Source organism: Solanum verrucosum, unplaced genomic scaffold (genome assembly GCF_900185275.1).
Source record: "Solanum verrucosum unplaced genomic scaffold, falcon-dt-bn FXZP01000238.1, whole genome shotgun sequence".
Taxonomy (NCBI): Eukaryota; Viridiplantae; Streptophyta; class Magnoliopsida; order Solanales; family Solanaceae; genus Solanum; species Solanum verrucosum.
Genome location: NW_026020630.1, coordinates 3,643,598 through 3,698,727, shown reverse-complemented (window position 1 = coordinate 3,698,727; position 55,130 = coordinate 3,643,598). Strand labels below are relative to the sequence as shown.

At 31.7% G+C, this 55,130-nt stretch overlaps 9 protein-coding genes across 10 annotated transcripts; 4 read left to right on the top strand and 5 right to left on the bottom strand.

Moving 5' to 3' along the window:
- The first annotated feature begins 2,947 nt into the window (after positions 1 to 2,947).
- Positions 2,948 to 5,195, top strand: LOC125811710 (GDSL esterase/lipase At2g30220-like). The gene is made up of 3 exons (XM_049491241.1): positions 2,948 to 3,574; positions 4,217 to 4,472; positions 4,999 to 5,195. The coding sequence occupies exons 1-3, from the start codon at positions 2,948 to 2,950 to the stop codon at positions 5,193 to 5,195; spliced, it is 1,080 nt and encodes a 359-aa protein (XP_049347198.1).
- A 728-nt stretch (positions 5,196 to 5,923) lies between these two features.
- On the top strand, positions 5,924 to 6,650 carry LOC125811618 (uncharacterized). 2 transcript variants are annotated; one of them, XM_049491139.1, is made up of 2 exons: positions 5,952 to 6,275; positions 6,351 to 6,549. In XM_049491139.1, exons 1-2 carry the CDS (start codon positions 6,002 to 6,004, stop codon positions 6,404 to 6,406), a joined length of 330 nt encoding a protein of 109 aa, XP_049347096.1. In that variant the 5' UTR covers positions 5,952 to 6,001; the 3' UTR covers positions 6,407 to 6,549. The 2 variants fall into 2 exon arrangements, with proteins under 2 accessions (XP_049347095.1, XP_049347096.1); XM_049491138.1 differs by having other exon boundaries at positions 5,924 to 6,650.
- Positions 6,651 to 9,561: 2,911 nt separating this feature from the next.
- Positions 9,562 to 11,185, top strand: LOC125811757 (UDP-glucuronate 4-epimerase 1-like). Its single transcript, XM_049491294.1, has one exon. The coding sequence runs from the start codon at positions 9,657 to 9,659 to the stop codon at positions 10,950 to 10,952; it is 1,296 nt and encodes a 431-aa protein (XP_049347251.1). The 5' UTR covers positions 9,562 to 9,656; the 3' UTR covers positions 10,953 to 11,185.
- A 1,355-nt stretch (positions 11,186 to 12,540) lies between these two features.
- LOC125811963 (putative clathrin assembly protein At5g35200) lies at positions 12,541 to 16,094 on the bottom strand. Its single transcript, XM_049491511.1, has 15 exons — positions 16,020 to 16,094; positions 15,849 to 15,918; positions 15,506 to 15,603; positions 15,112 to 15,253; positions 14,923 to 15,023; positions 14,593 to 14,676; positions 14,463 to 14,513; positions 14,293 to 14,358; positions 14,142 to 14,207; positions 13,966 to 14,046; positions 13,808 to 13,885; positions 13,538 to 13,678; positions 13,373 to 13,454; positions 13,171 to 13,280; positions 12,541 to 13,080 (listed from the first exon to the last, which is right to left on the bottom strand). The coding sequence occupies exons 1-15, from the start codon at positions 16,092 to 16,094 to the stop codon at positions 12,541 to 12,543; spliced, it is 1,785 nt and encodes a 594-aa protein (XP_049347468.1).
- A 2,613-nt stretch (positions 16,095 to 18,707) lies between these two features.
- On the bottom strand, positions 18,708 to 21,846 carry LOC125811964 (eukaryotic peptide chain release factor subunit 1-3). Its single transcript, XM_049491512.1, has 3 exons — positions 21,787 to 21,846; positions 19,052 to 20,499; positions 18,708 to 18,958 (listed from the first exon to the last, which is right to left on the bottom strand). The coding sequence occupies exon 2, from the start codon at positions 20,486 to 20,488 to the stop codon at positions 19,175 to 19,177; it is 1,314 nt and encodes a 437-aa protein (XP_049347469.1). The 5' UTR covers positions 20,489 to 20,499; positions 21,787 to 21,846; the 3' UTR covers positions 18,708 to 18,958; positions 19,052 to 19,174.
- Positions 21,847 to 23,008: 1,162 nt separating this feature from the next.
- On the top strand, positions 23,009 to 26,506 carry LOC125811962 (oxysterol-binding protein-related protein 1B-like). Its single transcript, XM_049491509.1, has 9 exons — positions 23,009 to 23,383; positions 23,768 to 23,984; positions 24,396 to 24,817; positions 24,947 to 25,102; positions 25,183 to 25,350; positions 25,441 to 25,581; positions 25,666 to 25,878; positions 25,969 to 26,082; positions 26,227 to 26,506. Exons 1-9 carry the CDS (start codon positions 23,012 to 23,014, stop codon positions 26,374 to 26,376), a joined length of 1,953 nt encoding a protein of 650 aa, XP_049347466.1. The 5' UTR covers positions 23,009 to 23,011; the 3' UTR covers positions 26,377 to 26,506.
- An 897-nt stretch (positions 26,507 to 27,403) lies between these two features.
- LOC125811967 (E3 ubiquitin ligase BIG BROTHER-related-like) lies at positions 27,404 to 29,256 on the bottom strand. Its single transcript, XM_049491515.1, has 6 exons — positions 29,138 to 29,256; positions 28,399 to 28,495; positions 28,220 to 28,305; positions 28,021 to 28,142; positions 27,629 to 27,737; positions 27,404 to 27,544 (listed from the first exon to the last, which is right to left on the bottom strand). Exons 1-6 carry the CDS (start codon positions 29,198 to 29,200, stop codon positions 27,488 to 27,490), a joined length of 534 nt encoding a protein of 177 aa, XP_049347472.1. The 5' UTR covers positions 29,201 to 29,256; the 3' UTR covers positions 27,404 to 27,487.
- Positions 29,257 to 30,152: 896 nt separating this feature from the next.
- Positions 30,153 to 31,712, bottom strand: LOC125811917 (NAC domain-containing protein 83-like). The gene is made up of 3 exons (XM_049491463.1): positions 31,529 to 31,712; positions 30,760 to 31,040; positions 30,153 to 30,668 (listed from the first exon to the last, which is right to left on the bottom strand). Exons 1-3 carry the CDS (start codon positions 31,710 to 31,712, stop codon positions 30,153 to 30,155), a joined length of 981 nt encoding a protein of 326 aa, XP_049347420.1.
- A 1,375-nt stretch (positions 31,713 to 33,087) lies between these two features.
- On the bottom strand, positions 33,088 to 36,720 carry LOC125811916 (AP2-like ethylene-responsive transcription factor At1g16060). Its single transcript, XM_049491462.1, has 8 exons — positions 36,563 to 36,720; positions 35,491 to 35,573; positions 35,362 to 35,370; positions 35,190 to 35,278; positions 34,718 to 34,791; positions 34,559 to 34,609; positions 34,398 to 34,474; positions 33,088 to 33,653 (listed from the first exon to the last, which is right to left on the bottom strand). The coding sequence occupies exons 1-8, from the start codon at positions 36,718 to 36,720 to the stop codon at positions 33,088 to 33,090; spliced, it is 1,107 nt and encodes a 368-aa protein (XP_049347419.1).
- Positions 36,721 to 55,130: the final 18,410 nt, after the last annotated feature.

Genomic DNA, 55,130 nt, shown 5'->3' with positions numbered 1-55,130 from the left:
ACATCTACTATATATACAGAAAAAATAATTTTAATCATGTATAAACAGTATAATTTTTCATCAAAAAAAGTTCAAATGAACTCCTCAACTTTACCTGACTCCACCCCGCAATACTGAATATATGTTCAAAATGATAAAATGGAAATTTTTTTGGAGGGGGGGAGGGTAAAGGAAATTGTGAGTCTTTTATTTACATATTCCAACTAAAGTATTTATTTTGATCCAGTTAGGTATATCTGAAAGAAACTTCGAGGAGTACAGGACTGAGATGTTAATTAATTAGGATAAATAGGGTCTCTTAAAATATTTTCAAAAATCTATAGAGATATTGTGCTGTCTAGAAGCTTTTATACAACGTTGGACATTACACACTCCACAAATAATAGTGAAACTTTCATGAGTATGTAGGAAATAATCTGAAGTCACCCCTATTTCATTGTCCGGAGAGAAACCGCAGTTCTTACAACACCCTTTGTGTTGCATTGGGGAAAAAATTTACCTGCATCGAGTGTATACATCAAACTAATGTATATTTCATTATTATGTGATTTAATAAAATAAAACACATGTTAATTAATTAAGATTAAGTAAAATGAACTATAAATTTAAACACGTGACATGCATGTATTGAATTGGTGTATACACTCGGTGTGGTTAAGTTTTACTTTTACCAATCGGAGTTGTACAAATTTCCTTATGTAGCGACAGAAACACTTGATCAGAATTTTCTTGAGAAAAAACAAAAGTTATAATAACTGTAAAGTCTGTTTGGTTTTACTAATAATTTGTCTATTGTGAATGGAAGAGCTAAGACCAATTCCCTAGAGAAAGTAAACACGAATCTCTTTGACCATTTAATTTAATTTTAAAGAATAAGAATCAGCTTTATTACTCACAATTCACAATTTTTTTAATTATATAAGTGAGACTAGAAATGTATCAATTATCATGCTTAATTAGCCCAAATAAAATGTGTATATCTAAATTAGGATAAATTGATTGATCATAGATTTTGAATTGAGTTAAAATTTTATCTTCTATATATATTTGATCATGAAATTTGATGAGAGTTTGGAAAATTGATTTTCATAAATTTTCAATTTCCCAGAAAATTAACTCTGATAAGTTTTTGGGAATTCCATCATAAATTTGCCAAAGTTATAAATGGGAATATATAGTCATTAGCTTGATTATTGTTAGCAATCTTGTAGTGTATTTGAGGTCTAGTTTTCAAGTATTGGGCTTTTTTATAGCAATAATGTTATGGGCCTTGGCTCTTTTGGATCGTATAAAATTGAGGCCCAAATGATGACACTGCATAATGTTCAAATCTTGTCATTTTAGTTTTCAATTGAGTTGATATTCTCTATATTTGAGCTTTATCCTCTTAAATCATGATGATGGTGTTAATCATCTTTTTTATCAGAACAATATCTATGAATAAATTTAAAAAAATTGGGCTTCTTACGTAAATGTATCATATGTCAAACAAAAAATTAACTAAATGGTTGCATGTATATGTAATATATGGATATTGTATAATAGTAAATAATTGTATACTACATATAATATATATATATATATATATATATATATATATATATATATATATATATATATATATAACTATATATCAGAGATGTATATATATTCATAATTTCATATACACTGTTATATAATATTTATACAAGCAATTCATCTCTCCAACAAACTGATTCTTTTTTTTTCAATCTCAACCCACTCAAATCTTCTATAAACAATCCCAAAATTTCAAACAGAGCTATAATTTTTTATTGTCTAAATTACTAGACATGAAACTCTAATACACGTGTATTTCTCCGCGAAGGAGTATTTCTAAGTGACGGTGTAAAATTGCATTTATGTAAGACAAAGACTATAATCTTCTATAAACAATCCCAAAATTTCAAACAGAGCTATAATTTTTTTTTGTCTAAATTACTAGACATGAAACTCTAATACACGTGTATTTCTCCGCGAAGGAGTATTTCTAAGTGATGGTGTAAAATTGCATTTATGTAAGACAAAGACTATAATCTTCTATAAACAATCCCAAAATTTCAAACAGAGCTATAATTTTTTATCCTTTTGGTGTTGAGATTCCATTTTTTGTTAAGGCCGGCCACCATCGTCAAATAGTCACTTGGGATTTGATGGAATGATCATTTTGTCTAATTTATCTTTTTTATAAAAAGAAAATCGATAAACAAATAAAGAGTTTCTTATGTATAAATAAAGTATTGTTTACATCATCAAATCACCCAAATATTAATACTAGAATTGTAATCATAAAGATAATTAGATAGTTTACATGCTATATAATCTATAAAAATGACCTACTGAAATAAAATATCTTTAATACATCGTCAGTGAATATTAGTTAAATTCACAAATATCGAGCAAATGTGAAAATGTCGATAGATAAAACAAAAAATGTGTAAAGAAATGCCAAAATTTGCCACATAAAGTTAGAGAAGCAAAGGCAGTTTTCACACTGAAAATAGTCGATATTTTTCCTTTTTATCAAGTTTCAAGATTTTATTCAGAATTTTAGAAGCTAGCTAGCACATCGTGTATGGCCTAGGATTCTCAAAAAATATGAGGTAGCAACATACAAAATTATAAATATCTTCTTTTGAAACAAATAAAATAAATAGATAGATATTTGCAACAATATAGGTACAAATATATTTATCCTGGATAAAACAGTACAGTCCAATCATATCTTGATCTCTTCATAATTATCCCAATAGTTTATTTACTACCTATATGAGCCAGAGAGGTTTAGAGTAAAGTAAACTCTAAGAACCCTAATTGAAACTGAACTCATCTTGCAGACTCCTACGAAAACTCGACGTCTACAATCTTAAAAGTATAAAAATGCATATTCCTAGCGTTAAACTTCAACTTTTTTTTTTGGCATCACAAAATGGCTTTAAGAACTTGCTTCTTCTTTTTCATGATATTATGTTATTGTAACATTATAATAACTAGCCAAGCCAATAATAATATTCCAAAATTCACATCCATTTTAGTATTTGGTGATTCATCAGTTGACACTGGAAATAACAACCATATTGACACTATAGCTAAAGGCAATCACTTACCATATGGTCAAGATTTCACAAACCATATCCCAACAGGAAGATTTTCTAATGGAAAATTAGTGCCAGACATGTTGTCAATTTCATTAGGTCTCAAAAAAAATGGTGTTCCTCCCTATTTACAACGCGATTTGTCGAAAAACGACTTGATTACTGGAGTATGTTTTGCATCTGGTGGAACAGGATATGATGAATTAACTAGTACAATATCTGGAGTAATTTCTATGAAGGAAGAGTTAGAATATTTCAAGGAATATTTGAGTAAAATTAAAGATATTGTTGGAGGAAATAGTAGTGAAGTTGAAAGAATAGTGAATGGTGCTTTGGTTATTGTTAGTGCTGGTACTAATGATTTGATATTTAATTTTTATGATTTACCTAATAGAAGACTTCAATTCAGCTTGAGTGGCTACCAAGATTTTCTACTTGACAAAGTCCAAAGTTTTATCAAGGTTAATACTACTTACGTACTCTAATCTATCGTTCATTCGTAGCTAAATGAAATTTTTGTTGTTTCTTTTTGAAATTTTGTCGATCACTTAAATATATACTTTGTAGGTATATAGTTTAAAGTGAATAATCGATCTCACACATCATGTTAAAATATTTTCTTAGTGTATCAACTGATATAAGAGTCAATAGTTCATCGGAACGACTATGGTGTTGGTGAAGTGATAGTTTGGGTCTTAGTTTACTACATTTGTCCATAGGTTGGAGATATATACACAATAATATAGCTATTGATTGACTTATATAAAAAATAATTTTAAAAAATTGTCAAACTTATTAAAAATTTAAAATTGTTTGAAAAAAGAAACTTTTATTTAATGAATTATACATTCATCATATCCATCACTCTTTACTATGCATATTCGTGAGCCTCTTAGCTTTTCTAGTTAACTTCTAATGTCACTCTAGTCCATTTTTGTCCCTTTGCATACGATGGCGTAGTCATATATATCTCAGGATGGTGGTCAGAATTCGTAAATTATTTTTTATACATATATATTAAATGTATGATACTCTTAACGAGAATTCTGAATTCGTCACTATTTTTAACTATTCTAACGTGTGATATTTTTTATTTTTTTCAGGAATTATACTATCTTGGATGTCGTAATATTATAGTAAATGGATTGCCACCAATTGGTTGTCTTCCAATGCAAATTACAGCAAAATCTCCATTTTTTAGAAGTTGCATAAATGATGAGAATTTGGATGCTCAGATTTATAATGAAAAGCTTCAGGATTTGTTAATTCAATTACAATCACATCTTCCTGGAAGCAAAATATTATATGTAGACACATATAATTTTATATCAGGCCTTATCCACAATCCTCAACTACATGGTAAGTACTTCTTTAAATTAAATTAATAATTAATAAGTTTTTAGTATATAACCCTAATTTGTTTTATTTTTCCTATTTTATGTGACACATTAACCTATTTTATTTATCTTAAATAAATAGTGGTACCCATCTATATTTAGTAATTTAAGCATTTCATTATGGAATTTGAATAAAGTAGTTTTTGTTTTCAAAGTGAAAAATGATACTGAAGATTGGATTTGTGTTTGACAATGAATATAAATTAGAGTTGTTTTTTTACTTTATGTGAATAATTTGAAGCAAAAAAGTGAAAACACCTTTTTTGTTGTTTTCTGAATTCTGGCTAAACGTATTTTTTGAAGTTCAACTCTAAAAAAAGAAAAAATAATTCATGAAATGTAATGATCTATAGTCGTAAAAATATTGATGATAAGCATGTTTTGGACCATATTCTCAAAAATATGTCTTTCTGTTTTAAACTTTGTGCCTAATAAAACTATATTTGAATATCTGAAAATATATTTTTGTGGTTAATAAATTGTATCAGGATTTGAGGAAACAAAGGTAGGGTGTTGTGGAAGTGGATTAATCGAAGCAGGACCTTTTTGCACCGAACTATCTTCAGTATGTCCAAATCCTTCACAATACATATTCTTTGATAGCATTCATCCAACTGAATCTACTTACTACAAGGCTACTCAATACTTGATCAAGCAACTCCTCCCTAAATTTGGAGAAAATTAGTACTCTTTAAGTTAGCTATAATGTTAAATTTCTTTATTAATTTGTTTTTGATATTTCTTTATTAGTTTAGCTAGTGTTAAATTTCTTTATTAATTTGTTTTTTATATTTCTTTATTAGTTTGTTGCAAAAACTGAACAAGTGATGCACGCACTTATATATATCTTGATGTTTAATTACTAGTTAAAAATGTGCATTTTATCGTACGTTCTAATATATACTTATCATCGTTCTTGTAAATTTCTTGTTTTGACATATGTTTATAGCTTTTTTTGATGATTTCTTCGTTGTTACACGTGTCTCTTTTCTATCAATTCCTTATTCACATGTCTCTTCTTTTTGTGTGTTGTATTATTGTCCACCTTCAAAATTGTATTATTGTCCACCTTCAAAATGTATAATTAGTGTATTTTATAGCTATTCCACTATGGTAGTGGAATGGCCGGTACGTGGGTCGATACAATTTCATGGCCGGTACGTGGGTCGATACAATTTCATCATAATATGGCTATCATATGACAAGTCCAAAAAAAAAATTCTTAAATTGCATGCTTTTAATTTCTCATCCACAAACTTTAGTCTAGCCCATTTTTAATAATGTACAATTGTCCCCCACTACCACTAATTTGTCATGTTTACCAACCAAATTGAAACCCTAGCATCTAAAACTATAAATAGCGTTACAAGTTATCATGTTTTACCACAACAAGAAATCAAGCATTACTTGCTAAATAGAGGAATAATACTTGCATAGAAATAATATTGGATTTTTTATAAAAGTTTTGGTACTTTTATTAGTGTTTTAAGTATGGCTAGGGTTAAGGCTTTGGGCTTTCTTGCTTTGCTTGTTTTGTCAACTCTTGTTATGGTCTCAGAGGGTCGGGTGGCTCGAAAGGATTTGGGCCTAGATTTGGGTGGTGGTGTAGGAGTGGGTGTCGGTGCTGGGGTAGGCTTGGGCTTAGGAGGTGGAAGTGGTTCAGGGGCCGGTGCAGGAGCAGGTTCAGGATCAGGCTCAGGGTCAAGATCAAGTTCTAGTTCAAGCTCAAGTTCAGGTTCAACTTCCTCAGGTAATGGTAATGCAGGTTCAGAAGCAGGCTCATACGCTGGATCAAGAGCTGGTTCAGGTTCTGGTAGTCGAGGTGGATCAAGCGAGGCAGGTTCAGAAGCAGGCTCATATGCTGGATCAAGAGCTGGTTCTGGTTCCGGTAATTAATGGTCCTAGATACGTAAGGATATCATGTAGCTATGGTGAAGGAGATGGTAACTAAATATTACATTAGAAAAAATAAATAATAGCTTATACTACTTTAATTTGAAATGAAAAATAAAATAAAGAATAGACTACATGAAGTCCTATATATACTACGTAATGTGTATCTTGTTCTAGTTAATTTGTATTGTCGTCACTCGTGTATTAGTTTAAATCAATCGATGAATATAAGTATGGTTTGTGTTTATATATTCTTTCTTTCACTAAAAGTTGTTATTTTATATCGATCAAGATATAGTATTTATAAATTTACGTGAACTTAACAGCTTCTGCCTAGACAATTGTACGTATATAGTTTAACATAGACATGGAGAATGTGCTGGATTGGTAAAAAAGACACTAATACGTAACTAATTTCAATTCATAACATGATCAACCTTAGCTTATGCTTAATCTTTCTTTTATTTAATTAGTTAAATAAATACCATGCCAACCACTGAAAAATGGGATCTCAATCCTTCATTATAAAAGAGATTGATTATACACATGACAACGAAATTATAATTAATTAATTGATTAATCAAGAGTGAATGTTCCATGGAACGCTCTAGAATATCCAAATGGATGGCCACCATAAATTAGTCGTCTCATCAAATTAAAGAGTTGAATATAATAATTTTTAGTTCAAAAATTGATGACATTGATTTTAAATTCTTGCTATGGAGTATTAGTTGAGGTATCTTGCGCCTGTTGCTAGCGGGAGATAGAAGGTATTCTGTAGAATTAGTTGAGGTGCTTGAAAATTGGTTCCGATATCTTGGCCATCATACCAATTTGTTAGTATTATATTTGTCTATTTTTAGTTGTCATAGTTTCCTTTTTTAGAGTCAAACTATAAAAATTTTGATTAATATTTTACGATGTATTTTTTCATCATATTGATATGCAAAAAATTGCAATTTATAGTACTTTTTGCATAGTTTTTGAATATCTTTTTTTTTTTGTTTAAAATATCAAATTAATATAATCTAATTTAACTTTGAAAATTAGTCAAATAAGTTTCGAAAAGCGCAACATGACAAATAAAAATGGAAAGAGAGAGTACATAATAATTTATTGGCAGAAGTACTCATTACCCCCTTGAACTTGAAGCTTTTTATACAGTGTACACCTAAACTAAATTCCATTTTAATTACCCCCGAACTTGTTTATTCCTCCGTCGCATACACCTTTTTCGTCCACCTACTCCTGTTGGGACTATACACGCGCGACGGCTGTCTAAATTGGTGATGTGGATTTCCACCTGGATAAATTAATATTGCAAAAAATAAATTTCTTAAATTTAAAATTCATTGTTTAAAAGTTATTTTTGAATAAGGGCTGATTTCGCGGAACTCCTTTTGGATTTGGGTTTTTCTAGACGTGAAGTTGGTCGATTAAATTTCAAATTTGTCTGAAATTCTTACCAAGTAAGTGTTAATCTTTGTTTCCTTTACTTTTCATTTACATTTTACCCTATTTTTCGTTTAAAATATGCCAAATATTAAAGAAAAATGAAGATTTTACGTTTTTTTTATCGCTGTAGCGTTATGATGTGGCAAAAAATCACTTCCTCACGCGCCTAGTAGAGATTGTTGTCAATTTCTACGCCAGGTGGACGAAAAAGGTGTACGCGACGGAGGAATAAACAAGTTCGGAGGTAATTAAAATGGAATTTAATTTAGGTGTACACCGTATAAAAAGCTTCAAGTTCGGGGGGTAATGAGTACTTTTGCCTAATTTATTAAATTATTATAGTTTGGACCTTCAAAGAACCTTCTCTAAGCATAGTTATCAAGAAGAATTACAATAAATATTTTATTACTACGTGCAAGCTGCAAAATTAGCTTAATTAAAGCATGTACTTATCAAACTTAGTGTGCCTAGAATTATTTTATTTTTATAAATTATAAGAATGAGTGTACACTAACTTTCTAACGTGGTCCAACTAGAGTAATGTCTCTTTAGCTGTATTATTATCTTTCCTAGGGAGAATAATATGAAATGATCATACATTATTTACTTCTTAAGTAAACATTTTACACCGTGGTCCAACTATAGTAGTAGTGTGTCAAGGGTATATTGGTTTCATATATTTTTTATGTATACATGTGCTAGTTGATCTATAATCTTTTTCCATGATAACTAAAATTTCCAAAAAAATAAATCCACCGAAATGTAAAACATTATTTAATTAAGGGTTGTTTGGTAGTTGAATTATATGCATGTAGGCACTAAATTTTATATGAGTAATATTATGTTTGATAGCTAATTAGAAGGTAAATTATTCATGTATAAAATTAATATAAAAGTATTGAAAACACTCTTAATTTCAGTGTGAATTACTAGTATCATTCTTAAACTATTGACAACCTTAGAAATACTCTTATTTACTTGATTAACTGAACTTAAATACAATTCGATTTTGCAACATGAGTGAAATATACCCTTAAATCCTCACCAATTTTATGGATATTTTCAACACCTCTTTCAACTTTTTATTAAGAATCTCATCCTCCTACAAGAGTTTGAGACTAGTAACTATGTCATTGACAGATTGAGTGTATCTAAGTTTAGTTAGTCAAGTAACGGTTTGTTTTCAAAGTTGTCAATAATTGAAAAACAAACTAACAATTTGCACTAAGTTCAGAAATGTTTTCAATATTCCTCTCCTTAATAAAGTGTTTTGATTTACAAAACTTACATAAATAAATATAGAAAATGAAATAAATAATATATATATATAACTAATAAATAAATAATTTTAAAATAATTACTATTTACATAATATATATATATATATATATATATATATATATATAAATTCATAATTAATCCGTACATTACTAATATATACGCAGCTCTAACAAGTACCAAACAACCTTTACAAAGTTATCTTCTACATTTTCTATTTTTACCCATCCCTTTCTTTCTCTATCCTCTCCACTTTCCTAAATTTACACTGTGTGCCATTAGCTGTCCTTTCTCTCTCATCAATTTCTCTTTCTCTCTCTTCCAAAATCATCATTCTTTAACGCGTTCACGCGTTTATTCGAAGCTCTATTTCTATATACTCTGTCCTATATATATTCCTCCTTTTTTCTGCATACACTAAAACCCATTTTCATCTCCATCAATAACATCCAATTTTAACAATTTCTTCATCTATCTCAAAAGGGGAAATTTTCTTTTTCTTCGATTTGATAAAAAAAAAATGAGGGGATTAGAAGAAGAATTCATTCCATCAACACCAGGAAAGTTCAAAGACAAAACGTATTACTCCGGTAACCGGCAATTTCACCGATGTTTTGCTTCAACAAGTACAATGTTCTTATGGGCATTGTTTTTATTAGCTTTAACGGCGTCGTATTTGAGTTTTCAGTCCTTCATGGATTCCGGTACCCGGTATCTCTCCTCCACATGGGGTAGTCTTCATTGGGAGAAACAAGTTCGTGATTCCGCCCAAATCCACCGTGTTAACGGCATGTCCGTACTCGTCACCGGCGCCGCCGGTTTCGTCGGATCTCACGTTTCAATCGCATTGAAAAAACGTGGAGACGGTGTCGTCGGAATTGACAATTTCAACAATTACTATGACCCTTCGTTGAAAAAAGCTCGCAAAAATCTGTTGAATTTGCAAAATGTGTACCTCATTGAAGGGGATATTAACGATGTTCATATGTTAGCTAAGCTATTTGATATCGTAGCGTTTACACACGTTATGCATTTAGCTGCACAAGCTGGTGTTCGTTACGCCATGGAAAATCCCAAATCTTATGTTCATAGTAATATTGCTGGGCTTGTTACGCTTCTCGAAGCTTGCAAAAATACAAATCCTCAACCCGCCATTGTTTGGGCAAGCTCGAGCTCAGTATACGGGTTGAACGAAAAGGTACCATTTTCCGAATCGGATCGGACGGATCAACCCGCTTCGTTATACGCAGCAACGAAGAAAGCTGGTGAAGAAATTACACATACTTATAATCACATTTACGGGTTATCAATAACCGGGTTGAGGTTTTTTACTGTTTACGGACCGTGGGGAAGACCCGACATGGCTTATTTCTCATTTACCCGCAATATCTTACAAGGTAAACCGATAACGGTTTATCGGGGCAAGAACCGGGTCGACTTAGCCCGTGATTTTACGTACATTGATGATATTGTGAAAGGGTGTGTCGGGTCACTTGATACAGCAGGGAAGAGTACCGGGTCGGGTGGGAAGAAACGGGGCCCGGCTATGTTTCGGATATTTAACTTGGGTAATACTTCGCCCGTGACGGTACCGATGATGGTTGCGATGTTAGAGAAACATTTGAAAGTAAAAGCTAAGAAACATGTTTTGGATATGCCCGGAAACGGCGACGTTCCGTTTACGCATGCGAATATTAGTTTGGCCCAAAAAGAACTCGGGTATAAACCGACAACCAATTTGCAAACTGGGTTGGGAAAATTCGTTAGGTGGTATCTCTCCTATTATGGCTATAGACAAGAAAAGTCTGTAAAATAATTATTATTTTTCCTTTTTTATTTGGTTATTTTTAGAATTTTTAGATTTTATATTACCGCGAAAAGGGGGAAAGAAAAGAAAAAAGAAGAGGAAGAAAAAGAAAAGAATATTATTCTTTTCTTGTGTGAAGGAGGAGTGAAGAAGATTGAACTCCTTATTCCATGTTAGAGTCTTATTCATATAGTTACTTGCTTTTTCTTGTAAAAGAATAAAAAATTGCTCATTCTATCAAATGGTATTTGCACTTTTTTTAAAAGTTATATGTTAAAGCACTTGTATAGCATATAGTAACTAGTAGTCGATATTTATATTAGAGTTATTCGTATTATTAAGGGAGTACCATATTAGAAATAAAGTGCTCCTTAACAAATACGATTTTGTATTAAGGAAAATTCAAACTCAAAACTGATTCTACTTTTTAATCAAAATCAAAGCACTAATATAAGGTTGTAGTTTTGATTCCCTTTTGAATTTGAATAAACATATGGAAGAAAAGACTTGTTATAGCATAGAGTGAGAAGTATATATTTCCAAACATTGGATACTAGATATTTGAGTTGAATGAACTTATATGTTTTGATAAATTTTTTTTGATAAGGAGCGTTTTTAGAAAAATAAAGTCGTAATTTCAAATTTAATTTAATCAAATTTTAATGCGACGAAAAAGATAGCAGACAGCTAAGATCCATCGAGAAGGACGGCTGAATAAAGGCGTGAAATACGGCTACGGGTTTAATAGTGGGGCCCAATACCATGTGACTCTTCTAATTGCAATTCCGCTGGATTGGGCCATGCTTTTTTATTTTTTGTAATAAAAAATTTAATATAGTAGATAAATGAAGGTAAATAAAATAATATTAAAATTGATTTTTTTTTTTTAAAAATAAACTTGATCATTCACTTTCTTTTTCCATACGTTGCACCAAAATAGGAAATGGAAATAAAAAAATCACCCCAAAAAAGTCTAGAGATGCACATGGGGAGAGAGGAGGAAAAATCATTTCTAATTATATGGTATGTTTGATTGTTATTTATAGAGCATGGGATCTAGCGTTTTGTCGGTTTAAATTGAGTATAAGTTTTTATAAACGAAGCTTCAGTTGAATATAATGAATTAATAGTCAAATCCATCAAAATCAACCTAGATCATGCTAAGTAGGGGCGGAGTTGACTTATAAGTAAGGGGTTCATATAAATTGAGTAATTTTTATCAGGATCTAGTTATAAATATGTATTAAGAAATTTAAAAACTCAGATTAATAAAGTGGTTGAGAATCTTGAGGTCTCAAGTTCAAAACTCAAAGAGAGAAAAAAACATTAGGTGATTTTTTCCATCTATTTTAGTTTTGATGAACAGAGTTAACTGGTACCTGTTGCTGGTGGGAGGTGATAGATATCATGTGATCAGTGGAATTAGTCGATATGCGTGAAAGTTGGCCCGGACACCACATTCATACAAAAATTATAAGAAATTCAAAAACTATATGAAATTTTGATCAGGTCATCATAAGAATCTGTAAACTTTAAATCCTGGATCCATCTCTGCATGCATTAATAACTTCCATAATTTCTTTTTGGCAAAATGAGTTTAGATTAAACTAGACTGTGAATTTTGATTTTCAGACACATGAGATTGATCCTGAGAAGGATTATTATGAGTTGTAACATCTTGATCACTAAAAGGATTCCCAAATGGATTTTTGTCATTATTGTTAACCAATGCTGCTGGTCCTTCTAATAGTAGTTGAGGCACTTCACCTCTATTTTCTTGAATTTGTTCTTCATGTTCTTGAATCATAGTTTGTTGTTGAAGAGACACAACAGCCATTTGTTGCTGCATCATCAAGGCTTCGTGTTGTCCGATGAACGATTCGTGTGATTGAGACATATTAGCAACTTGTTGTTGCATGAAAACACCATAGTCATGGTAATGAGCCATAGCAGCCATTTGTGCACCATTTGTTCCAGAGTTTGTTGAGCTATAAAATGCATCTTGTGAATTATCAGCTACCTCGAACGGATTAGATGAAACTTCCCTATTGTAAGGGTCATTTACAATGTTCTGTCTTGCCAATGCTGTTTCATATAGATTATCCAACTTTGATCTATCTAGTACACCCCCCTGTATCTGAAAACAGGATACACAATTATAGTCGTTGCCACGAGCACAAAAACAGTTTGGTTTGAGTTAGCCTGCTTGTACAGTAAAAAGGCTAACCAGTTTATTTTGATCTATGGATGCCCCCGTTGATGCTGTAACGAGTTCCAACTCCCAGCCTGTAGGTTGACTAATTTGATCTGAATTGCTCAAAGAATTCGATAACTCATCTACACATAACATGATCATCATTTTGTGAAGAAAGCTTAGTACGTAGACTCGTCTACTTTGATAAAGAAGACGAAAAGAAAGAAAAATATACCTGGTGTACTAATAACTAAAGCTAACGCGTTGTTGTTATCTTCTGGTGCAATCGATTGATCTTCACTTGGTTCATCAAAAGACTATAAATATGTATAATTAGCTATACGTAACCATTATGAAATCTCATCTCATTTTTTCATTTAGGATTTAAGAAGGTTCTTACTAAAAGGTCGGGAATGAGAGGCGGGGCTGGAGTCTCCACGTTACTCTCTTCTTTCGTCTGTACTTCAGTTTCTTGCTCTTGATCAGTCTCTAGTTTGGACCCCGGAACAGCAATGACCTTGGTATTTTTGTCATCGTCATCCTGTTGGCATAATGAAAAGGAAAAATAGCATTAATAGTAAACAGAAAAGAGCGAGTTCTGTAGGTTCAACTATATAGCAATGTGAAGCAAAATATGTATATAAGATCACACTCATTTCTAACAACATACCGGCTTCCATGTAAGCATTAGAGGTTTTGGTGCATCCGTCAAGTACTCTTCCATCGCTAATATGAATGATTCCGGAGGCTATAACATTATCAAACAAACACACAAATCTGTTAGTAACTTGTTTCTTGAAATAAGAAATCAGCACCAGAATGGATTACCTTTTCTATCTTAACGTACTTCTGCCCTCGTCCAAAATCAAGGTTCCTACATATCTCAAAGAACTCAGATAGCTTTACTGCCTGCATATCACACACATTTCCATGTATCAAAACAAACTATGCACAGCAAGTCGATCTTAATATATGTATGTATATACAAAGGAAAATGCACATACCTGATCTCCTGCTCTTCGATAAATTTCAAGTGCTCTAACTGCATCATGACGTTGCATCTCAAAAAACTGTACAAGGTTTATTAGTCAATGCTCGTTTTTATTTTACAAATACATCTGATAACTGAACCAAAACACTTGGATTGTATCGTACTTTGTCCACTAAGTTAAGCATTCCATCAGCAATTGCTACATATAGACTTGCACTTTCTGCTGCAACCTGTGTCAAACAAAAGTTTGATTTTTGAATGTGAAAAGCTTCTACATCGAATAAAATTAGTCGTATATATACAGATAGTGAAAGGACATTCGATGATTACTCACAATCGAAAGGGCATGCTGAATCAAGAAGTTATATTGAGCTGCTCCCTTTGGCTGAAAATATAACAGTAGTCATTATTCCTCGAAAGCAAAACAAATGAATCGGTTATTCAGCAATTGATCGATTCATCACCTGGCAATCGAGAAGACGAGAGAGCAGTTTCTGTAAACAAGGTACAGTCTCTATCAAGGTTGGAGTGTTTAACTCCTTCATTCTCTGTTTAGTATCAACAACAAAAGATTTGTCTTTCGAAAGAAAAAACTGATCATTGACATATCAAAAGTACCTTTCACTATAATTTGTGCTCATAACATGGCATTTCTAGTACAGAAAGAGCATGATTAAAGTTAAAGAGTTACTAAATATATGGCGTCATTCTTTTGGGAACGGACTAAAACATTAAAAGTGTCATTCAAGAAATGGAGTTCAATACATCAGTTTCTTACAAGGCAAATATCATACCTTTCGTTCTCTCTGAAAATCAAATTTCACCAAGCAGTAGCATTCAAGGTATTCTTCGAGATACAAAGCATAAGAACGAATCCACGAAGAATAGTCCCATGCTTCATAATCGATCAAAAATTAGTTTCTCACATTCTAGCTAGTAGTAACTTTTAGCATACGGTAAGGCAAAAGATAGGAGATATATACCATTTGCACTCGAATCATCCTTGAAATGTGTTAGGTTTAACAAATGGCCTCGATGAGCACTATAGTTAATAAGCTCTTGAAGAAATGATATATCAACTTCCCTCATAGCACGATGAATAACAACTAAAGCTTTTAGCGCAACCTGAAGAAAAAAAATAGAACTTTCAACCACAAAGAGGACGATATATAAGTAGTCCTATCTGATTTTATAACTTAAAGCAACACTTCAATAGATTGTCTTAAGTTAAATCATGAGAAAGAGTTCGATGAGTCTCTGAACTTTCATTTCCTTTACATAGTTGGTAGAAGTGCACAAAAACCGGTCATACAGAGAGAAAAGAACTAAACGCGTTAATTGAAGTACAATTGCTAGCATGGTGTCATTGGGTCATACTTGCCAAGTAGATGTTTTGGTGAGCCTCTTGGAAAGAGTATGTAAGCAATAGCCAACATCTGCTCGAGGTCTGTTGCATGAAATCGCATTGAAAAAAGCTGCAAAAAGGAGGAGTGGACTTATAACGTTAAGTCAGAATTCAGTTAAGGTTCATATATACCACTGAAAAAACATGTCTGTGCACATCATATAAGTCGGAAAACAAAATAACATAGTCCAAATTAGCCATAAACAACACTAATTTCATCAGGGCATGTCTCAGCCTTCAAGTAATCAAAGTTCACTTGCTGGTGAGACCACTAAAGATTGACAAAACATCAATATCGAGTTAAATTGAACTTACTTTGTACGTGCTTCTCCTTTGGCATTACCTCGACATGATTAGTGGCTTTAAGTATAGCCACATCAAGTTTCTGAAGGAAAGAACATATATATATTCTTAACTAATGATTTCGGACTTTCAGTAACTCAATATTAAGAGTATAACAAGTTTATATTCGAACATATACTTCACCTTGTACTCACTGTTAACCTTCGCCATCCCAACCATTGTGGAATCTTTCAAAGCACCAAAAGCTTTCCTCGCCATATATATGCAGTATTCAGAACTCTCTACAACTTAATATATTGCCTGCAACAAGAACGTCGTATCAGTGACAATATTCTACAAGTAACCAACAAAAAAGTAGGCTAGTTAACAAAATATAGCATACTAATAGGCAGGGGCGGCTCCAGAGGTGAACGCATTCACTTGAGCCCCCCTCGACAAAAAATTACACCGTATATATAAGGTGATTTTTTTATTTTCTATGCGTACATATATAGATTTTGAATCCCCTGAACACAGTGCTAGAGGTTGCTTAGTGGTTTAGAAGTTCAAAATCCAAGTTTAAACTCCATTAATGAAAAAAATCCTAGATCCGTCAATAGGAAACTATATATTGTTAAGAATGACCATATTAATGGGATTGATTAACCACTTTCATGGAAAAAAATGTGATTAATTACAAAACACAATTAAGTGATCTCAAATTGAACAGAGATTGATAAAACAGAACTTGCAATTTTGCATAATTCAACAGCTCATGGAGAGGCCCATGGAGTTTTAACGGTTCAACTGAACTCAGTATTTTTTACACAAACCATAAATATATGTATGACAAAATCACTGACCTATCAAATTAAATTTTGCATCCGTCTCTGCTCTATACAGATTAATAAAAAGGGAAAAATGATAAAAAAAGTATTTATATATTATTCATTAATTGAGAAAATCATTATGAATGATCACGATTATTGCGCAATTCACCAAATATGAACAAATAAAATAGATATAAATGTGATTCATGCAATATATGTATGAACACAAATAATACAAGTATAGAGGAAATGGTTACCGATCGCCGTCCGGTTGCCGGAAAATACTCCGGTGATTGGAGTGGGTAATTAAGTTAACAAAGATGAGGAAAAAAGAAAATCATATTATTATTATTAATATTTTTGGGTTTGCTAAAGATTCGGTATAGTGGTTTTGGCAATTCTATAAATATAAATGTGTTATACACCAGCTATATAGTGTGATAATAAAAAGAAAGGATCGAGTCAGATATGAGCTGATCTAAAATGAATTAGCTAAAAAACAAATAAAATATTTGATCTTATGTATATTCGATATGGATAAAAAGGGCAAACCTAATAAATTATATGGATTATCGATTACAAGATTTTTTTTCTCATTCATGTTATTTTAGAAAATATTTTTCTGAAAAATAAGTGGTCCTGAATCGAGGTTGGAAGGTCAAAATTTGTGTCTCGATTCAAAGTCGGAAGTTGGATCTCAGATTTGGATCCATTTCGGGTGGTGAGGTTTAAGGAAAGTTTTGAAATTTATTTTCCTGTATGAAAATCTTACAGGAAAATAAGTTTATTTGAAAAATATTTTTCAAAACAATTAAGCTAATCAAACATGAAAAAATAAAAATAAAATAAATCCAAAATGATTGACCAATCAAAAATTCATAATCATCTATGTTTTTTGTGTGTGTATAATGCACATAATTTTTGAAATACGATTAACTAACACTATTTGACGCCTAATTTTATGAGTACATTCATGATGACCAAGTAAGCGATATTCATTGCCTCAACAAGATTGACGTCATTTTTTTTAAGTTTCAGATTCACGAAACAAGAATTCAAAATTATCAAACTTTTTGTGTGTATTAGTTCATTAATTTTTCAAAATATGTCCGACCAACTCCTTTTGACCTCAATTTTTTTAGCTCCATTCGTGACGATCGAGTGAACAATACTCATTGTTTCCACATGATTGATGTCACCTTCTTTTTTTTGTTGAGTTTTCGAGTCACGAAATAGGGATTGAGGATTATCTAATTTTTTTCGTGTGTATTGATTCATGAATTTTTGGAGTATGACTATCTGTCACCGTTTGACCTCAAATTTACCGAATTCATTCGTAACGACCTACTGAATGATACTTTCTGCCTCTGCAGGACCAACACCACTTTTTTGAGGTTTCAATGTCAAGAAACAAATATTCAAAATTATCTAAGTTTTTCATGTGTATTAAGTATTAGTTTTTCGGAATATGTCTTGCTCCATTTTACCCCAAATTTTGGGAATCCATTTGTTATGACCCAGTGAACGATACACATTATTTCCCCAAAACTAACATCATTTCTTTTGAAGTTTCAGGATCATGAAATACAAATTTAGAATTATCGAAGCTTTATGTATATATTAGTTTATGAACTTTCTAGAACATAACTAACTCTATTTAACCTCAAATTTAGTGAGTCCATTCGAAGCAACCTAACTAACACACTCATTGTTTCTCAAGAACTAATATCGCTTTTTTTGTTTTTGTGGAGTTTTCGAGTCGCAACTGAAATTCAAAATTAACTCAACTCATCGTATGTAATTTTACAAAATTTCACTACTTAATTTGCAAGTCCATTCACAACGACCGAGTGAACAATACTCTTTGCCTCTACTAGACTAACGTCTTTTCAAATTTCGAGATCACAAAACATGAATTCAAAGTAATTTTGTGCTACTCGTGCATCCAAATAGAATAATAACAATCCCACAAGACAGAAGTAATATGATCTCGTCAACATACCATATTCATAAATGATCCCACGACTTTAAATAATCATCGAAATTAAATACTCCAATACATGCGTAGAGTCATAATCACTTCATAGAAAATATAAATAGCATTATTCATAATTTCATATGCATCACTCCTCCAAGAAGAGCATAGCATAAAGTTTTTGATGTTCTCCATCTTCAACAGGAAAATAACAGCCACACTGCTTGGATTTAGTTCTCCATTCTTTCAACAGCCTGAATCACTCGGAAACTGAACGGGATTCAAAAAGCGCATGGTGAAATTGATGCCAATTTAGGTTCGCCGTGCAGATCATCCATCTGGTTAATACATATTAGAAACAAGCTTTATAGACCATTACATAGGAAGAATAAAGGCTCGTAAAATAATGAAAATGGATTCTTCCGACTCACCTTAAGAGCTCTTAGAAATATTTCACTTAGAACATGAGCGGACAAATAAGGCGACAGCCCTTGCACACCAGTACAGGCTTTCCCGCTCAACTTCTGCACTGGTATTTGAGAAGTTGGTAATTGCTAGTCAGAGTCTTCGTAAACCTCACCATCATCAGAAAGCTCATCAAAAGCTCGAACATCAAGCTGATAACGGAGGAGTCCTCCAATACCACCAAAACCTCGGCAAAATTGAGATCCTTCTTGTGACTTGTTGGTGACAAATTCCAGACTACAACCAAATTTCCTGTACTCATTAGCAAACCACTCAAGCAGTGACAATTTTTCCTGAACCTCTAATTCTGCATTTGTAGCAGGATCACGGAAGTTACTCTGATCAGCCTCCTGCTCCTTGTTGAAGTGTCTGACAACTGTTTCTCCAGAACCGCTATTTTTCAGCACATACCTCATAATATCCAGATTTTCCCACACAATAAGTGTCTCAATAGCACCCATTTCCAGAACTTTTAATGTATCATCCACCCCAAAGACATACTTCCCAGTGTCCTGACTAATCTCCTCAAAGTACTTGCCTATCAATTTCTTCTCTTGTATAAACTTCACATTGGCTAAGATCTCAGCAGACAGCTCAATTGCTTGGTTAAAACCATTTTCCCCTCCATAAGAAACATCAACCACATTTAGAATCTTAGCCTGAAGACGAGGATCAAACATATCAGATTGACTGAGCTCTGTTTTAAAGTCAGCAGAACCAGCTAGTATCAGGCCGGAGACATTGGGCTGACTGGTGGCCGGATTTATATAAAATTGGGTTGCAAGCTCTGCTGTTTTCCTCACATAGTTGTGTCGTTTCTCCATCCGGAGACGAGCAAAACGCAAGGCTGATTGTCCTCCTCTTCCGTGTTTCTTGGGCAGATCAACACTAAATTTATGAAGGACCTCACGCGTGTTGCCACTCAATGTCCCAAAAAGAGTCCCATTCCCATCCATCACTATAAATCCAAATTTGTCATCAGATTCCAAAAGTTCATTCAGGGCTTCAGTGTGGAACTTGTTATCACAAAGATAGAGTGATGCATTAATGGGCTTGAATGGCTCAAAATCAATTGTAACCTTCTTCTCTTTCCCATCATCAGTCACAATTGTTCCAGTGTAAAGAACAAGCCCATTTGGTGGAACCTTGTTGTAGAGCTTAAGCCTCTGCTGAGCAGATGTGATTGCACCAAGCACAGATTGGCGATTCACTCTGCTCTTAATATTTGATGCAGTTCCAAACTCATCTCCAAGCATCTTGGTAACACGAGATACTTGATCACGTGGAGGCATGATAAGTGAAATCATGCTGGTGCCATTGCCTCTAGCAGCTTCCAGTGCCTTGATAAGTTTTTTAATCTTCCATATCTCAATGTTCTTATCGCTCTCCTGACCATCCGACATTGTATACAGAACTGCAGTTCAAACGGAAAACCATCAGATTGATAGTACACATAAGCAAACTCCTGAACAAGAACACATAATAAACCAAGCTACAACAGTTTCAATCTTCAAGAAACTAACAAATGTCAAGCATTAAAAAATAAAAACAAACCAAACACTTGAAACATCTATACACATCTTACAAGTTAGCCAAGCCACAGGAGTATTTACATTACTGTATATCAGAGAACCGGGGTGAAAAGGATTCAAAAGCTCAACATATTTCTCCTTTGTATCAAATCAACTTAAGGAATCAGTAATCACGAAGCATCTAACATGCAGATTTTTTTTTAAAAATACACATTTTCACTTCAAAAATTAGGATAAATACATAACTGTAAACAACAATCCCTGGGGCATAGAATAACATATTCTCAGTGGAAGCTCAAATCAAGTTCTAGTAACACCAATATATAAGAATAGCTTTTCTTTGTACTCCCACTGTCCCTATTAATGTGATGTTGTTTGACTTGGCACCGAGTTTAACAAAGAAAGACGCACTTATGACACTTGTGATCTAAAACAAGTCATAGATATTTGTGCTTAGGCTATAAATCATCTTATACTGTTATACTAAAATACTCAGAAGTTTTAAAAGGACAATATATGAGGACCATAAGCACCAAAATCACCTACTTATAATACTGATCACACATAAAAGAACTACTTTTTGTTAATCAAACTTCTGGAATATAGATTTCACGCAATTATAGATTAATCTTCCGAACGAATCTATATCTCCCTCTCTCAATTTCACCAATTCTCATAACAAATAGTGAAAATCATCCAATTTCTTATCTAGATCCAATAAAAATACACTAAATTAACTAAACATAGAAAGGAATTATACTGTTAAACTCAAATACTTAGAAATCTTAAATCGACAATATGCAAGGACTATAAGCACCATATATCACCTTTTCACAATACTTATCATACAAAAAACCTAAATTTTATTAATCAAACATCTGAAATACAAATTTCACGCAACTATAGATTAATCTCCCGAACGAATCTATATCTCCCTAATTCAATTTTAGCAATTATTTCAACAAACAGTGAAAAACAATCCAATTTCATATCTAGATCCAATAGAAATACATCAAATCAACAGAACATATAATAAAATTGCACAGATCCAAATTTTCAACAATAAAAATTGACCAGTAACTTCAATCAACAAAATTAAGCTCGCTCAAGCTTGAATCACAAAAAATCAGATTCAATAAAATTCAGAAATTACGAGTTTTCGAAGATACCTTAGAGAAGATCAAGCGAGAGAGAAGAAAAAAAAAACAGGTTACTTTTCAAACACAATGGTGTAAATTTGAGAAAATTGAGGGGGTGGGTGGGGTTTATTGTGACAAACTAGGGCAACCAGATTTTTCTTTCTTACTTTTTCCACCACTGAAGTTTTTGAAAAGTATTATTTGGTACTTTATTTTGTATTTTCAGCTTTTATGGTCCTTTGTTCTTCTTATGTAGGGAGAATTGTCCCGTTAACTCTTTCAGATATGAAATATAGGACATAAATCTTGGAAAATTATTTTGGAATATATCTTTAATGCTTCTTTAAAAGGAATTAGTTTTCTTACTGTTGGGCTACTATAGGGAAGTTTTTAAGTTTTTTTTTCGGGTATCTTATTTGTATTGGAGTCGGACTAATTTGGATTTGTATCGAATAGGGCCTCGTTCGAGAGATAATGATTCCTATCAAGAATTTTTTCATATATAGGGCTCAAACTCGAAACCATTTATTAGGAGAAAACAACTCCATCATATCTTTTTTGGTGGTACTATAGGAAATTTTAGAAGTCACAAAGAGAAATCCAAATAAATGTTTTAGGCTTGTGTATAATGAAAGCAAAGAGAATTAAATATATACATTAATAACAACAAGAAAATCCTCATAGTAACCATGATGATATGATCATTTGTAAAAGGTATAATACCCTTTAACGATTTGACCTCAATTGACATCATGTTCTCAAATTTTGGGTGTCTAGACATTTAAATTTTACAGAAAGTTGAATAAATAGACACACGTTTCATATACGGAGTGTCCTACATGATAATTCACGTGAGATACACTCAAATTGATTTGTAGGACGTCATGTAGGATGCATATATCTGCTTATTAATTAAACTTTATATAAGTTTAAATATCTGGTTATGCACACTTAAACTTAAATGACATATATATCCTAATGTCAAGTTATTATAGAATACATTTATGTATTATGACTTTATAAAATAAAAGAGTAACATACTACAAGAAGTTAAATTGATTGGATAGAGTTTTACGACATTAAGTGAGACACTTATTGGTACCACTAATAAAGTTTCTGAAATGGATAATTAGTTAATGACTCCTTATCGTCCATTATTTAAAAATCTCCTATTTTCGCGGCAAAAGAACAAATTTGAATAAATTGATAATTTTTTCTTCATCTCTTAGAATTTTTCCTTGAAACTTTTTGATTAATGCAAAAACTCATGCATTTTTTGTGCTGTGTCACCGCCGTGGCTGACAAAAACACGGTGGTTGTACGTCATCATCCTCCCGGAAAACGTTCCTCCAAACTACATAATAACAATAGTGATAATTTGGATAATGGAATTTGTGGAATTTTATACAAATGGGCAAATTTTGGTAGAGGATGGAGGCCTCGTTGGTTTGTTCTTCATGACGGTGTTCTTTTCTACTATAAAATCAATGGACAAGTTTTTAATTTCGAAACACAGAATGGCTTCACTGTCATAGGGAAGAAATCATTTCGTTTCATCAACACATGTAAAACAACTCCATCTGACCAATTCCTCCCTCGAAAACCATTACGTGAAATACACCTTAAGGTATCTAATTTATAATGATATTATGCTTTCTGGATTGTCTTCCAAAAGGAAAAATGATGGTTTTTGGTATATATAAGGTCAAAAAAGCTAATTTTTGTTCTTATTTGTATATGAATCCTTAATTTTTTTTAGGGTGTTTTGAGTAGGCACGGAGTTTAAAAAAGAAATAAAGGCGTTTGACATATATTAAGAATATTAGAATAGGTTGTCTACATTACACATCTTGGGATGCGTTCCTTCCCTAGACCCCCTGCATGAACGCGGGATGCTTTGTGCACCAGACTGTCCTTGATACGTAATTGTATGAGAAAATGGAATCATATGTTTTGTAAGATTGATTTTGATTTTGGATTGGATATTATCTTAACACTACTATCTATATAGGACTCAACAGTAATGGGAAGTTGTTCAGACGATCGAAGGTTTTTGATAATTACTGGGAAGAAGAAGCTGCAATTGAGGGCAGAGTCGAAGGACGATAGGTTAATATGGTTAGAAGGATTGTTTGGAGCAAAGAAGGCATTTATAACAAGTGATTTTGTTCATATGCCTAGAATGAACAACAATTGCAAGGTTGGAACTCGAGAGAGCGATATGAAAGGTTAATATCATGAAATTTTCATAAAACTAGAGCTATCATTATATTGTTCTTCTTTTTTTTCTCTGTTTCTTTATTTTGCTCTTTACTTTGTTTTCTCATAGTTAAATGCAATGTTTGAAAACTTGGATATGTGAGCTAGTGAGAAGAAGCAATGTTACTTGATCGTTATCAAACTAACTACAATCTTTTTCTGTCCGTGAAGATCCCACTAGAGCGCTCTCTACTTCTATTAGGCCATGAACTAGATCAGAATCATTCTCAACGAGTCCATAAGAAGTGATCAAAATGGTAGTATAAGAATATGGTTTAGACGATTAAGTAATGATAAGTGGAATATTGTTTTATAAGTTCATTGCAACCATAACTTACTAATATGGAGAAAGTTCTCTTAACTAATTTGGTATTTTGCAGGAGGAAACACAAGCAGATCGAAGGAAGATGATGATGATGATGTTCACACTGATAACTTGTTTTTTGATGCTCTAGATTGTCTTTCTACGTGTTCCTTGAGAACCGCCAATTGTTATGATGAAAGCTCATCTTTTGATTCTGATAATGAGGAGGTTCATCCATCTGAAGATGGTCTTAGTTCTTTTATGAGATTTGTCGAATGTGACTACCCTTACATAGAGCGAAGAGAGAAATTGCCTGACCCCGTTAATGAGGAGAAGGGAATAAGCCTTTGGTCGATGATCAAAGATAACATCGGGAAAGATCTAACTAGAGTTTGTCTTCCTGTCTACTTCAATGAACCCCTCTCTTCTTTGCAGAAATGTTTCGAAGATTTTGAGTACTCTTACCTTCTTGATCAAGCATATGAATGGGGGAGAACGGTAAGCATTTCCAACGAGTTGTGTGAACGTTGTGTGTTTTCCTTTTCCAGTAGAACTTAGTCCTTTGAACTCAATGTTTTCCACTTTAGCTATTTGAGATGTGATTGCTTTGAACATTATTTTTTGTAGGGAAATAGCCTTATGAGGATGCTTAATGTTGCAGCATTTGCTGTATCGGGATATGCTTGCACAGAAGGTAGAAAATTCAAGCCATTTAATCCATTATTGGGTGAGACATATGAAGCCAATTACCCAGACAAGGGACTACGTTTCATCTCGGAGAAGGTACAGTTCAATCGATCTCATGCTTTCTTTTCTCAACGAAATGACAATAAAATGCTTATGTTTTAAACCTGTTGACATAGGTAAGTCATCATCCCTTGATTCTTGCATGCTACTGTGAAGGCCGCGGTTGGAAAATGTGGGGAGATACCAATTTAAAAAGCAAATTTTGGGGTCCATCAATTCAACTTGATCCAGTTGGTGTTCTTAACTTAGAGTTCGATGATGGAGAAGTATTCCAATGGAGCAAGGTAAGTGTAATGTAATGGATCGACAAGCAATGCAACGACTACTTGTATCTATCATATGCTTGTTGAAATGTTTAACTTAGACTATATCAGGTAACAACGTCCATCTACAACCTCGTTATAGGGAAAGTCTATTGTGATCACTTTGGTACGATGCATATCCAAGGAAGTGGTGGCTACTCTTGCAAGCTTAAATTTAAGAAGCAATCCATTATGAATAGAAATCCACACCAGGTATAGTACCTCCACATTATATCGGTGTTTGTATATACCACATTATCGGTGTTTGTACCTACTTACTAAAATTTGGCATTGTAGGTACAAGGAGTTGTACAAGATAAGAGTGGAAAAACAGCAGCAACTGTGTTTGGGAAATGGGATGAAAGTTTGAGTTACTCTAATTTATCGATGGATTTAGGACAAGATATGGCGTATTTGCTTTGGAAGCAAAGCAAACCATCAAGTTTTCAAACAAAGTACAGCTTTACACGTTTCGCTGTCACACTTAATGAGCTCTCTCCTGATCTTGAGGTACCTATAATTGATAGTCCTATCTGTAACTGATACTTCTGCTTTATGCAAAATCTATTTACATTCTTCTTTCGCGGTTTCTGCAAACAGGAAAAGTTGCCTCCAACAGATTCAAGGCTTAGACCTGATCAAAGATTTCTTGAAAATGGAGAATATGAAGTTGCTAACTCAGAGAAGTTACGCCTAGAACAGAGGCAACGTCAGGTAACGTTAGCTAGTTCCATGAATATTCTCATTAGATGTATCATTTAGTTCATTTCATACACAAATTCTTGAAAAATATAGTTCATTTTTTGCTCTCTTCGCGGATGAGTGAGGTTTTTCGCGTGACAAGTTGTTGTCATGCAGGCATCACAGATGCAGGAAAAAGGGTGGAAACCAAGGTGGTTTAGAAAGCCAAAAGGTAGTGATACATATCAGTATAGAGGAGGATATTGGGAAGCTAGAGAAACTGGTAAATGGGAATCATGTCCACATATTTTTTCTGAAGAAACTTAAGACACCTTTTAGTCCTTTTGCAATTTTCATGCAAGTAATGGACAGGCAAAAGGGGATAAACCACAACATGTAAATAGACATAGACAAATGAAAAGTCTAAGTGGATATAGTCATATAGGATTGGAGGCTATGTTGCCGTTCAAGATCCTCCGAAAATGTACTACTTTTGGAGGATCAGAAACACACCCATCGCCATTTTTGAAGAGTCTAATCAAACATAAGTTGGAGGTGGTTGATGTGAAAGGGGAAGAAAAAGGCTGTTTTTGCCTTTTACTTGTACTATAGTACTCTTTTATTTTATTTTTCTAGAGAGTTTTTTATTATTCTTTCTTTTTAGGTTTTGATAGTCCATGATATTGTATATGCCCCCAAATCTTCCTTGAAATTCAAGGGAGCATTGTTCTGTTTTATAGCATGAAAAGACTTACTTAGGATCATTAGATGTCAAAACATGACTAGGTGAATTCTGTCACACCTGTTCAAGTTTTGATGGATAGAGTTATATGGTACATGTGTTGTTGGGAGATAGCAGGTACCCCTGGAATAGTCGCGGTGCATGTAAGTTGGCTCGGACACCAAGGTCATAAAAGAGAGCATGTTTTACCTTTTACTTGTACTATACTATTTTCTTTTTGTAGAAACTAGAAAGTTTCTTTTGTTCTTCTTTATAGGCTTTCCAAGTCCATCCTGTTGTATATGTTCCAAATCTTCTTTGAAATTCAAGCAAGCATTTAGGATTGGATCTAGAAGGTTAATTACAAGTTCCCATGAAACCAACAATTTACTAAAATATCTATAAATATATGTCATATCGTTGTAGGAACGCATACATTCAAAATCCTGAATCCATCTCTAGTCAGCTTAGAAACGAAAGTTGTTTGTTTTCTAAACAAGGTGAAAGTTCATATACAAAGATAAACATGAACATTACATCTATAAACAGAGAAAATGAAGGTCATACCCTTCAATTCAAATACAAATTATGTTAGTACAATATTTTTTGAAAAATTTGTGCATTTAATCCATGTTCCAAATTTCCCTTGACACATTCAATAAATCTTTTGACTAATTTCAATACAATAATTTGGTTTTTAATACAAGTGACATAGAGCTATAGTTCCTTGGGAACATTAGTAGTTGAGACCTCATCACTACATATGGGGCAAACCTGCAAAAGAAAAATATATAGAAGTATTAAACATCAAAAAATTGGCTAAAAATATAAATTAGGAGTATTTAACAATTAAATTACCTTCTTTATTTGGAGCCATTTGTTTATACAATCTAAATGGTAGGGATGATCACATGGAAGTGCTACTAACTTTTCTCCTTCTTCATAGTCCAATTGACACACAACACACCTATATATTCATCCAAAAATAATCACTTTTTCAATGTGTTATAAATTATTCAGTCAAAGCGTTTTCCTTAAATAGACCTTACATGATGCAAACAGATTAGTCAATCGACGCCAATGTCAGTATCAAACTCCAGGTGGGAAACCAAAGAAATTCTAATGGCCAAGAGGTGATAATCACGTCTTATATGTCATGTTGACCACGTGAAAAAAATAACTAAAATTATTATATGAATGATTTAATTTTTTCTCTTTTTTGGGTTAATATCTAATTTTTGACCACTTACTTGTCGACAAGTGTCTTGGAATTATTGGATTGAAATGTAGAAGAATGTAAGGATTTGTTGATTTCTTCTTCAGTTAATCCTCTGTTCTCTACTCCAACAAATTCTCCTAAAGCAATTAATTCCTGTAACAACATTTATATACTTAAGTAAATCTCATGTATTTTTTGAACTAAACATTACAAATTATCATATTATATACCTCATAAGATAATTCATCTGGATCGACATCATCTTCCTCCATGTTATCGTCATCATACTCATCGTCGTAGAACTCTAACTCAAAATCTACAAACAAAGGCGATTTCATATCTCAAAGGCTTGAACTCGAGACCATTGATTACTTTCTTATAGAATAAGGTAATTAAATTAATTAATTACCTTGAATCTCACTGTCTAAAAATTCTTCATCAGAGGCAGTAATTTCTTCATCTTCACTTTCACTTTCATCCATAGACAACATAATACATACCCTTTCCTGAAATATCACACATTCATTAATTTCCATGCAAATTGTTAATTCCTTTTTCGTTAGTCGCAAAAAATAATAATCTTTTTATGTATATATGTACATATATATGTCAAATTTTCTTGCAAGGTATAAATTACATGGGAATAAGTTCAAATATGTAATCAAACTTTGAGAAAAAGGTTTATATATGTCATCCGTTAAAAAATTGGCTCATCTATGTCATTTTTGTTTGAGAAAATGCTTATCCATGCCATTATTTGTTAATGGAAAACAATTTCTATTTTACAAAACCATCTTTTACACGTGGTTAATTATGATATGACGACGCCATTAATTAAATCATTTTTTTAAAAGAAAAAGGCTCAAATATGTCATCAAACTTTGAGAAAATGTTCATCTATGTCATCCATTAAAAGTTTGGCTCATCTATGTCGTTTCAGTTAACAAATAATGACATAGATGAATGGTGATCCAAACTTTTAATGGATGACATAAATGAGTATTTTCTCAAAGTTCGATGACATATTTCAGTCTTTTACCTAAATTATATTATGATTCTCCTAAGTAAAAATCTTGGCTCTGTCACACCATACAACAAGAATTAAATTTTAAACACAAGATTAGAGTATAAAAAAGTATAATACATACCTCATCTATTTGGCTAAGAGGTGTTCTTCTGGTAGTTGGCTTCCTCTGTTCATCATCAGCCATAATAATTAATTAATAAGTATTTCTTTAATTTGTTAACTTAATTTATGCAATTAGATGGCAAAAATAATATGGATTGAATGGGATGTTATAATGAGAAATATGGAGGAATTTGTGGGTTAACTTAAGTCTTAAGAAACTTTCATGCAAAGCAAAGAAAGAAATCTAAAAGCACTTGCATTCAATTTTCTAAGATTCCAATATTCTTGTTTTCAAGTTTTGTCTTTGTGTGCTACTTCATATCAATTAATAATTTAGAATATGTCTTGGTTGCATTAACAATTGATACTATATATTTTTCATTAGTTTCGTTCTTCTTTCATGTTTAAGATCACAAGATTAAAGAATATTTTGGTGTATTACAGATATCGTTAGTTTTAAACTATAATATTCGAAAATCTTCTGTACTTTTTAAAATTTCGTGTCAAGTCAAAATCTCACAAATAATAGAATCGGATGGAGTACTAGTGTTATAGAAAAAAAAAGTAAATATTTTCATTAAAAATAAATAAATAACTTTGTATCTCAAAAATAATTTCAAATATACTAACAACTCTCTTAAAAAAAACTAGAAGAATAGACTTCAAATAGATAAAAAAAAGTTTAAGGGCTCCAATATATCATTTTTTGGCTTTAGGCTTCTGATATGCTTGAGCCGCCCCAAGATAAAGATAATCAATCGCTTTCCAAATTTAAAAATACGTAAGAAAACATTTTTGTGACCTTACCCCTTAATTGTGTACATGCAAATATACATGAAAACAAAAGCTAGTTACTTGAGAGTGTGGACAACAATAGTACTTAGCACTACCATATAGGATATTTCATATTAAAATTTAAATGTACATGTATAAACACAAATAGTATGCATTATTCTTTCAAATAAATCAATACGTTATATATATATATATATATATATATATGTAAAACTTTATCATAACCTATGTCTAAATTTCTATCTTTTGATCTTCTTCATCTTCAGTTGTTGATGATCATAATCTTGGTTATCAGTTGATGGTCTTTGATCATCTTGAGAAACTGGAGCCACACATATTTCCAATGTATTTTGATCAATAGAATCAACAAGATTACTATTTGAAATATCACCTATTTTCTCATCTCCTATATAAGTAAAGTTGTCATAATTGAGATATGGATATATATTTGGATCATATCCATGAAAATCATGATTTTGTCCATTTGAATAATTATTATCAAAATTGTCCAAAACACCATAGGGTAGTTGATGAGAAAAACTTGGTTGCATGGTTGAAGTGGAAGCAATGTCAGTAATATTTATGAGTGGTTGATATTGTTGCAACGAAGAAGAATGTTCATCTGACCACGATGATTTATTAAAAATTTGATCATCGTCATTATCATTATCATTGTCATTATCGTTATCGTTGTCGTCGTCATTCTTCTTTCGACTTTGATCGTATATCACACAAAGTGTTAACTCATAATCTGACTATAAAAATAAAAATAAAAAAAGTTAGTCAAATATAATCATAGAATTTACTTGAAAAATAAGAAGGAAATTAAATAAAAAGTTTACATACCTCATTGTTTAGTAGTGGAGAATTGGTAGGAAATCTATACTCTGACATAAGCCAAGAAGTTTTTTTGCCTTTTGAATTATTTGGACTTGATTTAAAGTAGGCAAGAGGAGTTTTTGTTCCAATTGTATTATTGGTTTTTGCTATATCTTTACGTGCTTGTGTAGATTTCCAATAACCTTTTCCTGAATGTAAATTTCTTGCAATTTTATTTCCATTACCAAACTTCTTTTTTGATAAAGTAAAGAAATACATACGTCCATTCCAATGTTTTTCAGCAAACCCTAGCAAGCAAAATAAACTCAAATTAGTATAATATTCTTAATCAATAAAATCGTGATAAAAACTTTAAATTTGGAATACAAAGAGGTTCACACAAGTCAGAAGTGGATCCACATGGTTGGTGAGGGTGCACGTGCACCTATTAACTTAAAAAAAAATCATGTGTATATATGTATATCTATCTTAAGAAACTAGCAGAAAGTAAGATACAATTAACAGTGCATCCATAAATAACATAGAAGTGTCCTTGTGCAGCTGGTATAAGCTAGTGATATCCCACAAATTAAACTCACAAAGTCTCTGGGTTTGTGAATGCCGATTAAATTAGAAGAAATACAGACTAGCCAAATATAAAGACTTTACATTTATGGTAAGAAACTCAGGACAAATACCCAACAAATTCATCAAGAATTTTTTTTAAAAAAATCCATAAATCAGGAGGAATTTTTTTTAACTAAAAAAAATGCTAGCTAAGGATAAGAATGTGTACCAGATAGTTGATGAGGTTCATATTCATAAATATCAAGATCAGTAAAAATTCCAGGTGGAATATAACCATTAGAACCTTTAAGTTTCAAATACATATCCAATTCTTCATCCGTTGGCACAAAATGGAAGCCTATTGGTAATATATTCTTCCATTGACGATCATATTCATAATTTGATAAAGCCATAACAATTCAAAAAATAAATAAGTAGAGAAAGACTATAGTATAAATTTTAGGGTTTGTGAAATAAAGAATCAGAGAGAATTGAGTGTATCTATAGGAATGTTTTGGTTATCCTACGTAATGTATGATTTGGATTAGAGAAATAGAATTTAATATGGAAAGATTAATTTTGATAATCCCACTTTAATTTGTAATTTGGATTAGAAAGGAAAAGATTAATTTAGGCAAATTATAAATATGAATTCTACCGTACTTTTACCGGAACAAGTTAGCTAACAGGGTACGTACAAGCTAGTACCGGTCCAAACTGTTTGCCATTAAGCGGCATTTTAGTTTTTAGAATTGCGGAACTATTAATATATTTTAAATTATTTTTGAGATGTAAAGTTATTTTTTTTTTAATTTTTAATAAAAAGGTTTACTTTTTTCTAATAATAGTATTTCATTTGTTTTAATTGTTTGTGGGATTTTAATCGATACGAATTTTTTTAGAAAAAAACATAAAAAAGAACTTTATACGGATAAGTTTTTATAGAATATGAAATAGTTTCTATTTAAAAGGGAATTACTAAGGTTCCTCATGTTTTGGATATTAAAGGGCTGGCTCAAGCATATTAGTGGCCTAAAGTCGAAAATAAATTGAAGACCTTAAATTTTTTATTTTTTATTTAAAGCGTACTCTTTTAGTTTTTAAAAATGCAGAGTTGTGAATATATTTAAAATTATTTTTGAGATGCATAATTATTTCTTCCTTTTTAATGAAAATATTTACTTTTTCTATCAAGAGTGTGTTGGATTTTGATTTGATATAATTTTTTTAAAAGTAAAATAAGATTAATAACATGTTATAACTAATCAATAAATATGTTTTCACAACTTTCAAATTTCCATTAATTCCAACATAATTTCATACAACTACAAATAGATAAATATTTAGCTCAGGCACACGCACGGACACATACCATCTAGTACACATGCACGATATGAATCAATGTCAAACTCCTCCAACCACACAACTTTAATACAATTAAAGAGAAAATGACTTGCGATAATTAATTTACGTAAAATGAGACATGAGAAAAAAACTACAAATATTTATTATTTCAAATGATCATAATAAACAACTTAAATATTAATGTTGATGAGAATTAAGCAAATTATTTCATCTATCTACAAATAATATTCTCCAATAATCAATACATATTCTCCTCAATTTTTGTTATACCTAAATCACATTTGGAAAATACTTATATAGGAAGTGTCTCTAGAGCTAGTAAACACTTCCTAGATAAGAATTTCCCATTATTTCCTCAACCATATGTATATATAAAAAATTAATAAAAGAAAATTGACACTATATCAATTTATCTTTGACTAATTAAGCATCATAATCAAATTGCAAAAGGGGTTGCATTAAGGAATTGATCTCATTAAAGACCAAATCCTCTCCTTGATCATGACCAAAATTACCAAATTCTTGAGTATCAAAATAAGTTTTTATATCCTCAGGGAAGCTACTACTTTGTGGTGGGTCCGGGTCGGGCAATTCGATCGGTGCAGGCGGGCACTCGACAGCTAATGTCATTTCCATCATTTCCTTGAACTTCGTAGATTGGAGCAATAGTCCGAGAGCTGACGTAGCAGAAGATGGTCGACTTTGAGAGACTGAGACATCAGAAATAGGCATGTTTGTAGTAAGTTGTAGATCGGGATAAACAAGACCTATAGAGGATGAGGTTGTTGTCGTGGTTGTGATCGTGGTCGATCCATTACTATGATTTGGAGTTGGAATCATGTTAGTTTCAACATTAGGGTTTGATTGATTGTTCTTATTAGGTTTTAGCCATTTGATGTAACGACTAAGGTCAAAATTGGTCACAGCATTTAGTCCACGATATTCAATAGCTGCCATGTCATATGCAGTTGCAGCCTCTTCTTGTGTAGCTAAAACACAAAATTAAAAAAAAGCTATCAAAAAAATATATATTTAATTTTCACCTGTTTAATTAGGCTATGAAAAAGAATCAGGTTAATAAAATAATTAATTAAATAAAAATATATCTTTAATGTCATAGATTAAGGATTCTCACAATTATTTAAATGTGACATTTTTTTTTATCTAGTATTGCAAACTAGTATTCATGTATATTGTGATTATGGGTTATATATTGATTTATCTAATATATATATATATATAACATATGACTTGTGAGATTAATTACTTTAAAATAAGGGAAAAAGGACAAATATATCCAAACTATCGTAAATGGTATGTAGATACCCTCCGTCATATTTTTGGGACATTGATGCTCTGCCATCCAAAAACTAGAGCATATATACCATTCACTCTAACGAAATACTAAATAGGGACACGTAGAACAATCTTATCCGTCGATTCAATATTTAATAAATGTCGGTCGGTGAATAAGATTATGACACGTGTATGTCCGTTAGTATAAATGATATATATGCTCTAGTTTTTGAACGATAGGGGAACCAATGTCCCAAAAGTATGACGAGGGTATCTGCATACCATTTACGATAGTTTGGGGTATATTTGTCTTTTCTCCCTTGAAAAAAAGACTGGTTAGTTATTACAATAAATTAAAATAGTAATATTTTTTTATACTAGCTTTGAAATGAGTATGATTAGGTAATTAATATACATGTTTATAAAAAGGTACTTACCATATGTTCCAAGATAAAGATACTTATTGCCAAAAACTCTGCCTATTCGAGCTTCCCATCTTCCATTATGGTGATGTCTGCGATCGATCGATGAATAAAATGCTCAGTTGGAACAAATCAAAACAATAATATTACAAAATATCGTTAATTATATTTGATACCTTGCAACTCCACGATATTTTGAAACCCCTCTTGAGAATCCACTACTTTTCCTATATATTATACCAATTGATTAATCAAACAAATAATTAAAAAACTTTTTTTCCCCTCTAAGTGAAAATAAAATAACATTAATTTAGTACTCAAGTTAATTAACTTACCTTCTCAATGATCCAATATATTCTTCTCTAGACTGATTCTCCATTTCTAGGATTTCCTTTTCATAAGTTGATACCTAAAAGGATAAGATAATATCAATATTCGAAATATATGATCGATTATTTCATATAAAATCTTATGTTATTAGAGAATTACGTAATTTTAAAGATTTACTTGATAAATATTTTTACACAATCAAAAATGTTTGCTTATTATATTGTTGATCCAAATATTTGATTTTTTCTCACGTGCGAATTTGATTCTTCATAAGTCAAGTATAAGTCAAGTACGTGAAGATTCTTTTAAATAATAAATGATAGTGAGACTCAAACTCGTGACATATATCTGATCTAGTATCATGTTGAAATATATAACAATTTCAATTATCTTCGAATTTTTTTATATATTAGTTTGTGAATGACTGTTTTATAAAATAATAAAAAAAGAATTTAATTAAGATGAGTTATTAATTACCGGAAAATTAAGAATGGTTTCACTTCCCCAGTATTTAAGTGCAGCCAAATCATAAGCATGAGCAGCTGTTCCTTCATCATCATAAGCACCTAAAAATAATAGTTTTAATTAAATTTATTATTCACTTACCAAATAAATATAAAATCAAGAAAATTTAAATAATGATACATACCAAGATAAACTGCATTATTTCCATTAGAGTCCACCATTTCACAAAAAAAAAGTCAATTAGTTTAGCAGCTTAGAGAATTAATTAAATTGAAAAATAAAATGGTGGGAGAAAAAAATTTAAATTATGAACCTTGTCTTCCTTTCTTGTTCTGAGATTCATTCCAGCAATTCTTATCCCATAAATGAGCTTCATACCTACCCGTCCATCGATGCCTGAATAAATAACAGTTAAAGTGTGCGATAATCTCATTTAAAAATTTAAACTATTATTTAATAATATTTTCAATACGACTCCTCATGTACGTGCAACCAATAGTTATTTTTCATGATTTAGCACGTGGAAATCTATCTTGTATAATCTGTGGCAGTGAGATTTGAACTCAGGACGTTTGTCTCTGCTTTAGCATCATATATATTTGAATGTGTGAATCATAGCACATTTCAACATTATGATATTAGTACAGACTAAAGGTCGTGAATTGATCAAGTCTCAATGACCACATACTTGAACAAAAACATCAAGAATTTAAAGAACAAATTCAAGAACATATATATACCAGTACAAAATAATGTGTGACAATGAGATTTGAACTCGGAATATTTATTTGCTTTGATATCATAATTAAATGTGTGAGTCATGACACATTTCTAACATGATATTAGTGCAAACATAGAAGGTCGTAAATTATGTCGAGTCTCAACGACCATATATATACTTGAACAAAAACATCAACAACTTAAAGAAGAAAATCAAGAACATATACAATATGAAGATACAAAATAATGTATGACAGTGAGATTTAAACTCAGTACATTTATCTGCTTTGGTACCGAATGTACGTAAGTCATGACATATTTCAACATGATGATATTAGTGCAAACATAATGACCACATACTTGAACAAAACATCAACAATTTAAAGAACAAAACATCAACAATTTAAAGAACAAAATAAGAACATATACAACATGAAGATATAAAATAACGTGTGATAATGAGATTTAAACTGAGAACCTTTGTTTGTTTGTTTTGATACCATGTATGAATGTATGAGTCATGACACGTTTCAACATTATGATATTAGTGCATGCAAAAGATCGTGAATTCAAATCTCAACGACTACATACTTGAACATATACAACATGAAGATACAAAATAAGAATCGACATGAAATAATATAATTGTAGAAAATAAATTAAACCTTGTGACTCCTCGATAAATGGAGCTACGTTGAGGTGGAGAGTCTCTTGGCACAGTTTTTCTAGTTCTTTTCACTTTAACAATTGAACCAATAATATTATTTCCATTATTAGTACTTGAATTATTCCTAATCTGATTTTGCTGTGATAATTTCCCCATTAAAACTTTGTAATATTTTTTTAAAAAACAAAGACTCTTTCAAAAGAAATGACTAAGTCTTCCAATGGATATAATGGGGCTTTTTAAAGGGAATTAATCTAAGATTTTATGATTTAAAAAAGAATTTTATTAATTTATTATTTTTACATTTTTTTATGATTAAAAATGATGATAATTTTTAAGAGAGAAATTAAGGAAGTTTCGATTTTTGGAAGAACATGTTGTGCTGTCAATTAATTAAGAAAATAGCCGGCAATATATGAGATTTTATTTATTTATTTTTGTCATCTTTATATGGCCTGCATGATTTTTTCTTTGTGTCTTTACTTGATTTTGTGGTTTATGCTTTTTAATTAATTTCATTTATGTATTGAGTAGTGTATGTAATATGTCAATATGTTTAAGATTTATTGAATATAATTATGTAAATGCGTTTGATTCACTGTATTTTAGTACGTAACAATGCTTTTGGTTTATTGGACAACATTTCCTTCATATATTTAATATTGAATTTTAACCTATGATCATAACCAAAAAGTAGTTATTAGTTTTTGATAGATACCAATCAGTGCTTATATAAGATTGTTTTTTCCCCTATTTGACATACGAAGTCCACATTAGAATCTCGACTAAATCTGAATTGCACACTGTAGGGTCAATTCAGAGAATAATGCTTTCAACATAAATTTTTAATTAATGGTGAAGCAGCACGACAAACTATATTAGTAAAGATTGTTAATTATTCATCTGATAATTAATGTACGTAGATATATTTTATATCAATTATCATGTGTATATGGCTTAAACTCAGAAAAAAGTATTGTATCTTTTATAAAATACTAAAGAGACTTTCAAAAGGAATCATGACAATTAATGTGAGATGGTGAAATTAATGTGGTTAACTTCCAAAAATATTAAAGGTTATATTTCTATATATTTATCAAGTCACTTAAATGATAATTATATTATATGCTTTCAGTTAACTCTTCATAATAAATGACATTAATAATCTTTAAAAAAGTCAAATCACAAGCTACACATATTAAAAGTCTAACAACGCGAAAATAAATTATTTGCACTATGCATTATCAGTATATATATAGTTAAATCCTTCAAAATTATAAGTTACATGAAGTTGAAAATATGTTTAATTAATTACGTACACCCAAAAGTTATTATGACAAAAATTATTGTAGTTTATTTTTTCTCTTGGAATTGCCTTAATGGCCTCAGTCTATCACTATTCATTTTTCATTAATTTGGACACCCAAAAAGACTCCATTTATTTATTTATTAATAATTTGTTACTAACCTATTGTTTGTTTGTTTATTTATTTATGTTATCTTTGGAATTTAAAAAGGTTTCGTCGAAGCTTCTGCTTGCAAGGATAAATTTCCTTATCACCTCTTTCCAAATTACCAAATTCTTTTGGTGTTTATGACGTTCATTTGCCAAAATGTTGCATATTTATTTGTCTCTTTTACATGTGTTTAATATTTATTTTGTTGGCTTTCAATAAGTATCTATAGTTGTCAATAATTGCCCTAAGATAGTGGATTAGAGACGGATTCTATAATGTAGAACCCCAAATTTCTAATCTTGGCTCCGCCTATGTGGATTACATGTCCTCTTCTGATATATCACTACAACAAAGATAGGGTTTAACAACAATTATTTAACGGTAATAAAATAGTTATAGTTATATTATATTTAACGGTAATAAATATAATTAATGACTTTTGTAACTCTGAATATTATGATATTAACTCAATTATTGTTAAATCTTTTTACAACAATAAATATTGCCACTTCTAGTTCATATCCCCGTTTTCTTTTCCTAAATTTAGTATTTTATAGTTTGTTGTGTTTCCACATTACCATCATTATTCAATTTAAATTTTCCTTACAAATATCAAGATATTATTCTGCAGACTCGTTATTAATTATATATATGATATGGTTATTTAGGAAAGGCTTCAATAATTTTCCATATATATAAAATGTATACATCAATCTTTATCTAAAGGTGATGTCAATTCTATCCACTAGATATATAGATCTATTGCAAGATATACTTTTAAATGTACTTCTATATAAAAGCTAATAAATGGATTTTTGTGTTGATAGATCTTTTTGGTATATTAAAGTGTTAAAAGAAAATCCAAATGTCACATGTATACAAGTTTTTCAAGTTAAACTCAACTAACCTATCAGATTGGCCATTTGGCTTTCAATCCTATATATTTACCTAAAACCACTAGAAATGAACCATTTGTCAGTTGTTTAGCAAAGAAAAATTAAATCAGAATTATAACTTGATCATTTATTCAATTTCTAATTAATTGAATGGATAATATGAAAGAGTTATAAAGTATATAGTATACCAATGAATACTGCTACTTGAAAAGCTCTTTTAAATTAAGTTATCCTTCTAGTTCTTCTGCAACCATTTGTCTTAATATCTGGAAATATTTGGATATATCACATTTGTTGAGTGATTAAAATTCTTTTATTTAATCATAATAATATTAGCAACTAAGGAAGAAGGGAAAGAGGTTCCAAAATTAATTTAGCAACTAAGAGAATAAAGAGATCGACAACTTCACAGCAAAAACCTCGTAGATTTACTTCTCTCTTCTATATAGAGGCATTTCCCAAGGATTCCAAATATATTTTGACATATTTTGATAATATGGATCTTCCGTCTCAATTATATTCATGACACACATGTATTAATTTCGGAACTTACACTCAAAAACATGAAGTTGTTAATTTCTCCCAACATATTTGAACTATGTAGCTTATGAATAAAATTTATATACGTATTGGCCGCATTCGAGATGTGATGCATGATGACATTAGTATAATATGATTTATAAACACATTAGTTGAACGATTTTTACAAATTGCATTAGGTGAACACAATTTATAAAACACATTGACGGAATTATAAGCAAAACAAAAATCAAATTCAACATTACGATTCATAAAATGTATTGCAAGCTTTTGGTACAATCTAAGGGTCGAGTCAACATAGACCTTGTGACGACCCAATATGATTGTGACTAATCCAAAAAGAGTTATATTGAATAAAGTATGAAGTCACTTCTATTTGTTAGAATTTGCATCCCACAAAATTCTTTATTGTAGTTTTGAAATCATGGTAATGATCAAATTGTTGGGTTTTAAAGGTGTGAACATGAAATAAAGGGTTGTGACTCTTTTGAAGGGTTGTAACTTTGCCGAAGGTTTTATGACCTTTATGAAAAACTGTCTTTTCTAAAGGGTTGTGACCGTTTGAAAGGTTGTGCCTTTTCCAAAGAGTTGTGACCTTTCTGAAAGGTTGTCTTTTTTCCAAAGAGTTGTGACCTTTACCCTTTGTTGGCTATAAATAGAGAGATTTTCTCTCATTTTTTCTGCATTGAATTCTTCCCTTCTTCTGCATACATTTCTTACAAAACAAAATCGATCGATCGTGTCTGTGTGTGTGATTCGTTGCTGTCATTTTGAGTTCGTTGAAATTATCGAAGTTTGAGGTACCACTACTTCTTTAATGGTTAATCCGTTTTATCTTAGGAGGAATTAATCTACAACCTCGGGTACTTGAGAGTATTAAATTTCTTAAGGACACACAATGGATTCTGTGGACCCGGATAATTCTTTTCTTTTTCTTTTTCTTTTTCTTTTCATCTTTTATTATTTTTGGTTTGCTAATTTGAATACAGGAGATAACAAGCTTAAGAAATTTAAATTGTTGGTATTTTCTGTGGTAAGAAAATTACTTCTATTTTCTGTGTTCTTTTTATTGAGAAAAAAAAGAGAATTATTTTATCATATGATAAAAGAGATTTGGGATGAAGTAGTACTACTTTAATATGTTCAAATATATTTTCTGTAGTATGATTTCCTTGGATAGGTAAGATTATTTTTTTTTCTTTCCAAGTGCATTCAAGCATTGCATCACTTTAGTTTTCTTTTCAATGAGAAAAGTTATTTTGTGCATAAAGGCTAAGATGTGCACTTTAATTATTTTTCCTATATTCTTGATTTTATAACCATGAGAAGAAGTAAATGAATAAATGTTGTCTCCTAACAATATTTGAACATGAGTTTTGTTTCTAGTTGAAATTCAATGTCTTCTAAGGAAAATTGGAATATGATGGAAACTGAGAAAGAAAGAAAAAAATTAGCAAGAGAAGTGACTTGCATGGAATCATTGCTAACAGATAAAATATGACTCAATGGGAGTAAAAATCAGGTTCTATCTTTATTTCCCTTTATTTTTTTATTTTTTCTATCCTTCATAAGTTATGAGATTTATTTCATAAATGTTAGGATAGATGGTCATTTTGTGATGATCTCAGAATATATCTTTATTGTTATTAATATGTATTCTGTTTAGAGGAGGGAAAAAAACTTTTGTAGTTTTCTACTCCATGTGAAATTTGATTGTATCTGACTTTGGGAGACTAAACCTTCTGATTTTTTACTCCTTTGATTTGAAGAATATAAGAAGTTCACGAACAAATCAGATTGTGCATTGATTTGAAGAATATAGAAACTTCACCAATTTGTTAAATACTCTGTTTGAATGAATATTTTGACTTGAAGAGTATAAAATCATCGTCAGGAATATTAAGGCTAAATGATTTGAAAAGGATAAAATTTTCATCGTTAGCTAGAAACAGTGTTGTATTTGAGGTTTCTGGAGATTAAAACCTTTCTGATTTACTACTTTGTCTGAATGTGAAATTGATTCGAAGAATATAAAAACTTCATCAGAATTCAAGGTTCATTCGGTTAACGATTAGAAGAATATAAACACTTCATCGTTAAACTATAAATAAGTTGTATAAAGATTGAATCTTTATTGTTAGTATTCTAAATACTAAGTGATCTTTCTAATTGTGATAGAAAGGAAAAAAAACACTAGTGACATAAAGTTAGTGATTTTTGTGCCTGCAATGGGTGTTTCTATGGATTAAATCTCCAAAAGAAGGTTTCGTGTTGCCAATGTGTATTTTGATGGTATACAATTTGAAAGCATAGGAAAATCTATGTGGAAAATAATTTCAAATACTTGAAAAATATTTTTGAGAACATATTTAAAATGTGGGGGTTCTTTACTTGTGATAAAGATAAAATTAGACTTACTATCTAATTTAAATTTGAAAGTACAAGATATGAAATTTAACGACATTCTTGTATTATGTTAGACCCACAAAATTCTTGGAGTATATTTGATATTGTGGTCGTTAAGTCTATCTTTACTGGTATATGATAAAACTAGTATAAAACCACAAAATTATATTACTTGTTCAAAAGAATTGTATTCTTTGATAAAAAAGTGTCACTTAAAATATTGTGATTTTTCATGAAAAGATTTGTCTATTAAAATAAATTTATTTGTATAGACATGAACATTGGTGAAAAGTGATAGGTTATGTTTTTGTTGTAAAATAAACATTTGGGTCATATTGCCCTTATTGGACCGAGGAGACTGTGGTCATGGGTAATTATATAACAAATTGAATGCTATGGAAAGGACTTCTGGCAAGGTGCTTATTCTAAAACTGAGTTTGTATTTGACAAAGTTATAAAAAGTAAAGAACAAAATATTTGTAGGTAAAGGTTACCTCACGAAAGGTCTTTTCAAACCAAGTATTTCTGTTTGTTCTTACTTGCTTGAATCGAATTGTTTGTGACATGAACTCTTGGGACATGCCAATTACAAAATCTTGCAAAAACTGATCAACTTAGAAGTCTTGCCTAACTTCTAGTGCAATAAATTAAAATGTCAAGTATGTGTTGTTGAAAGGAATTTTAATCCCTTAGAATTGATTTACACTGACATTTGTGATATGAAGTCAACACCATCTCGTGGTGGGAAAAAGTGTTTCATAAATTTTATTGACAATTGCACTAGATACTGCTATGTCTATTTGTTGAATGGTAAGGATGAAGTAATAGAAACATATAGGCAATATAAAACTGAAGTTGAAAATCAGTTGGATAAAATAATTGTCATGATTATAAGTGGTAGATGTGGAGAATATGAATCTTCTTTTGCAGAAATATATTTGGAAAATGGAATCATCCATTAAATTACTGCACATACTCACTTCAATCTAATGAAATTGTTGCTAGGAAAAAACCGAACTTTGAAGGAAATGTTGAATGTCCTACTTATAAGTTCAGATTTACCACAAAATTTGTGGGGAATGCTATCATTATAGCAAAAGAGAACAACAAAAAGTTTTCTGTTCAGAAAGAGTGAAACAAAAAGTTTTGTTTGTTAGTAAAGAGAGCAACAAATAAAAGAAAACTTTTTTTTAAGAAAGGGAGCAAGAAAAAATTTTGTTTGTTTAGGCTTTGTTGTATCCTGATAGAGAACTGCTTATTTCCCCTTAAAGTATATACAAGCAATAGCTCTTGAAAGATAATGATCTAACGATTTTCAATACAGTCTATTCTATATGAGAAATGGAAATGAGGGAACTATTCCCAAACAGGTCAAAATAGGACCTAAGATTGTGGATTTGTATGTTAATTGGATATGCTACAAAGAGTAAACCATGTCAATTTATGGTTCATAAGTCCAAACCGTCGGATAGTCAAGTGAAGGGTCAAAATGACCTTAGAACGAACCAAAAGAGAATGTACTCAATAAAAAGATTCAAAGGCGTAGTAAATGTTAACGGACAAACTACTTCCTTCGAGTTTGATTTTATAACATTTCTTCTTGAAAATGAGTCTCATAAATTCAAAGAAGCTATGCCCTCTGTGTACTCATTCTTTTTGGAAAGAGGTTGTCAATAGTAAGATAGATTCAATCTTGAGCAACCATAGAGTTGGTTGATCTTCCTTCAGGAAATAAATCTTTGGGTTCAAAGTGGATCTACAAAAGGAAAGGAAAGTTGATGAAACTATTGATAAATACAAAGCAAGACTTGTTGTCATATGTTTTAGACAATAAGAAAGCCTTGATTATTTTGACACATAATAGCCACTAACTAGGATTACATCAATTCATATGTTAATTGCGCTAGTTACGGTATATGACCTTCAAATTCGTCAAAATGGATGTAAAAACATTTTTAAAAAGAATGGAGAATTGGAGGAAGAAATTTACGTGGAACAACCCGAGGGTTTGTGGTTCCTAGTAAAGAAAAGAAAGTCTATAATTTGTGGACTAAAAACAAGCGCCCAAATAATGACATGCGAAGTTTGACCAAACTATGTTGGCAAATGAATTCAATATTAATGAATTTGATAAATGTTTTTAAATTAAAGACACTCCAAATCACAAGGTCATTGTTTGTTTTTATGTTGATGACATGTTGATCATTAAAAGAGACATTTCTGACATAAATGCTACTAAGCATATGCTAGGAAGTAACTTCGATATGAAAGACATTGAAGTTACTGTTGTGATTTAAAAGGTACTTGACAAATTCAAGTATTTGAATTTCAATATTGTCAAGACTTCAATAAATGTGAACTTTGTACTTCAAAATAATGAAGGCAAAAGTGACTCACAATTGGATTATGCTACAGTATTGAGAAGTATGATATATATCATGAAGTGTACGCGATCAGAAATAGCATGTGCTATTAGTAAACTGAATCGGTTCACGAGTAATCTCAATCAAACTCATTGGATGACAATGAAAAGAGTTTTGGAGTATTTAAACATACTTAAAAACTATTGTTTTGCATTATAACTAATATTCAACATTATTGGAAGAATATAGTGATGCAAATTGAATCACCAGGTCAAATGAAGTAAAATCCACGAGTGGATATATATATATATATATATATATATATATATATATATATATATATATATATTTACTCTTGATGAAGGAGCAGTCTCTTGGAAATCTTCCAAATAGAAATGTATCGCTCCATCTACTATGAAATCCGAGTTTATCACTTTAGATAAGGCCAGTGAAGAAGTTGAATGACTCCGAAATTTCTTGAAAGATTTTTGTCCTAAACCTTTAACTCTAATATGCATACATTGTGAGAGTTAATTTGCAATAGGTAGGGCATGAAACATTATGTATAATGGAAAGTCTCGTCATATATGACGTAGACATAATATCGTTAGAGAACTAATCTCTAGTGGAATTATCCTAATTGACTATGTAAAGTCAAAGGATAATATGTCTGATCCACTTACAAAAGGCCTAACTAGAGAGGCAATTTATAGATTATCAAAGGGAATGAGACTATGGCCGAGGACAAGTCATTGTGGTGGTAACTCTACCTAGAAGACTGGAGATCCCAAGATCTAGGTTCAAGGAGATAAAACAAAGTCATTGATGACATTTCAACATTGTCAACATATTTTTTTTGGTCCATTCTCTTGATAAGACAATGTTCAGTAACAAGGATAAAGACATTAGGACTTTTTAATGGTTTCTAAGTTTGATATAGGGTATATCAAATGGTGTATCTACGGATAACATGTTATACCGCATTTTAACTCGAGGTCAAAATGGTGTACGACATTTTGGTGATTTCCAAATTAATTAACTTAAGAAGTCGCCACCTAATTAATTATGGTGAATTAGGACACCTAAATATTTAACTAAGTAATACTAAAATGACTTCAATTAAATGGTCTACTAAACTTAAGATTCTAGGTAAGGACTCTAATTATCCTAAAGGGAAGGGATAAGGCATCCTTTAAGATTCGTTAAAAATACGATTACCGACCAAACTTAGGTTAAAAATGAAAAGAATGCTAAAGGTTAAGTAATTGAGTAACCAAGTTGGAAAACATTTTTTATTTTAAAGCTCTTTTTTACAATTTTATTAGAATGAAAAAGATTTAAGAAAAGAGTAATTTATTTAGATCAATTTAGACAAATCCATGACTAAAAAAAAGGTAATTAAAAAATAGACATTTGTTCATTGATTGACAAGGTGCTTCCTTTAGAAAAAGTTTTAGAAAAATAAGAATTTAGAACAAAATATTTTCTTTTTCTTTGTTGAAAGACATTGCCAAGTTTGAACAAAACTGTATAAATTAGTGAGTTTAAAAATGATGCAAAATGGAATGTTTAAAAAGAATTTGCCAAGTGAAGTTTATAAAAGCTAAAGTAACTAATAGGTTTGTTTCTAACCAAAGGTATCCAAACCCAAACATTTATGTTAAGTCAACTATTATGAATCCAAACTAGAAATATCTAAATCACACAAGCAAGTATAACATGTAAAGAAAAACACGTAAACAAATAATGCAAAATGTAAGTAGCCATAAGTGACTCCAAGATAGGACCACTTGTTTTGCTTGCAATTTCGAATGGTCAAAGATGTAGTGAAGACTCCATGTGCGGGTGTGAGGATAATGTTGAGTCTATGAGACTCATGATTTGCTAGAGTCTTGAATCAAAGACTCCATTTTGCTCTCAAAGTGTTCATGCAAATAAAAGGAAGTAAAGAAGTTAGCACGAGTCGACTTTAATCAATATTGATTAAACCAAACATGAAGACAATAAAAGTCACAACAAAGATATTATCCGGAATGAAAGATATGCAAGCACGGGAAACTTTGAACCCAACTAGAAGCAGCCATATACATGCTCTTTAGGTACAAAAATAATTCCCAACTTCAACAGGTTTTTAAACTACAACAAAACTATTTTTCAAACCATGATCAATTGACATTGACTTTTTACATGGATTATACTAAATATTAAGAACTAGAAATAAACTCATTTAACTCTCTACTTACATAATAGAAGAGAGGCTTCAACAAGCAATAAAAAAAAGCTTAAACTAAAGTTTATATGTTGGCATAGATATAGAGTAGATTGTGGCAGTGAGCATAGTTATTTCTTCCCGAAAAACCAGTGAGCAAGCACTAATCAAACCATTTGCAGAATAAAGGCATGAGGTAATTTAAAATCAAAACAAAAACTGATTCAAAATGATAAATTACTCACAAAACGAGACCATTCGTTAAGCAAGTGACGACTAACGTGAAAGGGATATAACTTCAGATTTGTATGAGTCTCGAGCAAATCCAATTTTTAAGCATCAATTTTATATAATAACTAAGCGAAGCTGAAACTGTTCATGATACATTAACTTCTCAAAAATAGACAGAAACAGAGAAACATAGAAACATAGAAGGAAAATATCACTTTTACTATAGTTATATTGAGCATAAATCACTTTTGATATATATACCATTTTAATACTGTAATAAAGAAAGTATTTTGATTAAGTAAAAAAGAAAACAGAGAGGATGAGGAGTGGGATATCACCTGCTATAGGGCAGTGAATGGGGCTGCTAGATCAAGTGTCTATAATCGAACAATGACGAACTCAAACAAGCTCGAAACTTGAGTTTTGGTCGAGATTGAAAGAGGATGCGAAGGCAATTTTTTAGAGCAGAAAATAGTAGTTAAGCAGTAATATGGTGTAATGGAAAAGCTTCTTAAAAAAAATGAACGCCAAAGCTGCTATGGAGGTCAAAGGACTGAAAATCTTCCCCTTAAAAATGAAGGCCGAGGTTCCTATAAATAGTGAAAAAACTAGGTCTTTAAGATTGAATTTTGGGCGGGATATCGATTGAGAAAATGGCTGTTTGAATTCAGAAATCGTACCTTTGATTCTCCATCAGAGATTCAAAAAGTCTTTTGGCTTCTTGTTGATCAAATTAAAGAAGAGAGATGTTTATCATGAAGAGGAAGAGAGTGTCTTGTTTTCCGCAGAAGAGAGACGTTGCTCTTGCACGAAAATAGAGAGACTGAACTCTGTCCATGGTTAAAGGTCTTCTGAAATTTCCTCAAAGAGGAAGAACGATGCTTTGGGACAAGGCGCAGCTGCTGTACAAGTTAGAATAAGGGCTTGCGTTTGGGCTGAAATTTTGAGTGGATTTGGGATGAGTTTTTGGGCTATTTTGGACAGATTTTGATATAAAATATGGGCTGAAAAGTTTTGGTCTTATTTGAGGCTGTTGGGCCAAATTTCTCACCCTTTTTCCTTTCTTCTTTTAAATTATTTTTGGGCTTCTAACTTAATAACTAATATAATACATATATTAAAAAATGATAACTAATGATTTGCATAATAAAATATCAATATTAAAACCTTACACTAATATAAAGTACAACTACAAAAAAAAAATAAGATTTTATAATTAATTAAATAGGTTAGAAACTTGAGAGAAGGCGACAACAAATAATTATTTTAAGAAAAGAAGGTGTAAAAGTGACAATAATCATTTCAATAATAAACATATAATTTTAGTAGATAAATAGTCATAATAGTAAAAATAGTTACGAAAAAGGATAATTTGATGAGTTATTAAATTAGAAGCTCGAAAACAATGAATTGGAAGAAAGGAGGGTCAAAATTGGGTGTCAACATAACACATTTAGAAATCACCTATATAAGTGTGAAGTGTAAGCCGCTTCAAGGAGAATCCGGTAAGGCCAGTTCTCTACGCACTTATAAACCAAGACGTGTTCATGGCTGAAACGAACAAAACAATGAGAACCAAAAACAGTTCAAGGGCTGATTGTGTGACTTATGTTGTCTAGGTATACACCAAAGCTCGATTGTTCAAAGATATCAAATCTATCGATTGACCGAGTATATCCGATATATGTTCACTATGGAAAGTTCAAAGGGAAACTCACTTATCCAGATGCAATCAATCCTTACTTACGAATCACACAGTTTTTCATGCATATGTTTTAACAATAGCCATTCTTTATTTATGTGAGGGATTGTTGGGTTTTAAAGGTGTGAACATGAAATGAAGGGTTGTGACTCTCCTGAAGGGTTGTGTCCTTTATGAAAGGTTGTGTCTTTTCTAAAGGGTTGTGACCGTTTGAAAGGTTGTGCCTCTTCCTGTAACATCCGGCAATGTGAAATAATTGAAGAGGCTTAGAATTGGAAATTTTCATTTTTGGGAAGAATTTTAAAGTTTTGGAAATTTGGCTAAGTATGGAAATCAGTGAATTTTTGGCCAACTTTGAGCAGTCGTAACTCCTAGATCAGGATGATTTAGGAGTAGTTCCAGTTATGGCTACGAAGCTTGTGGAATGATCTTTCCAACACCACTGAGTTTGCTCAATTTTGAGTTCGTAGGAGTGAGTTATGGCCTTTGGAAGTTGGACAGTTGGCAGGGAATCCGTCCGGAAATTTTAAGGGCATTTTGGTCTTTTCACTAACCAATTCCTTTGGTTATATTATTGTGTTAGGCTGATTTGTGGATCATTTTGTCCCATTTTAAAAGAGAAAGAGTTAGGGTTCTTGAGAGAGAAGAAGAGAAGAAGAGGAGGAAAAGAAGAGGAGATCAAGCAAGTTCCGTTGTGGATTTTCGTCGGGGGTGATCCCTATCAAGGTATGTGAGTTTTTAGTGTGGGTTGATCCTTTCCCCCACACACCAAGCTCATTTTCATTATTGAGAAAAGATTGGATTGTTGTTGGAGTTGTTAGTTGTTGTTGATGTTGTGGTTGTGTTGGTTGAAGTTTGTGGTTGTGTTGTTGAAGTTTCTTGTTGATTTGGTGTATGTTTCCGGTGGTGTTTTTGAGTTGAATCTATGGTATATTGAGGGTTTTAATGATTCTAAGTGATTTGGGGAAGAAACCATTCGATTTTAGGCGAAATAGGGTGAGAAAACGAGAAAATGAACTTGCTGAAATTTCTGGGTTGGGGGCCTGGCGCGATGCGCCTGCCAGAGCGCCCCGCCCCAAACTCACCTCTGAAGTTTTAGGGCTGGCGCTCCGCGCCTTGCAGAGCGCCAAGGACGCTAAGACTTCTCTTTTATCCCCCACATTCTTATGCATGTTCCTAGGTATTATACCTATGTTTCATAGTTGTTTCCGACACTCCAAAGTACGTCTAAACATCAAGAATCCCTCCATAACATGTGATCAAACACCTTGAATTCATAGTTCCAATTCAGGTGAAGTTAGTTTCCAATTCAAGTGAAGTTAGTTTCCAATTCAAGTGAAGTTAGATTCCAAGTCAAGTGAAGTTAAATTCCAATTCAAAGAAAGTTAGTTTCCAAGTCAAGTGAAGTCAAGCTTAGAAGTAAGTAAGTCAAAGCAAGTCTTCAAAGTTTTCAAGAGTCTTCATTGAACGTTTTAATTTCATTCTAAGGCTCAAGTTCCAAGTTAAGTATAGAGTTTCAAGTCAAGCAAAGAGTATAGAGTTTCAAGCTAAGTAAAGAGTCTCAAGTTTCAAGTTTAGTAAAGAGTAAAGAGCATATAGTTTCAAGTCGAGTAAAGAGTATCGAGTTTCGAGTTAAGTCAAGAGTCAAGAGTATAGTTCATTTCTCGAAAGTAATTAGGGAACTAAGTATTTCCCAAAGAAGTTTATAAGTGTTTTCACATTTAAGTTGAGAGGAAACTGAGATTTCCAAAAGAGTTTTGAGAAGTTTGAGTACTATCTCTTTTAAAAAGAAAAGATGAGTTTTGCAAAAGAGTTTCTAAAATATGATTAGTATGACAAATCGAGTATGTCATCAATGTTTAAACAGTATGGTCTCTAGATATACCATCAATGTTTAAGCAGTATGAATATCCCGAGTCATCAATGATCATATTAATAATATGGTTTTGATTTGCTCTTTTTTAGAAAGAGTTTTCAAGTGCCTTCAGGCTAAGTTTTGAGTAATTATCTCAACTAAAGAAAGATGTGTTTAAAACACTTATGAGCTAAAGTATTTTTGGGGGTAGTCTTGAGCACTGAATTGGGGACACGAGTTCATATTAACTCAACTCTCCATAAGAACCATGTAGCCAAACATGGGATTTCTCGGGTCATACTTTTTAGATGATCATGAAAGTTAAGCTAGTGGATCCATTAAGCAAAAGTAAAAGTAAGGTCCTATATCGATGGCAAGGTATAGGATGGTCCTTGGGCAACGTGAGGTAAAACGTTGTATCACCACTTAGTTTCATAGTGGTAGTTATCAGTTAGAGAAACTCCCACAGCAGTAGAAAGAGCTTAGTTCCTCGATAAGTTCTGCTTAGTATGAATGGGGGTATGGGACTTCATTCATGCATTGCACAAGTAGACTTTGAGAGGAAGCATGGTATTTTCATGATATTATAAATATGATTTTTACATCATGTTTTAAATAGTTTTACAAAGCTTTATATATAATGCATGTGTCTCATTGCTTTATATTAAGTTCAGTTATTCATGAGTTGAACAGAGCCAAGGTAAGTTCTCTTTTGTATCCTTTTAAAGCTTAAGTTGTTGTTTAGCGGTCCAGCTCGCATACTTGTACATTTCATGTACTGATGCCAGTTCGCCTGCATCGTTTTATGATGCAGACGCAGGTACCCAGGATCAGCATTCAGCACGTCGTTGATCCAGTTGAGCACTCCAGAGTCAGTGGTGAGCCTCATTGCTTCCGGAGGGCACAATTATTTTGTTCTCTTAGTTTTGTTTTATTAGGGTGTTGCGGGGTCTGTCCCAACATCCATCTAAGTATTTTAGAGGCTTCATAGACAGTCAGTCAGTTAGTTTTGAGTCTCTCATCTATGTATATATGTAAATATTCTATTTTGAGACTCGAGTTGCCTTTTTGGACAGATGTGTATCATTTAAGTTGTTTATGTCTTTGCATGGCATTGAGTTATTCTGTTGAGTAGGTTTCCGCTGAGTTAAGAAAGCCAGGCCAAGGGTTCGCTTGGGGCCAGCAATGGTCTTCGAGTGCCGGTCCCGCCCAGGGTGTAGGCTCGGGGAGTGACATTTCCAAAGGGATGTGACCTTTTTGAAAGTTTGTATTTTTTCCAAAGAGTTGTGATCTTTATCCTTTGTTGGCTGTAAATAAAGAGGCTCTCTCTCATTGTTTCTGCATTGAATTCTTCCCATCTTCTGCATACATTTCTTACAAAACAAAATTGATCGATTGTGTCTGTGTGTGTGATTCATAGTTGTCATTTTGAGTTTGTTGAAATTATCAAAGTTTGAGGTACCACTACTTCTTTAATGGTTAATCCGTTTTATCTTGGGAGGAATTAATCTACAACCTCGGGTACTTGAGGGGATTAAATTTCTTAAGGACACATAGTGAGTTCTGTGGACTCGGATATTTCTTTTCTTTTTCTTTTCATATTTTATTATTTCTAGTTTGCTAATCTAAATACAGGAAATAACACAAACTTTGTTTAATTGTATCAAATACTTCTTGATTTTGATCATTTAGGAGTTTAGATTCTAGAAAAATAACATGGTAACATTTGTAAACATACTCCACATATTGAAAAAACTAAAACAATCAAGTTGATCAACAAATAATTTATTTATGCATATGGTCTTGATTTGAGATGAAAGCAGACAAAGCTTCACACATTTCATTCGGCTAATGTGATTTATCAATATTCGTAAACACATTCGATGAATGTGATTTATGAAGCTTTGGTAAATCTACCTAATTGAATATAGATAGATAATCGGTTGTTGTCATATAAAAGTGATCTGATTGGGTAAAAAAAAATTGTGATATATAAAGTAGATGGAAGATTAGGTATAAGGCATAGCGGACCACGTCCGATTCTCCTTTATCATCGGCATTTAGCTTTGTTTGAATAATTCATACACATTGAGCCATCGAGCTAGTCATGGAAGAAAACTTATCATCAGCGTACTATGTTATGAACAAACATATTAAATATATATTATAGAGAACGATCCAAAATTCACATCTACAAAATAAAATTATTCTTATACTCTCTTTAAGTAAAACTTTTTATGCTATCCACCATAAAAATAAACAATGAATAACTAGCATATTATACTAACGCCGTTGACAATACATAGTATAATACATAATAAACAGATGATATTTCAAGCCTTCAACTATCACGAGTATAACAAAAGGACAAAAACTCTCAACAGATTTTGAAATCAATTTCATGTATCAATCACAAAGCATTTATATTCAAGCACAATTTCAAGCTTTTATATAGTCATAGATGACTAGTGTAGTTTCTCCATAGATTCCAAATTTAGCTTCTCGTAGAGTCAATAACATTTTCATAATCATAGTAGGGATTCGCCTGTCACAATATATAATTTATTCGATGATATTATCAATTTCAACAACTTTAAATATTTTATTGTCACTAAAATAATAATGAAAAGACACGGTATATATGACAATGCTTTAATTTGCTATCACATTTGGTCTTGGAATAACCGCTTCAAAACTATGAAAATCAAGGGTGTCAAAATTAGGAGGTTGACTCAACAATTTTAGCATACAAGGCCGAATCAAAGGTCACTCGAACGGTTGTGATATCCAAGAGAACAGTTTGCTTAGAACGAGCAGGAGAGGGCAAACATACTCATTATTATCATTAGAAAACTATTGCAATAGTTGAGCATTATAAACACAATTTGACTATCGAAATAACATGATCCAAAACGATTATCAAAATGTGATGAATCGATACCAAACTTTGCTTCACTTAAATTTTCACTCATAACTCTACTACATGTACCACAATCATGAAAGTTAGAGTCAGACGAATTTAAATACTCTTTATTAGCCAACTATCCGTGAAGGGTAGTCGATTTTCCTGCAATAAGTGTAACAAATAATATTATATTGATTCGGATCACCGATGTGGTGCCTAATCTAATCCGCTTGGGTTTCAGGGTTTCCTAAGGAGGTTTTGTAATCATCGTGATGTGGAAGGATGAAATTGAACTACAAATATATAAAGTTGAACTATAAAAGTTCGGAGTCAAATTACATAAATAGGTAATCGAACAACAAAAATAGAGAATCAAATTACAAAAGTAGAAAATCAAAATACAGAAAGTAAGGGATCAGATTGCTAGCATTTACAAAACTTTCTAATGAAAATCTACTGAAATTTTCTCTATATCGCTCGTTCTCTACTTCAAAAAGTTTTTGAATTTTTTTCTACTCTTACTATAGCCCAATCGGGCCCTCAATTTCGCTATAGATCAAATAAGTATCAGATCCCACTATAGCTTTCCAAATCGATCCCCTCTGCTTTTTTTTTGGAAATGAGTTTGAAAAATATTCCAACTTTGGCCGAAATTGTTGTTACGATACCAAATTTTATAGAGGACCTTTTACCCCCTGCACTATTTAATAGTGTATTTTAAAGGTATATGTGTGTCCACGTGAACACGTTACTATTTATAATTATGTAATATTTATGATGTCCACGTAGGCACATATATACCTTTAAAATACACTATTAAATAATGCAAGGGGGTAAAAGGTCCTTTCCAAAGTTCGATATTGTTACAACAATTTTGATCAAAGTTCAGATATATTTCAGACCTTTTTCCCTTTTTTTTCACCCAATTTCTTTCACAATTAATTCAGGAAAAATTACTTATATACACACACCTTTATTTACCACATTTTCTATTATTCCCTAACATTTCAAAAAATTACTTAAATCCCTTATCATCCCCAAAATCCAATTTTGTACAGATAACATTACAAACCTATGTTTCTCACTCCTATTTTCATTCATTCAATCTCTCTCTTATTTCACTCCCATAACTTAATCAATTATATCATTCATCCCAATTTGAATTTCAAATCACTAAATAGGTAGTTTTCATTTTCTCTATTCTACTGTTCTTTGATATTTCTTTTTGAAGTTTTCATCTTCCCCATCTATTATGGATCGAATTAAACTCGTCTAAGATTAACAATATTGGTGCTTTTGAGAAAGATGTCGTTCCTAATTTCTCTGTCATTGTTGATTTCAGTCTCTAATTTTTGTCCTATTTTTCTCTGGGATGAATTTTTTCTGATTTAGTTTTCGTGTGGGTGCTCTCTTCTTTAAATGCACTAATAAAAATATGTCCAACTAATTACAGATAAGTGTTTACCCAAAAAGTAAACAAAAATGATTTTTTTTTGGCAACAAAAAATGCTCCTACTTTGAAGTGTCAAAAATGACAAAAAAGTTGATAAGGAAATAGAGCAATATTTACACATTTACAGCCCTGTCGAATTGTTCAGATATATCATCATCCAAGTCAATAATGTAACATCTCGCAAATTGAAAGAACTAGAAAGAGCTAGAATTAGAAAGAGTGATTTTTGGAAATAATAAAAATCTGGAAAATTGGTTAAGTTTGAGTTTTTTGGATCAACTTCAAACGACCATAACTCCTAGCTCAGGATGAGTTAGGTGTGTTTCCAGATATCGTAGGAAAGATCTTGGAATAATATTTCCAACATCGTCGAGTTTCCATGATTCCGAGTTTGTATGAGTGAGTTATTCCCATTGGAAGTTGGGTTGTTCAATAAGGAAAGTCCAATCCGGATTTTAGAAGGGCGTTATGGTCTTTTCACCACCCAATTAATTAATTTTGTTTTTGGTAATTAAGTTGGGGTCTAAATTGATTGGATTCAGTTTACGC

Excerpts from the sequence above, each read along its gene's own strand:
- LOC125811710 (XM_049491241.1), top strand. The coding sequence starts at position 2,948 with ATGGCTTTAAGAACTTGCTTCTTCTTTTTCATGATATTATGTTATTGT. Across the intron at positions 3,575-4,216 it reads AAGTCCAAAGTTTTATCAAG|GAATTATACTATCTTGGATG; the intron begins GTTAATACTACT and ends TATTTTTTTCAG. Across the intron at positions 4,473-4,998 it reads CCACAATCCTCAACTACATG|GATTTGAGGAAACAAAGGTA; the intron begins GTAAGTACTTCT and ends AAATTGTATCAG.
- LOC125811962 (XM_049491509.1), top strand. The coding sequence starts at position 23,012 with ATGCAAAAACTCATGCATTTTTTGTGCTGTGTCACCGCCGTGGCTGAC. Across the intron at positions 25,351-25,440 it reads AAGTATTCCAATGGAGCAAG|GTAACAACGTCCATCTACAA; the intron begins GTAAGTGTAATG and ends AGACTATATCAG. Across the intron at positions 25,879-25,968 it reads AGCTCTCTCCTGATCTTGAG|GAAAAGTTGCCTCCAACAGA; the intron begins GTACCTATAATT and ends TTCTGCAAACAG.
- LOC125811618 (XM_049491138.1), top strand. The coding sequence starts at position 6,002 with ATGGCTAGGGTTAAGGCTTTGGGCTTTCTTGCTTTGCTTGTTTTGTCA.
- LOC125811963 (XM_049491511.1), bottom strand. The coding sequence starts at position 16,094 with ATGGCGAGGAAAGCTTTTGGTGCTTTGAAAGATTCCACAATGGTTGGG. Across the intron at positions 13,679-13,807 it reads TAATGCTTACATGGAAGCCG|GATGACGATGACAAAAATAC; the intron begins GTATGTTGTTAG and ends TTATGCCAACAG. Across the intron at positions 13,081-13,170 it reads CCATAGATCAAAATAAACTG|ATACAGGGGGGTGTACTAGA; the intron begins GTTAGCCTTTTT and ends TCCTGTTTTCAG.
- LOC125811964 (XM_049491512.1), bottom strand. The coding sequence starts at position 20,488 with ATGTCGGATGGTCAGGAGAGCGATAAGAACATTGAGATATGGAAGATT.
- LOC125811917 (XM_049491463.1), bottom strand. The coding sequence starts at position 31,712 with ATGGCTTTATCAAATTATGAATATGATCGTCAATGGAAGAATATATTA. Across the intron at positions 31,041-31,528 it reads TGAACCTCATCAACTATCTG|GGTTTGCTGAAAAACATTGG; the intron begins GTACACATTCTT and ends TTTGCTTGCTAG. Across the intron at positions 30,669-30,759 it reads CTCCACTACTAAACAATGAG|TCAGATTATGAGTTAACACT; the intron begins GTATGTAAACTT and ends TTATTTTTATAG.
- LOC125811757 (XM_049491294.1), top strand. The coding sequence starts at position 9,657 with ATGAGGGGATTAGAAGAAGAATTCATTCCATCAACACCAGGAAAGTTC.
- LOC125811916 (XM_049491462.1), bottom strand. The coding sequence starts at position 36,720 with ATGGGGAAATTATCACAGCAAAATCAGATTAGGAATAATTCAAGTACT. Across the intron at positions 35,574-36,562 it reads ATTTATCGAGGAGTCACAAG|GCATCGATGGACGGGTAGGT; the intron begins GTTTAATTTATT and ends TTATTTATTCAG. Across the intron at positions 34,475-34,558 it reads AAATATCGTGGAGTTGCAAG|ACATCACCATAATGGAAGAT; the intron begins GTATCAAATATA and ends GATCGATCGCAG.
- LOC125811967 (XM_049491515.1), bottom strand. The coding sequence starts at position 29,200 with ATGGCTGATGATGAACAGAGGAAGCCAACTACCAGAAGAACACCTCTT. Across the intron at positions 28,496-29,137 it reads CTCTTAGCCAAATAGATGAG|GAAAGGGTATGTATTATGTT; the intron begins GTATGTATTATA and ends GTGATATTTCAG. Across the intron at positions 27,545-27,628 it reads AATGGCTCCAAATAAAGAAG|GTTTGCCCCATATGTAGTGA; the intron begins GTAATTTAATTG and ends TTTCTTTTGCAG.